The following is a 72,089-nucleotide window of genomic DNA, read 5'->3' as shown; positions in this document are numbered from 1 at the left end:
CTTGTGTAGCATGCGACGAACAAAGCTTTACGTGTGGGGTGGTGACCTTGGGTGTATTTATACTCCTAAGCACCATAACTTACCCAAATTTTAGCTAAGTTTTGAGAACAAAGTGCCAAGTTTCTTATGTTTTTACTCTACTTCTATGTGATTGAGCTAACCGATTTGATTGGCATGATTTTAGGTATTAAGGAGGTAGATGGAGACATAATGGGACTATGTAATGCGAATGGCATATGACATAAGAGAGAGTAGCAGTCTGGATTAAATATGGCACCTAGAAACTATGTCTAAGACTAATTTGTCATTTATAATTAGTTTAGGGACTTAGAAGGCAATTATAAGAGAAAAGATTATTAAAAAGACTTGATGCTGAAAATTTATCATTATTTATTATTCTGTATTAGTTTTTGAAGAGGAGAAGGGGGCTTAGCTTAGGAGAGAGAGAAAAATATTTTTTTCTCTTGTTTTCACTATTCGCACACCAAATTTATTAGTTAGGGTTATGGAAGCCTTGTAACATACAATCTATTACTTTGGGTTTTTGAATTCATAATTTATTGATCTGCTTATATCATACTCTCTTCGTTTATCTTGAATAGAGGATGTGCCTTAAAACTCAACTTGTTCGATAGAAAGGCTGAGGTTCGGAAAAGATAGTAGTGACAAGAAAATAGGATTTCCAACCTCTATTTCATATGTTAATGCCTTAACAGGATTAGCTACTTGGAGATTTCGTATTGTTTTTTGTAAACACTTTTGATTTGAGAGAACTAAAGTGAAGTAGTCCTTGATGGTTGAGAAACACTAGGATTATGTTATTAAATACAATATGTTTCTCTGTAAGCATGATACATGCATGAATTCATAAACCCATAGTTAGAAAGTATTGAAACCTACAGGGTGGACATAACCTTAGCTTGCTATTTCTCTGAATTTGAATACTACTACACATATCTCATCTTGTTAAGCTGAAACCATTAATTTGTGAACTGAATCAAATTCTCCTTTTTTTATTTTATAAAAATGAATGATTAAAAGTCAACTAATCTGCATACAACTTAATTAGCACCATATTCCCTGAAGAATTTGACCCCAACCTAGTTGGGTTCTATATTTGACAGCAACCGCTTACTCTCTTATAAAAGAGGTGTAATTTGGGCGTATCACATTCGAACTATAACTTTACATGTTTTGATGAAACACTCATGTCCTGTTTCAAGCAAATTACATGTGAATTCCCCAATTCATGATCTTAGTTATGTAATAATGCTATGCTCTCATATTTAAGATATTCGCATATCCAAGTTCATCATCCCCGTATGTTTAGCGAATTGCCCCATATTATAGTATTAATCTCCACGTGCTTGATAGAATGCCCATGCAAATTGAATAGGGTAATCATGACACGTTACCATGTGTTCTCATTCATGTACAAGTCCTTCACCTCTAAGTGTTTGATAAAATGTCTCAGTGAATGAATTGTGAACAATTGACTATGGCTATGCTTTTCAAGCTCATGCTATGCTTTATTTTTTATGCTATCGAGTCCTAGAGGTATTCAATACCCAAAAATCTAGCTGCTTACCTAGGGCTACAGTAGTTACAGAACAGTCTCAGTAGTGTTACGAACAGTAGTACTCAGTAATCAATCTCAGTTTAGTATTCAGTTCAGAACTCAGTGAACTCCGTCAGTTAACAGAACTCGGTAGTATTCCGTTAGTTAGTCAAACCCAGTAAACTCAGTTTAGTTCAGTTAGATAACACGATCAGTAACAGTTTAGTCAAGACTAGTACTATCTTGAAATTAGTCAGTGTCTATTCAGTTGGGAGTAGGAATCAGCATCGAGCGAACCCAGGGATAGAGGCATTCCTGCCAGTAAAGGGTTTGACCCTTAGTAGCAATCCCTACGTTACAGAACTATATAGCCAGTGTAGGTTGAGATATCTTTCTGTCAGACTAGAGTTGATACATCTCATATGAGTTTTCCTGCCAGCGAGGGTTGACGAAATATCTTTCTATATAAGAGGGTTAACTCACAGTTTTGTCTTTACCCGTGGCACGGTACTAACACCCTTCCAACTGGGGTTACAGGTTGAACCCCAATCTATTCGGAGAGAGGCATGTTGGTTAGATGATTACTTCCTACAGTTTTAGTTTCAGTTATAAACTCAGTAGAGAACTCAGTTCAGTTCCACAGAATCAAGACTGTCAGAAACAATCACTCAGTTAATAGTAATACAGTAGCAATAAACTCAGATATCAGTTATTTAGTTTTTAGAACTCATCATCCAGTGTTAATGTGATCTTAGTTACAGTCTCGGTTATAGTCCCAGTTACAGTCTCAGTTACCATCTTAGTTATAGTCTCAATCGAGTAATCAGATTAGTAACTCAGTTAAATTTTAGGTTTGCTTGACCATAGCGTACAGTTATTAGTTATTCGGTTATCAGTATTTCAGTACCTCGGTTTGCAGACTATTTTAGAATAATATTATACGTTTGGTCTTGCATTCTCAAATAATATTGTTTCTATGAATTCATGCTCAGTTATCTCATGTTACTCAGTCAATCCTTACCTCATATGCATAATACTCTACAGTTTTAGTCCAATTATTCAGACTAAGTACAGTTTAGTCTTATATGCCCAGTATTCAGCTATTAGACATTCAGTTAATTAGATAAGTTAGTATGTTTATGCATTCATTCTTAGTGTGATTGTATATTCAGATCCTCAGTTTGTGTCAATCTCTATCACGTAGTTTCAGACCCAGTATTCATATAGTATCCATGTTTTATCATATTCCAGCTTTAGTTATACTTATATCATTATAGCAAGTTTATAGAAACTAAGTGTAGAGATTCACCATCTTATTAGAGAATATTTGTCACTCATGCTTTAAGATATTTCAGTTTTCAATTTTTCCAGCCTATTGGTGAGTCTACTTACACTTAGCATGCATGTTTTACGATTATGTATAAAATCAGTTTTACTTATTGCATTCATCCCTATATACTCAGTACATTCTAGAAGTGCTGATCCACATATATGTCTATGTGTTATCTTGTCTTATAATGTAGGTACCAGTTATAACCTATGAATTATGATGAGACGGTTGTAAATTCTAGACAGCAGGTGATAAGTTCTCCTACTTCGGGAACTCCAGAGAGTTTTAGTTCATGTACAGTTTATTTATTTTCTAAGTGTATTGATTAGTGGCAGTTGGAGGCATATTCCAACGATCTATAGTCAGTATTATAGAGGCTTCATAGATGTCAGTCAGAGTAAGTCATGTAATTTCAGTTTCATCTTTCAGATTAATCAAATTATAAAGCTTTATTAGTATTGTATCTAGTTTAGATTTTCAGTATGATTATGTTTTCGCACAATAGAACAACTATTTATTATGTTATAATTCAGTTACTTAACAGTATGCCAGTTCATGGGTTAGCTTGAGACCACTTGTGGTTCCAAGCACAGTGTGATGACTAGGGGTAGTCTCGGATCGTTACAATAGGCTTGGATTTTAGTGTACGCCCCTATCCCTAGGCTTAGCTTTTGTTGAAGTATTTTCATACCCCTAGACCATTTCTAATCATTCTTAAATGAATTAAGAGGTCTTAAAACACTTTATATCCACTCTCTTAATCCCAAACATTTAGTACAAAATTAAAAACCCTTCATCTCTTCCCAAGAACAAAATTCAAGTTTCATCTCTTAAGAACTCAAGAGTATAAGTCCCAATTTCAAACTTTCTTCTAGAATTTATTTAATTGAGGTATATGGGGTATTTATCAATGGGTTCCTGCCACCTATTGTGCCTAAAACCCCTCTTTTTGATTTAAGTGTGAATTTTTCTCTAATTATGATCAACTTTCATGTAAATTATGAAATTTATCCATGTTTTTCTTATTAGTTATATATCTAATCCATGCTAATAGTTTTACCTCATGTAAATCATGCTCCTACATGCTTGAAGTTCCAAAACCCTAGGTCATGTTTAGTTGGAATCATGTCAAATTCTTGAATTATGCTTTAAACTGTATAAACATGATATTATCCCAAGGTTACTCATTCTCATGTTTATATTCATGTAATTTAACAGGTTATTGAAATGGATTACATTTTGGGTATTTGGACTATGTCTTTATATCACTGTTTTAAATATTATTATCATATTTTTGTAATCATTCTGTGCTAGAGGGTTATGAACACCCGATACCTATCTATTTATACATGTCTTTATTTTCAAGTTACAAGTCAGTTAGACTATGATTTTATTACTGCATTCAGAACATTATGTTCATGCTGAGCACTCATCAGTACAGTACCACATCATGTTAGACCCATAATAACACCAGTGTCATTCAGTTGGGAGTAGGATTTAGCACCAAGTAAACCTAGGGATGAGGGCTCATCCGCCAATTAGGACTGAGTCCTTAGTAGCAGTCCCTAAGTTCAAGAACTATATAGCCAGCATAGGATTATGAGATGTCACCCACCAGTTTAGGACTAACACTCTTTTATGAGTCACATGCCAGTTTAGGATTGACTCCCTATTCCTTCGGGACATCAGCCTTTTGGATATACATAGACAGCCAGTGTTGGTACCCTTGGATGGATACTGACACCCTTCTAACTGGGGTTACCGGTTAAATCCTGATTTGCTCAAATTAGGCATGTTGGTTATATGATAGCTCCCATAATTTCAGTCAGTACTCAGTTTATATCAGTTCAGGTTTGTTTGGCCAAGTAATCAGACTTTCAATTACTTAATCGGACAGTTTTTATAGATTATTTTTGTACAAGCTTTACTTGGTCTTGCATTCTCAGTTTTACATATTTATGCAATTACATTCAGTTTTCACATATATTTTTGTTAGTCCTTACCTCACGTACCAGTACATGCGAAGTACTGATCGTATACTTTTCTCTTATACTATGTTATCTTATAACATAGGTTCGGATGTACAGTTTCTCGACCACTTCTAGACAGCTCAGCAGTTCCCCACAGCAGTAGTGGTGAGTCCTTATCCATTGAGGATATGACATATTATTCCAGTTATTTTAGTATTTCTTTATATTTAGTTCTGTTGGAGTTAGTTGGGGGTTTATCCCATCAACTCCATGTATTTAGAGGCTTTCAGATAGATAGTCTAGTTTTTAGTTTTTATCAAATACTTCAGACATATTATTTTTATATATTTCAGTATTTCAATTGGCAATACTTTATCAATTTATCTTCTGGACATATTATTTTATAATCATTTGATTCAGTGCTCACAGAAGGTACTGAATCGTGGGTAAGCTTGGGGTCACTTATGGCTTTATACAACGTGTCGCGACTAGGAGTTAGTTTTGGGTCATAAAAAAACTTGGTATCAGAGACTTAGGTTTTAAAGTGTCCTAGGATGTTTAAAAGCCGCATTGAGTAGAGTCTTATGCATGGTTGTGAAGCACGCCACACTTATAGACAAAAGGCTACAAGATATTTTTAGGAAAGTTTCTCTTCTTTCAGTATTTATGTCGTGTGCAAGAGCATAAGCTCTATTGAATTCCTCATTATAACTTGTCCTTCATTCGGTTTACATATAATGCCTCCCATAAGAAATAATGAAAGAAGGAACAGGGATCAGCCTGCACCCACCTGTTCAAAAAGATCCCCTGAATGACTATGTTTCTCACACTGAGTTCAAGGCTATTTCAATAGCCTTGGTCCATTCTGTAGCTACTCAGAACAATCAGTAGGTTGTTTCCCCAAATAATTCAGTGAAGAATACAGCTACAGCTAGGGTCTGAGACTTCAATCGAATGAATCCCTCTATGTTTTCTAGATCCAAGTCTGGGGAGGATCCACGGAGTTTCTAGATGGAGTGCAAAAAGTGACAGACATCATGGGTGTCACTTCAAGTGAGAGTGCAGACTTGGTTGCTTAATAGTTGCAGGAAGTATCTCACACCTAGTTCAAACAGTAGAAGAAGGACAGAGGTGTTGAGGTAGGGCCTATGGAGTAGGGAAGTTTGTCATAACTTTCATAGATAGGTTCTTTCCATTAGAGTTGAGGTAAGATAAGGTTCAGAAGTTCATAAATTTGAAGTAGGGTAGTATGAGTGTGAAGGATTACTCGCTCAAGTTCACTCAGTTTGCGAGGTATGCTCCAACTATGGTGGCTGACTCTAGGTCTAGGATGATTAAGTTCATATCTGGTGTATATGATAGTATGGTCAAGAAATATAGGACAGCCATGTTAATTAAAGAGATGGACATGTCCAAACTTAAGGTTTATGCTTAGAAGATTAAGGAGGAGAATCTTAAAGGGAGGAAAAAAGAAATAAGACAGCAAGAACTGGTAGTTTCAACTTTTCTCAGCCAATGTCATAGAACCGTAATCGTTCCTAATTCCACCCAAAATTTTTAGCCCCAACTCCATCTTCATCCAGTGCGCTAGTGCCTAAGTTCAGGCAAAACAGTTGGGATAAAGCACCAGGCTGTATGTCCCAAGCTAGTATGAACAGTGGTCGTACCAGTTTGCTTTGAAAAAAGTGTAGTAAAAATCATTAGGGTGAGTTTAGAGTAGGTAGTGATATGTGTTTTGGGTGTGGCAAGCCAGGCCATTGGATGAGGGAGTGTCCAGTGGTTTCTTTGAAGGTAGAGGACCCACGCAAATAGGGCCAGTCCAACTTTTTGTCATCTCTAGCAGGTCACTCAACTCAATAGGGTGCTACCTCCAGTGCCACCAGTGGGCAATGCCAGAATAGGTTGTATGCTCTCCAGACTTGACATGATTAGAAAAGTTCTCCTGATGTGGTTACTGGTAAGTTACAAGTCTTCCATCCCCATGTTTATGAATTGTTAGACCCCGAAGCTTCATTTTTCTTTGTGACTCCTTATAGAGTTGTAGACTTTGATGTCAGTCTTGAAATATTAGTAGAGTCTTTCTCAATGTCTACCTTAATGGGTAAGTCTATTGTATCCAGACGGGTATACAGAAATTACCCGATCTCAGTGTCTTAGAAAGTTACTTCAACTGATCTTATGGAGTTATAAATGACTAATTTTGATGTCATTCTTGGCATGTATTGGCTCCACTCATGCTATGCCACAGTTGATTGCAGAAATATAATTATCCAGTTCCAGTTTCCTAATGAGCCAATTATTGAATAGAGGGGCAGTACTTCAGTGCTTAAGGGTTGGGTTATTTCATATCTTAAGGCACGAAAGATAATATCTAAGGGGTGCATTTACAATCTTGTCTGAGTCAAGGACTTAAATTCTAAAACCCTGAGTCTTGAGTTAGTTTCTGTAGTAAATAAATTTTCAAATGTGTTTCCCAAGTTCTATTCGTGCGCAAGAAGGACAGTTCTCTCATAATATGCATTGACTACTGTCAGTTGAATAAAGTCACAATCAAGATTAAATTTTATCTCCCCAGTATTGATGACTTATTCTACCAGCTTCAGGGTGTAAGTTATTTCTCTAAAATAAACCTCAGATCTGGCTATCATTATCTTAGAGTCAAAGAAAGTGATATTCCAAAAACAACCTTCAGAACTCGGTATGGTTACTTTGGATTCCTAGTTATGTCTTTTGGACTAACAAATTCCCTTGCTACTTTTATGGACTTGATGAACAAGGTGTTCAAGCAGTACTTGGACATGTTTGACATAGTCTTCATTGATGACATCCTTGTCTATTCCCATAGTGAGAATAATCATTCAAACCATCTGAGAGTTGTATTCCATACCCTTAGAGATCATCAGTTATTCGCTAAGTTCAGTAAGTGTAAATTTTGGTTGAGATCAGTATCTTTCCTTGGTCACATAGCTTCTAGTGATGGCATTTGTATTGATTCTCAAAAGACTGATGTAGTGAGAAACTATCCTAGACCAGTCTCTATATCAAATATCAGGAGTTTCTTGGGTTTAGCTAGCTATTATAGATGGTTTTTGAAGGGTTTTCTGCTATTTATTCCCCCATGTTGAGGCTAACCCAGAAGAAGGTAAAATTTCAATAGTCAGATTCCTGTGAGAAGAGTTTTCAGGAGTTGAAGACTTCACTCACTTCTGGCCCAGTCTTAACTTTGCCAGATGGAACAGATGGGTTCGTAGTGTATTGTGATGCTTTTAGAGTTGGTATTAGTTGTGCATTAATGCAGATAGGTAAGGTTATAGCCTACGCCTCTAGACAGCTTAAGCCCCATGAGAAGAATTATCTGACCCATGATCTTAAGTTGGCAGTTGTTGTCCTTGCCTTGAAAATTTAGAGGTATTATCTTTCTAGGGTTCATGTTAATGTGTTCACGGATCACAAGAGTTTATAGTACGTGTTCACGTAGAAAAAGCTGAATCTTCGCCACAGAAGATGGCTTGAATTGTTGAAAGACTATGATATGAGTGTGTTGTGATATCCTAGTAAGGCCAATGTAGTGGTGGATACCCTTGGTAGATTTTCTATGGGTAGTGTTGCCTATGTTAAGGATAATAAGAAGGATTTAGTCCGTGAGGTTCATCAGCTTGCTAGGTTAGGAGTTCGGTTAGATAATTTGGCTAAAGGTACTATATGGGTTCAGAATGGTTCAGAATCTGTATTAATTATTGAAGTAAAATAAAATTAAGACATGTATCCTAGTTTGGTTAAGTTAAAGAAGTCAGTTAGATATTAAAAGGTGGAGGTTTTCTCCTAAGGGTGAGATGCTGTGCTTCATTATTAGGGCAGGTTATGTGTTCCGTGTGTTGATGGTTTGAGACAGCAAATATTAGTAGAAGTGCATGGTGCACGATATTCTATTCACCTCAGAGCCACTAAGATGTATCGTGACTTACGGGAAAGCTATTAGTGGAGTGGTATAAAGAAATATATTTCAGAGGTTGTGGCTAAGTGTTCGAACTGTCAGCAGGTTAAGGTTGAACACCAAAGGCCAAGTGGTACACTTTAGGAGTTTAGCATCCCCGCTTGGAAGTGGGAAGTGGTGAACACGGATTTTGTGACAGGGTGGCCTCATACCCGTTGTTAGCATACTTCGATTTAAGTTATTATAGATGGAATGACCAAGTCAGCCCATTTTTTGCAAGTTCATACTTCAGCCAAGGATTATACCAGGCTCTATATTTGGGAGTTTGTGAGGTTGCATGGGGTTCCATTGTCTATCATTTAAGATAGAGGTACTCAGTTTACCTCTTACTTTAGGAAGTCTTTTCAGAAGGGTCTTGGTACCCAAGTTTACCTCAGTATAGCTTTTCATCCTCGGACAGATAGTCAGGCAGAGAGGACCATTCGACTCTAGAGGACATATTGAGGGCCTGTATTATTTACTTTATGGGCAGTTGGGATAATCACTCACCTTTGATTGAGTTTACCTACAGCAATAGTTATCACTCCAGTATTCAGATGGCTCTAATTGAGGCTCTCTATGGGAAGAGATATAGATCTTCTATTGGTTGGTTTAAAGTGGGTGGGGCTGATTTGATAGGGCCAAATTCAGTGTTTGAGGCGATGGATAAAGTTTAGTTAATCGAGAGATGCTGAAGACAGCCCAAAGTCATCAGAAATCTTATGCAGATGTGAGGAGAATGGATCTTGAGTTTGATGTTAGTGACTTGGTCTATTCTCCTATGAAAGGAGTGAAGAGATTTCGCAAAAAGGGAAAGCTCAGTCCCCGCTATGTTGGCCCATACAGAATTTTGAGTCGTTTTGGGAAGATAGCTTATGAGTTAAAGTTTCCTACAAATTTGACATTAGTGCGTCCAGTGTTCTATGTTTCTTTATTAAAGAAACGTATTAGTTATTCAGCTTCTGTTGTTCCTTTAGAAAGTGTAAATGTTAAGCATAGCCTTTCCTATGATAAGTCCCAGTTGAGATCCTTGATCGTCAGATTCGTAGGCTAAGGAATAGAAAAGTTCCTTTGGTTAAGGTCCTATGGCAAAATTAGTCAGTTGAGAGAGCCACTTAGGAGGCAGAAGTAGATATGTGAGCCAAGTATCCCCATCTTTTCCTTACGAATTCAGACTCAGCTTAAGATAAAGGTTTCTCTTAAATCGACACTCTTATTCTCTATCTTAGCTATATAACTATCCTCATGTCACATCATGTATTTTAGAATGGAAACTCAGCTCAGTCCATGTATCATATTTTAGATACAGTTACTTAATCATGGTTCAGTGCATAAGTGCTCAGTGTACGATCTCAACCTTCTTAGCGCTTTAGCTTAGATAGTTTCATTCGAGGAAGAATGATCCCAAGGGGGAGATAATGTAATACCCTGTAGTTGTAACACTCAAATTATGCATTCAAAATGATATTTAGGACACCTATTTTGATGGAAGACCATCTTTAGATGTTATGGGTTGTGTTGGGAGTATTATTGGATATTGGAATTAGGTTTGCGTCTCCAAATAAAACCTCCGCTAAGGTCGTGCGTCACATGACAAATGCCAATAGTCACTGGACGGGCTTGGCTTTTGGTGTGCACAACCCACCCTAGGCTTGGCTTTTGGTGTGCACAACCCACCCTGAGCTTGGCTTTTGGTGTGCGCCACCCACCTTCAAGTGTGCTTCGGCTGTGCGCCCCCAACAAAATCCAAGTGCCAAAATTGCTCCATTTTAACTTAATTTAAGGGCGTTGAAGTCTTTTCAGAACCCTAAACCATTTCTAATCATCCTTAAATGAATTAAGGGGCTTAAAACACGTTATTTCTATTCTCTTAACCCCAAACATTCAGTACACGATTTAAAAACCCTTACCCTCTTCCCAAGATCAAAATTCAAGTTTCATCTCTTAAGAACTCAGGAATCTAAGTCCCAATTTCAAGAATTCTTCAAGAATTCGTCCAATTGAGGTATGTAGGGTATTTATCAATGGGTTCCTTCCACCCATTGAGCCCAAGAAACCCTCTTTTTTATTTAAGTATTAATTTTGCTTTAATTATGATCAATTTCCATGTAAATTAGGAAATTTATCCATATTTTTCCCATTAGTTTTATATCTAATCCATGCTAATAGTTTTACCCCATGTGAATTATGCTCTTACGTGCTTGAAGTAAACCCTAGGTCATGTTCAGTTGTCACCATGTCAAATTATCCAATTATTATTTAAATTGTATAAACATGATATTATCCCAAGGTTACTCATTCTCATGTTTACATTCATGTAATTTAGCAGGTTATTGAAGTGGATTACGTTTGGGTCTTTAGACTATGACTTTATATCACTATTTTAAATATTGTTATTGTATTTTTGTAATCATTCTATGCTGGAGGGTTATGAACACCTGATACCTGTCTATTTATACATGTCTTTATTTTTAAGTTACAAGTCAGTCAGACCATGATTTTATTACTGTATTCAGAACGATATGTTCATGCTGAGCACTCATCAGTACAGTACCACATCATGTTAGACCCACAATAATACCAGTGTCATTCAGTTGGGAGTAGGATTTAGCACTGAGTGAACCTAGGGATGGGGGCTCACCCATCAATTAGGACTGAGTCCTTAGCAGCAGTCCCTAAGTTCCAGAACTACATAGCCAGCATAGGATTATGAGATGTCACCCGCCAGTTTAGGACTGACACTCTCTTAGGAGTCACCCGCCAGTTTAGTACTGACTCCCTAGTCCTTCGGGACATCAGCCTTGTGGATCCACATAGACATCCAGTGTTAGTACCCGTGGCAAGGTACTGACACCCTTTCAACTAAGGTTACAGGTTGGACCCTGATTTACTCAGATTGGGGCATGTCGGTTACATGATTGCTCCCACAGTTTCAGCTAGTATTCAGTCTATATCGGTTCAGGTTTGTTTAGCCAAGTAATCAGACTTTTAGTTACTTAATTAGATAGTTTTTATAGATTATTTTAATGGATACAAATTGTTTGACTGACTTGCTAATCTCTGTTCGTAATAGTGAAATCTCATAAGCTACAACATCCTCAGTTACTCTCTGTTCACTAAAAGCTCTAACGGCATAAATATTAGTATCTTTTTCAACCTCCCGAGTTTGCCACCCTCGGTTACTTAATGAAATCTGATACATAATGCCTGCAGTTATCTCCCATCGTAATCTCATAAAGGCTCCTTCAAAAATAGTGTCTGCCATTACTCTAGAACTAATAGCTAGGGCTCTATAAAATATCTCTGTCAAACTTGTCCCCGATATCCAGTGGTTGGGTACCATGATAAGCCTCTTCTTGAACTGGAACCATGCCTCATACATAAACTCTGACTGCAGATGCCTAAAATTATAAATCTCGTCCTTGAGCTGCAATACCCTGGATGAAGGAGAGAACCTGTACAATAATTGTCTACGTAGCTCATTCCATGTAGTAATAGACCCTTTTGGCAGTTCTCCAAGCCATAAGAATGTTTCTGTAATAAGCAAGAAAGGGAATAGACTCAGTAGCAATACCTCCTAGTCTACCCATGGTATGGTATATGAAGTGCATATCCCAGTAAAATTAGCCAAATACATGTTTGCGTCGTCTGTAGGCAACCCCGCAAACACACCCTTCAAGTACAAAAGCTGGATCATATCACTGGAGATATTGAACTTGATATCAGGAGTTAAAGAAGGAGGGATAATGACTCTTGTATCAGCCTGCTCATCTTATCCCAAATCTTCATTATCTTCATAAGCCTGAACATACTGATATGTTGGGATCACTTAAGGTCTACCTCTGTTGACCCTATTTTGAATTCCACCAAGTGTTGCTTGGCGGTTTGCTGCCTGTCTCTGCTCAGCTAACTCCGTCTGAGCTAACATCTCACTAGTCTGTCCATCAATAACCTTTTGAATAGCGTCTTCAAGGAGATTGTCCCTCTTTAGCTCTGACATCCTATTATGCAAGTATAGGATCTTCTCTGAAATTAGTGGGAGTAAGGGATTGCCTTTACTCTGTATGATAGGCATACATCGGCATATGCCCAACTAAGAACAAAAAGAAAAACCCAAAAACTGCAAAGACATATATCCACAAATCAACACCGTACTCCTCGGCAACGGCGCCAATTTCTTGATGACGTCCAAGTAACACCTCCCTTTATGGTCGAATCCCAAGGGAGCACGTGGAATTGTAATTATCAATAGTTATGGTCCACGAGCAGTACTAGAAAAGTAAATGGGGATTTGTTTGTAGTAATCTTGAGCAAAGTCACAATATTAACTTTTGATGTAATCAATCGTAGGTGAACACTAGGATTGTGTTTCCCCTGGCTTCTCAACTCTATATGTTTATCGTGCTATGTTGAACCATCCCAATACCTTACATGTAGAATCGATAAGTTATGTACCTTCTACAGTCTTTTGGACGAGTAGACGGATTTCACCCTTTACCTTTTGAGTCTATGGATGTCGCATTACTAACTTAACTATTACCTTTTGAGTCTCTAGTTATTAGATAAAAGCTAACCATCTTACTTAGGTATTACCTAGTAACGTGGATCGATAGTTAAACCTCAAATTACTATTGTCATTATCTTTTCCTTGTCACTACTCATCTTTTAGAGTAAGTAGCAATATCTAGGAGGGATCCTAACATTTGCAACTGCTAAGACAACTATTATACTGAAGATAATACAATACATACCATCGGTATTGGTTTCATTCAACAATCCCACTTCCCTTACTTGGTCAATCAGCCAGAGCTTGCACAACCCTAGCTATGGGTTTTTAGCCGCTCATACTTATGATGAAATCAATGACATTCATAATTGAAAGCTTTGATGAAATCACGATATAAGATGAATAAGAACCCAAAATCGTAACTTGATTAATCAACTAGAGTTAGTACAATAGAATCCAAATATCAAAGACGAATCTTGGAATCAAAATATGTTTCTAAGTTTCAAAAGTGTATATCTCCTTCTAAAAAGTACGTAAGGGGTATTTATAGTACATAAGGAAATCCTAAAAATAAAGACCGAATGAACTAGGAGAAAATAGGGTCAGTGGCCACATATTGTCTGCACTTGTGGTTTGGTCACAGGCGAAGGTTGTACCTGCGGTCTGGCTTCGGGCGCAGGTACAGAGCGCAGGTACCTGATGGGAAAATCCTGCAAGTCAGCGCTTGAGATTTTGGACTTCTGACACCTGCTTTGTCTACCAGCGGTCTGTGGGTTGACTTAGTAAGTGTCGGGAGTCAGTTTTTCAGCTCTTCTTCAATTCTCAAACATGCTTTGATCATGAGCAATCCAAAAAATATCCCGATCATCCATAATGCTCCAAAAAGTATCCAAAAACAACTTTTTCACCTTTTTCATGACTTTAGCATCTAAGACATGATTTCTTGCAAAACATACCCAAAACAGATTATATCCAACAAAAAAGCCTCAGAAACTTGCATCTTTTCTTCGTTTTAAGCATCGAAAGTGTTATATTTCTATAGCACATCAGCCCTACAATCTATAGAAGAATAGCACAAATGAAGCTAATTTATCCCTAAGATTATATCAAAATCCACCATATCAAGTTCAATCAAATCCACTGACGTTTTCCTATAAAATATGGACACCACACAACCCCTATAAATTTTTGTAGAAGTAATGGAATCACCTACCAGAGTAGACATAGAAAAAGGATCAAAAATACTTTCAATACCAAAACCAAAGTGCACAGCCACATAAAAAGTCATTAAGATAGGGTAGAACTCAGACCAAGCAAACAATAAACCTCACGGGAGAAGACTTGTAACAACAACAACAACAACAACAAGCCCAATGTATTCCCACACAATGGGTTCTGGGGAGGGTAAAATATACGCAGTCCATACTGCTGCCCCCAAAGAAGTAGAGAGGTTGTTTTCGATAGACCCCCGGCTCAAGATAAATAAATTAAAAAAAAAAGTCGTACTGAAACGTGAAGCAGGATGGGTGGCTTAACAGAAGTAAAGAATCAAAATTGTAAAATAGAACTCAGAGCAATACAAGATAAGGGAACTAAGAGACATAAGCTATAAGAAATAAGAAAAATGAAATCTAGAATAGGGTACCCGCCTAGTAGTAACCTACACTCACGGACCAAAGCCACCCACCACACCCAGTCTCCCCTAACTAGCGGCTCCTACCTATCGACACAGTCTTATGATTACTACCCCGGCTAAATAGGGACTCTTCTAATTACTTGCTATAACCCATGTACTCACCCTAGCCTTCTACCCTTATCTACGACCTCCATACCTTCCTATCTAGGGTCATGTCCTCGATAAGCTGAAGCTGCTCTATGTCATGTCTAATCATTCCCCTCCAGTATTCCTTCTGAAGCCATCCAAGGCTAGCCTCTCACACCTACGAACTGGAGCATCCACGCCCCTCCTCATCACATGCCCAAACCATCTCAGCCTTCCTTCCCGCATTTTGTTCTCCATCGAAGCCACTCTCACCTTATTCCGAATAATCTCATTCCTAACTCTATCCCCTCTTGTAATATACTATTGAAAACATCTGGGGATGCCTCAAATTCCTGACAAGTAGCAAATGCATAGAGACTATTTTGACCAATGTCAGTACCTGAAGTGGCGCCCTTAGGTGCAGGAGCCGAATAAGTGAAAATCAGAACCTTATTATCTCCAGTGGCAACTTTAGATATAGGACAATTTTGATGCATATGACCAGGCTGAGCACAGTTAAAACACAAGTTCCTCCTCTCCTTATAATAACCACGATGAAGTTGACCACAAAAATAACAAGGAGGGTAAGATGGGGCCGATTAAGCTCCACTAGCCTAAGACTGGGCACCCTATGCCTTAGGACCATTGTTGGACTAAAAGCGACGATCACCTAAAGGCTTAGGATAAGGAGAACTAGCCATCAAATAAGAACTTCCCCAATTATTTTTCTTAGTCTACTGTCTGCCTTCTCTCCTACTATTCTGCTGACTTGCACCCTACTCTTAATATCTAAACTTCTTGCTCTATCTCTCTTCCATCTCTACCTGTTTTTTTTTCTCATCCTCTACTTACTGTATATAAACAACCATCCTGGAGATGCCCATATCATTGTTCAACATTGCAGCCTTACATTTCAACTCTAAGTCACAAGACAGACCAGAAGAAAACTTACTCATTGAGGACCTCATATTAGACACCAACTCTAGAGTATAGCGGGACAGTTGCTGGAACTTCAGAGCATACTCTTTTACACTCATCTTACCCCTGCTTCAAGTTCACAAACTTTTTGGCCTTAGCTTTCCTCAACTCTTGAGGAAAGAAGTGATCAAGGAAGGCACCTGAAAACTCATCCCACATCACCGACTCAGCTTCATCACCCCTTACCACTTCCCACTTCCCACTCCGCATACCATTGGTAAGCATATTTGTCAATTTATAGGTAGAAAACTCCACACCCTCTAAATCAGTAGCATACATAACCCTGAAAATCTTTTTTATCTCATCAATAAACACGTGAGGATTCTCTTCAATCTTAGAGCCTATAATTGTTGGGAGAATCAACCTTATAAATTGGCTAACCCGAGTAACCTTAAATGAACTAATAGCAGGATTAACATGATCAAACTGACGAGACTGTGATGCCACCAATTAAGTAAGCATATGAATAAACAAACGAAACTTTATATTAGAAATATCTCCTAAGGTGACTAAGCATAGGCATCACAAGCCCTAGAAGCCTGAGGGGGACTAGTAGGGATCAGTGGAATCCCACATAGAGCGGTGCAGTCAACAGTGGGGACCCTAGACCGGGTCTGCACTCCATAAAAAAGGCAAGTTCCCTCCATATTTTCCTCAGGTGGGACAAGGTTCCAGCAGAGTTTCTATAATCGTTAGATCTTTGGGGAGGCATGATCTAAAATGCGAGTAAGCCATGAGTTAGAGAAGATTCAAGGTAACTAGACTCTATATCCCAAAATACAACACAAAAGGGGGAAATATTCCTAAATGCCTCGTAGCCTCCCCCTTATAAGTGTGGCACGCTACACACATATAAAAGTAACTCCATTCTATATGGCTTTGTGGACGCCTAAAGACCATGAATCGTGCTCTGATACCAATATTGTCATGACCCGTATGGGGGACTAATTATGACAGCTATCTTAAGCCCATCGTAGGTTGGAGATCACCTTTTTAGCCTAACCTCCAGAGTATAGTAAAAGTAAACAACAAAAGATAACCAAAATATATAATAAAATAAATGAATTAGATTAAATCTAAGAGTCTAAACAATACAACCAATTATCTCAACACTGTTCACGGAAGACTCTAAAACTTAAAAAACCAAACTAGGTCGGGATATGCCCCTATCCATGACAAAAGAGAATTCATAATTCCCAAAATCTAAAAAGAAACTTAAAGAAATTGTAGGCTTTCTAAAAGATGAAGGCTCACCATTTTACAGTAACTCGACAAATGTACCACACTATCTAACACTGCACAAGAGTAATAGAAAAACCCTCGGACCCTATATCATGAAATGATGCAGCATCCAGGGACAGTCAATGAGGCACGCATTGGCATGTAACTCAAGTAAAAGTGACAAAATAATGGCATTGCCAAAAACTAATCAAAACCACATGCACAACATTTATGTATACATATATAGGATGTCGGGATAAGGACAAACGCCATAAATGTGAGAGCTTAAACCAGTAGCCTAAATTGCGTAGCGCGCTTCGTCTTAAAGGCATCCATGGGCTATATGAGTTCAACTCTCCCTGCTGAAAAAGCCTCAGTGCATGTTAGCCACATAAATTGAGGAAATCAAAGAAAGGTTAAAGACACCAAGGCAATTGCCACCCAAAATATAATGTGTGCAGCAAGCACACGATCACATGGATCCCCATGCTAGCAAACATAAAATCCAATGTTGGTCCCACTAAGACCTACACCTTCATAGTGAGCTAAAATTCCCTTTAAGCCCAAACTAAATAGTTTACACATAAATTTAACCATTAAACAAGGAGTCTTTACTAAGGCATTTATCGACTTGGTATCGTCATACTAATATGCTTGCAAGCTTATATAATTATTTCAAACCAATTTGTGTAACCACTAAACTCTCAAGTTCCTTTTAAATCCAAACCATTGTCATCAGGGGCATTCTAAAACCATTTTTTTCATTATACATTTATCCTTTAATGCAATGCAGTGTTTCAAAGGTAAGTTAAACTGTGTGGATTTTCATATTTAAAACCAAGTTCACAAGTGGGTTGAGGTTAATGCTAATACCAAGTCAAAAATCCATCATTTGGGAAAATCCATGCTCCCCATTCAAATTATTATAACCATGCACCTATTTAGCCTCCCAAAACCATCAATTAAAGTATAAATGACACATTTAAATCATGGGAAATACAATCCAAATAATAACCATCAAAATCCCTCAATACAATTTTAAACCCACAATTAAAATCACATGAATAATGGTTAAATAAATGCCATAATGTAAAATTCAAGTTAGGATGAGCAACATGCTTGAAATATAGAAGAGATTGAAAGGAACTTGATGTTTGGAGCTTGAATGGTTGATTTTCTTATAAAACCCTAGTATTTCTTGCCTTGGGAGTTAAAGAGGAAAAAAGTAAGTTTAATCCTGATAACTAAAGGCAAAGAGGTCCTTTAAGTATTTTAAGTCATGGAAAAGAGGGAAAGAGGGTGAAGGAAGGAAAGGACCAAAAAGAGCCTAATTAAAATGTGCAGAAAAAATCAGGAATGGTCGTCACGACTTGGGTAATGACTCATGAGGTCTGACCAAGAGTTGTGGCCTGGAATCGTTACTTGAGGACCAAAAATCTGGTCCTTCTCTGTTATGACAACAAGTCCCTCATAACTACTCGTTGTGTCTCACAATGATACATACCCTGGACTCGTTATCAAGGGACCCAAGTCTAGGCTTCCTCACTGCCATGGCAATGAGTCCTTCCAACGACTCATGACGTCTCACAATAAGTCGTAGTCTGAAATCGTTGTCACTGGTAGTTTGTGACTTCACTTCAGAAACTTGACTAATTCGATTACTCAACTCTAACAGGGTCTAATGTTCAAGAACTTGGGATGTTACACTAAGTCTTGCCTCTAAGAAAAGAATTATGGAATATCTCATATATTAAAACACAATATGGTAGTGTCAACTCTTACCCGTGGGCGTAACTTGTTGTTTCAAAGTCCTTGAGTTAAATCTTGCCTCTAAGGCAAGATGTATAAAACATCTCATAAATCAAGACATAATGTGATACTATCAACTCTTATCCATGAGGTGTAACTTGTTATTTGAAAGAAATCGTGATAGTGTCAACTCTTATCCATGAGGTGTAACTTATTATTTGGAAGGAACCGAAGAGAAAAAGAAAATCAAATTAAAAGAAAAGAAATAAAATTTGAGAAAAAAGAAGAAAAAATATTTTAAAAAATAAAGAAAATTAAAAAAAATAGAAGTTGAGAGGAGGAAAGAAAATAATTAAAAAAATAAAGATTGAGAAAAAAATGATGAAAAAAAAGATGAAACAAGAATAAAAGAAAAAGAAAAAAAGAACAAAATTTTAAAAAAGAAAAAAAAAAAAAATAAAGAGGAAAAAATAAAGGTTGAGAAAAACTTTAAAAAAAAAAAGAGAAAAAAATTAAAGTCAAAATAAAATTTCAAGTAGATTTGGATGAAGGGCATTCCATTAAGATTTTTTTTCTGTGGAGGCTAAAAAAAAGGAATACCTATTAGGGAGGTTACTTGTGAGAAACAAAATGAGTGACAATTTGCTTGTTGTTGTTGTAGTGAGGGAGTTCAAGAATCTATTGAACATCTATTTATAAATTAGTTTGTTTCTAACAACATTTGGAATGAATTTGTAGTAGCAGCAGGAGTGACAGGTCCTTTATTCAAGTGAAGAGTTGTGTTTACAGATGGGGGATATTGACTATGCACTAAAACTGAAGCCATTTTTTAAAGTTGTCCCTCATTTTATTTTGTGTCAAATTTAAAAAGGGAGAAATGTTATCAAACATGGAGGAAGGATGTCACAAGGTAGCATGAGAATGGAGATTAATAAGAATTTAAACCACATGACAAAATACATCCATCCTGGTTATCTAATATTCCTTAACATTGACCTGACTTGGTAAAACTCTTAGAAAATTATACTCATAGGATTGGCAGTCAAGTGGTTTACTAGAAATTACCTAGCTTAGGATTCTTCAAGTGTAATTCTGATGGTGCTTCTAAGGGTAATTCTGAATCTAGTTTAGGGGTTTTTGTGTAAGAAGGGATTTCGAGAACCTAATTCATACAGAAGTGACAAGAATATAGGACAGTCAATCTGATGGTTGAAATTACTGCAATGAAGATGAGAATGGAATATTGCATTGAACATAATCATATTTGCTTTTGTAAGGGACTGACTCATTGGTTGTTAAAAAGATGATAGATGGGAACTAGAAGTCCCTTGGAATCTGATTGTGATGATTACTAAGATCAAAATGCAGAGCAAAGGGGTGGAGGCTGAGGTGGTTCATATGTACAAAGAAGGCAACAAGTTGAAGAATTTTTTACCCTACCGTGTTTTCTTTTTTGCAGGATTAGAACATATTACTTATTCATTAACACAAGAACTACCAAGGGACGCTAAAACTATTCTAAAGATAGATAAACATCAAGTACCAAACCTTAGAATCAAAAAGTTCCAAAATAAAACTTTTGATAATAAAGCGAGGTGATAGTAGTAGCTAGAACAATTTTACAAGAAGATGAACTCTAAAGTCTGAAAATAATGATACAAATAATTCAAGACTATGCTAGCAGAGGTAACATGAAATACACAAAAAAAAAATAAAAAAGAGACAAGAAGCAGTGTAGAAGTACAAGATCTATGCATAGCAGTTGTTACCGACATAAAATTCATATAGTGTAGATCAATAGAAAAGATCGATTCTTAGTTCATACCCTATAAAACTAGAGGTAGATTCATCATTTTGCCATTTTTAGACAATGGTTAGTTCCAACCTCCACGTTGATCTCTTAACCTGTCAAAATGACAAAAGAAATATGAAACCAATAGTTATAATCAGGTAGCTTTTATGTTGTTGGAGGGAGAGGTAAGCTTATCTTGATATTATGAGCTCAGATATGTGAATAAGGGAGTTGAAGAAGTTTTCTATTGAAATGATATCATGGCATTTGTGAGACCTAGTGGATGCCCATTGTGAAATCACCCAAAACTCTTATTATTTCATTTATCGATTGACTTTGTAGTGATTGAGATAGGGTATGCCTTTCTCGTTCAAAGGGTGATGCTTCAACCATGGTTTTAGAAACTTTGAACAAAATGGAGAGGAAGCCACACCTATATTTTTTTTAGATTTTTTAATCATTTTTATTTTTTAGATATTGCCTTTTTTGGACATAGTTTTTTTGTGGGTTGGGCTAGTTGGTCCTTTACCCGCTTTGTGTACATATTTTTTCTTTAATAAAAGTCCTTTAGAACTCCTTTAGCATTAAAAAAAAGTCAAGTAGAATAAAAAATAGATATTAAAAAATAAATAAATATGGAGAGTTGTTTAAAGATGATTAAGGTATAGAGGAGCAAATACATATTTATTTTATACATAAAAAATAAGGAAGACTAGTTTTGTAAGATTTTCTTAAGGGAGATGAAAAAATAATGTCACCCACTATTGGGTTTCTGTAGTTTACCAATTTGTCCTTATTAAAAGAAAAAAGTACATAGCATAACAAATTTAAGTGCATAATTAAGCTAAACAGCAACACTTTAGTATAATTGTTTTAGATAACAAAAATAGCAATACTTTGATAAAACTCAAATTTCACGGACTTTTTCTCTTTTCTTTTTCTAATCCTCTTTTAATTTTCGTCTCTCTTGCTCTACCTATTTTATCTCCTACAGTTTAACGTTCAACTTCAATACATATTCAAATAATTTCTATTTCCATACTTATTTTATTGTTTTTCTTTCACTTTTCATTCGATTTTATTAATTTTTTTCAATTTTAATTATGCTCCGACTAGATTTGAACATCACTGAAGTTGTCATCGGAGGACATCGCTACTGATTTGATGGAAGAGATTACTATTGATTCGTGATGATTGTTGTTGTGGTTGTTTATCAAAGTTTGTGGGATTGCTACCTATCGAAGTCAGGGGCATTCCCAATAGAGTTGAAGCTCGTTTGTGAGTTAGATTTCACCAAAAAAAATAAAAATTATTAGACTATAATTTTTCATATAATTTGAAAAGATAAATTTTACTACAACAATAATAGTAAAAAAAAAACAGCAAAAACAACAACAATAAGAATAAGAAGAACAAGAAGAATAATGAGAACAACAACAATAACAAATAATAAGAATAACACAAGCAACAACAACAACAACAACAACAATAACAACAACAACAACAACAACAATAAGGAGTAGTACATTTAACTAAATACAAGACGATTTTTTTTTAAATATAAAAAAATAGTGAATCAATACACGTTATTTAATAATAAATTATATTTATTTCTCATGGAGATAAAATCTTATTAGATTACATCGATTCAATAAATATTTTTTAAAATTTTTTATTTGATTCATTGACTTGACTTAGAATATCATGAAGATATTTATTAAAAATTTATTTTATTAAATTAAATTTTTTAATATACTTTAAAATTTAAATTTAGCAAAGAAAAAAGTAATAATAATAATAATAATAATAGTAAAGATAACAGCAGAAGCAACAACAACAATAATAATAACGAGGAGTATTATAGTTAACTAAATACGAGACGATTTCTTTTGCTTTTAAAAGAAATAGTGAATTAATATATGTTATTTAATAATAAACTATATTTACTTCTCGAGGAGATAAAATCTTATTAGATATTTACATCAACTCAATAAGTATTTTTTTAATTTTTTATTTGGTTCATATTGACTTGACATAGATCCCACAAAAATATTTATTAGAAATTTATTTTATTAAATTAAAATTTTTATATACTTTGAAAATCTAAGTTAACTACAACAACAACAACAAATAGCAACAACGATACCAATAATAAGAAGTAGTATACTTAACTAAATATGGAACAATTCTTTTTGCATATAAAAAATAGTGAATTAATACACGTTATAATTAATTATATTTATTTTTTGCGGAGATAAAATCTTATTAGATGTTTACATCAACTCAATAAATGTTTTTTAAAATTTTTTACTTAATCCATGTTGACTTGACATAAATCCCACAGAAATATTTATTAGAAATTTATTTTATTAAATTAAAATTTTTAATATACTTTAAAAGTCTAAATTTACCACCATCACCACAAACCCCACCATCACCAACAACAACAAGAAGAAAAAGAAGGAGGAGGAGTATACTTAACTAAATACGAAATAATTTCTTTTGCATAAGAAAATAGTTAATTAATACACATTATTTAATAATAAATTTATTTACTTCTCGAGAAGATAAAATCTTATTAGATGTTCATATCGGCTCAATAAATATTTTTTCTTAATTTTTTATTTGATCCATGTTAACTTGATACAGATTCCACAAAAATATTTATTAAAAATTTAGTTTATTAAATTAAATTTTTAATATACTTTAAAAATCTAAATTTAATTATTAGTATTTTATGAAGTTACTTAATAATAAAAATAATTTTAGAAGGACTTAATAAATCTTTCTTAATTTTCTAAAATAAATGTAAAAAGCCAAATAAAAAAATTTGTAACACTTATTAATTTTATTATAATTAATTTGTATGAATTATTATTTTTAAAGTACTTGATTTTATAAAATTAAAATAATGAGCACAAAGTTTTTATCATACTTCTCAAATTAGAAAAGTTAAATGGCCCCACCACAATTGTCTATTCAATATAAGGTTTGATTTGTAGTTTGATCGAAAAGAATGAACATTGGTTTTGCTTGTAGCTGAAGTTCAAATAGGAAAGCAACAAGTACAATTTTATCAGCAAGCTTATCTTGCATAATGTTTCAAAGACTATGCTATTCTCAAATTTTTTATTTAATGTCTAATAACTAACATGTCAAAATTATTTCTTTCACCGAATATCTCTTCTATTACAAAAAATAATGAGCAATTGTGCTTGGGATCATGAGGTCCACCATGTGAAAGATTAAATCATATGTAGGGCTGTTCAAAATCAAACCGTAACCGTTAACCCAACCGCAAAATTAGTTTATTGGCTAATTGGTAATGAGTTATCAAATTAATGGTTAGAGAATGGGTAAAAAATTTTATAATTAATGGCTTATTGGTGTGGGAACGGATTACTTAGTTTTCTTATCGAGTAAACTGTTAGCCCACTAAGAATTATTATAATTATATTTTTACCCCTAGATATATAAGTATCTTTTAGCAATCCAACATATAAAACTCCATTTATTATTCTATTCACTTCTTAGTTTAGAAAATAACATGTCGCTTCTTGTGACATCTAACCATAAAGTGTAGTCAGACTCCCTAAAATGTAAAGAAAATCTGAAATTAATTCTTAAACCAAAACATAAATTATTCTTGACAACACAAAGGATCGCAATAAAAATAAAACAACCCAAATGTGTCCTTCACAAAGTTTGATAGAAAACACAAAAATTCAAATAATATTAAAGTTTTAATTTTTTTGGTCAATCCAGTAATTAAAAATGTTTCTACATACATTTTAGGTCTAGAAGAAAATTCTTATTTGATTCGATGTTTTAATGTATTAAAGAACTACACGAACAAAAGTCAAGAAGCCTAAAAGATTGATAAATAGATCAATCATAGATTCATAGTATACAAACAACTTAGTCGGTAAAGAAACGGAGGAACTACATAATCGCTTGATATTTCAGTCTCTCTTAAATTTATCCATCACACCATCCGATAATCGTCCGTTAATTACTAATCTGATACCGAACCAACCGTTATCTTATTGGGTGGCTAGCGGATTAGTATATTTTAAAACTGATTAAGCCAAACCGCTAAGCATAATTATCCAATTATTCCAACCGATAAGCGACCCTAATCATATAGTGTAACGCCCCGAATCTGGTACCCAGAATGCTACACGGTGCTCATGACCCTGAAGGACCACAAGCTAACCCATGACTGATATTTGTACCTGTATACTGCATAAAATACTGAATAATGAGGAAACATGAACTGAAAGGCCGTAAAGTTAAAAAATAAACATAATCTGAATAATATAACATCTGTGTGGGGTAATAGAATACCCAAAACAAAACTAAAAATACTAAAATCTAAAACATGATAGTCTGGAAAGCCTCTAAACATGACTGTCTGAATGAGTAAGGAGTTGATGGAACATGTCCCCAACTAACCCCAACTAATAAACTAATTAATGAGATAATAGAGAAATCATCATGTCCTCGAAGGATGAGGACTCACTTCTAACTCTGATGGTTGAAACTGGAATCTACTACTAAACTGGAGCTCGTATCTCTGAACCTATGGTAAAAGACACCATAGCGCGAATGTGTCAGTATGACTGAATATACTGGTATGCATGTGAGGTAGGCTAAATGCATGGGGTTCATATGCATGAATAATACTAATAACCGACTAACTATCATGAACGTGAGAATACATGCATGAGACATAATAACTGACACTGATACCGTGAATACATGACTACTGAATCTGAATACTGATAACATGGCATACTAATAACTGATATGATTGATAACATAAGTGACTGTATCTGACAGTCCTGGGTTGACTGTATCTGACAGTCCTGAATCTGATGGAACTATTTGAGTTCCGTACTAAACTGAGTTGACTGTATCTGACAGTCCTGAAATCTGAAGAACTATCTAAATTCTTTTACTGAGACTGATACTGACCAAATTATTTTTTTTGATACTTAACCAGCAGGAAAAATGAAACTCGAAAAAAAGCTTAAAAAAGAAAAGAAGTAAAATGACAACTATAAAAAACGAAAATAAAAAGAAGAAGAAGCAGAAGAAGCTTACCAAAGTTGGTCGCTATTTGGTCAACAAATGCGACTATAAATTGAAAATTAAATATTTGGCTATTTTTTTAGATTAGTTTCATCCGAGTTAAGCGTATGGAATGACTATTTACTGGAATTTTAGTTTTAAGGGCTATTTTTAGGATATTATTTTAATTTTTAGTGCTATTTTTGTCATTTTTTCCTTAAAAATATAATTAATTATTTAAATTATATTACTGTCAAATAAATTGAAATAAAAAAATAACATATATCCAACACGAAGTAAATAGAAAAAGAATAGAATAAAATAAAATAAAATAATATAATAATACTATTAAAATAATTCTCTTTCTCTGCCGATCTATACACACACTTGCCTCACTTCTCTTGGATCTTCAGGCAAAAATGCACATTTCATCTCAGATCTGATTGGAATTCTATCTCGCAATCATTTAGGGTTTCGAATTTCAATCAAATTCCAAGTGTGTGCATATTGTTTAAGATGTTGACCAAGTTCGAGACCAAGAGTAATAGAGTAAAAGGTTTGAGTTTTCACAGCCAAAGGCCATGGATCTTAGCCAGTCTTCATAGCGGGGTGATCCAGCTATGGGATTACCGTATGGGAACGCTCATTGATCGATTTGATGAGCACGATGGCCCTGTTCGCGGCGTCCATTTTCACAAATCTCAGCCTCTCTTTGTTTCTGGAGGTTCGTTCTCACTTTGGATCTGGTCTTGTATGTATATATGCGCTCGATGAATTTATAAATATCTTATGTTTAGTTAAAATTTCATTTGTTTAAATTGAGGTATACCCTAAGTTGACTAGAACTCCGGTAGTAAAATACTATTTTCATCACAATGTGAGGATCTATCTGATGTATGTTGATGATTATATGTGTGATCCGTGCTTCTGAATGGGAAAACTACTTTATGAGCTTAAATGAGCTAACTTGAGCAATACATGGGGAAAACTGAAACAAAAACATAATGCAGCCACTAAATTGCTATTTGCATCAGTGTGACAGAGTGTAGATCTACTGATGTGTGTGGATGAGCGAGCATGTATGTGATCCATCATTTAGAAAGATACAAGTTCTTTTGCTAGTTTATCCTCTAAATGATAGCTCTAACTTATAAGTGTGATCCGTAATGGCACATTTTGGTTTAATTGAAGTTTAAATGTTCTAAGTTGAATATTACAGAAATTAGACAACAAAAACAACAACATACTCAGTGTGTTCCCACAAGTGGGGTATGGGGAGGGTGGGGCGTACATAGACCTTACCCCTACCCTTGTGTAAGGTAGAGAAGTTGTTTCTAATAGACCCTCGGCTGAAGTAATATGCGAATTAGAACTCGAATAAAACAATAACTTAAGATCAAAATGCTATTTGCATCAAAATGTGATTGACTGTGTATACTGGTGTATGTAGATGAGAATTGAGATTGGATTGTGAATCTACTGGTTTATATGGATGCGTATGTGATATGTTAATTGAGAAGGTGGCTTTTATTAAGTTATCTTTCTGCTTTGTCAAAATAAAAGTCTTCTAAATCCTTTATAAAAAGAAAACGATATTCTGAATGATAGTTCCAGTTTGTATGTGTGATTGGAATGTAATCCGTGAATTGATTTAATTGAAGGTTAAATATACTAAGTTGAATACTACAGGGACTAAAACCAGAACACAATAATTCATGGACTAAATTGCTATTTGCATCTAAGTGTGAATGTGTGATAGAGCGTGGATCGACTGATGTATGTGGATGCGTATGTTTGATCTGTGAATCGAGGAAGTACATTTGTTTTATCATCTGAAATGTGTGACTGAAATACAGCGGAGTTTGTTTAACTGAAGGTTTAATGTATTATATTGATAATGGAGGGACCTAAACCTGCATACAAAGTTTTCAGGGGCTAAAATGCTATTTGTATCATGTTGTGATGGATTATAGATCTGCTGATGTATGTGGACGTGTATGTGTGATCCATGAACATATGAAGTTACTTTTGTTATTTTATCTTCTGAATGGTAGTTCACTTTTAACTTTCTTGGGTCTCTGTAGTTTATGCACTTTGTCAGCTGTGGTTTCTTATTATTTCTCTATGCGCCTGAAGGTTTTGACGAATGACTATGATTTCATTCCTGTTTTCATTCCGTTTACAATAGATTATCGGAGATCTGCTGATTGTGTTGTGAATTGTAGATAATTTAGTGTTTTTTGTTCTTTAATTTTGTCCATTGTTAAGCTTATTAAAGAGTCAGGGCATATTTCTAATATTGCATTGTCTTTGAGATAATTCTAATATGGCACATTATCTGAAGCCTCAGTTTTGGTTTCCACTAAGCATATTTCTAGGAACACATATATTTGTTTACTTTGCATGATCCTGGAAAATTTAATGAGTAGTTTCCTTCATGTTTTCTTAACTGGGAAAATGTCAAGGTATCTTTTTTATAGTCCATTTTTAAGAAGCTCTGTTGTCTTGGTTTACTAGTAGCATATTATAGAGTATATGTGGCCGTATGCATGCATAATGCAAATTTGATTATGGACTGTTTGCTTTGTATGTGTCAATCCTTGTTACTGCAGGAGATGATTACAAAATTAAAGTTTGGAACTATAAGCTACATCGGTGCTTGTTTACCCTGCTTGGACATCTTGATTATATCCGAACTGTTCAATTTCACCACGAATATCCATGGATTGTTAGTGCAAGTGATGACCAGACTATTCGGATATGGAACTGGCAGTCGCGTACTTGTATTTCTGTCTTGACTGGCCACAATCATTATGTAATGTGTGCCTCATTTCATCCCAAAGAGGACTTGGTTGTCTCTGCTTCGTTGGATCAGACTGTTCGTGTCTGGGATATTGGTGCCTTAAGAAAGAAAACCGTTTCTCCTGCTGATGATATCATGCGGTTGAGTCAGATGAATACTGATTTCTTTGGTGGAGTGGATGCTGTGGTGAAGTATGTCTTGGAGGGTCATGATAGAGGGGTTAACTGGGCATCGTTTCATCCTACACTCCCCCTTATAGTTTCTGGTGCAGATGACCGCCAAGTGAAAATTTGGCGGATGAATGGTATGCTCCTGAAGTTCCTAATGTGTTTGGATGTCCATCTTTACTTGCTTTGTCACACAGTCAGTTTGCATATCCTGTTGAACCTAGAACACCAAATCAAGTACATTTGACGAAAAAATGCGTTTTAAATTTCATGCTATTTATATATTTTGAGCTATAGATGTGTCTAGCCATAAGACAAGCTTTGGTGTTGTTGACTTGGCCCTTAGAGGTAGAAGTATCTTATATGTGTTCCTTTCAGCTTATAATCAGAAATCTTGTCCAGTTGGATCTCCTTGATCAATAGAGTTTGGTAACCGGACATGGTCATATCCCTACTGTTAGCTTAAAAATGTCATTTAACTATTTCTCTATATTGTGCACATCTGATGACATTACAGCAAAAAAGTTTCATCTTCTTCATCTGTTTTCCAGGTTTTGGGGGTGGGTCTAAATCTAGCTTTGGATTGCTCGCGGAAACTTGTTTTTTGGTCAATAAAACTTTTATTACCAAAAGAAATATTTACAATCTGACTAAAACACAATATATGCTAAAGCTTGTTACATGCACCGGCTTCAGTAACTATATCTATCTTCAACAGCTATTACATGTTGTACTACATATCAAAATTGCCTCTCTAAGGGTAATAATTCAATTCCGTTAACGCTCCTGCTAACCTTGGCTTCCTATATAATCTACATACTACTTCCTGGATCACTTGTTTAATTGTACTTTGAGAGCTTGACAGCTTCCTTTGAAATATTCTTTAATTCCTTTCCTTCCAGATTAAATAGATGCTTCCTGCCCTTGCTTCTCTATAGACTTCAGCTGTTGCATTTTTGGTTCTCATATGCGTCTGCACGTAAACCATTTGTGCCTGCCAGTTGAAAACTTGTCTGGCCACCCCTTGCTTCTGTAAAATGTCCTCTCCTTTTCCCCCTAAAACCTTCGGCTGAAAAATTACATTCAAAGAATAAGTGATTGTTGATCTCATTTTTCTATTGGACAAGGTTTGATCTTTGATAACACCCCATAAATCCAGTTTGTCCCATGTATTAAGTTTGCCACGAGCTGCAATATTTAAGATGAATAGCCATTTCGGAGCTCCTTGGTTATTACAATTTACAGATAGGTTTCCTCCTGGGTACTTTTAGGAATATTAACTCTGAAGCTTGTGTACAGTTTCCTGATGGAAACCTATCCAATTGTTTTTTTTGATACCCATGGTGTCTGAGCCATCTTGCGCGCACCTCAACTATTTCCACGAGATACCTGCCACCTCCGACCAACAACAGGTACCAGGTAACTCTGTCCAAGGCTGGAACAAATGGGAAGAAATCACCTAGTGTTTTTTGTATCTGTTGGGAATTGAACCAGAGACCTCATGGTGCTCAATCCAACTTCATTTAACCACTAGGCCACACCCAAACCTATCCAATTGTATCAAGTCTCTTTCACTGATTCCAAAGTCCTCCAGATTCCTGTTTGCCTTGATGATTTTTTGAATCATCCAGGAAGCTTGTTTGTGTGGCATATCCCATACTAATCCATCTTTATTATAGTAGCAATGCACCCATTGAATCCATAATCTGTCTTCCTTTTTACATAGATTCCACAGCAACTTGCATTTTGCTTCTTTTTCCATGTTAGTTGATTTGTGTTAAGGGTGGCAGCGGACCGGAGTAATTCCGGACCGGTCCGGTTCCGGTCACGCTCTGGTACTGGTAACGCAACAGTACCGGTTGCAACCGGTATACCCGGTACCCAACGGTCTGGAATCCAGTATCAGTGTGGATCATGACATTTTTCCAGTAGTTCCGGTTTATCGGATCCGCCGGCGCCGGAATTAACGTTTGATTTTTTTTTTTTTAAAACTTAATATAAATATAATTTAACTTTTTAAAAATGTTTTATTAAATTAAACTTAAAAGATATATTTTTTAAGTTTAAGATATATTAAAAAATGTTATATAATTTAAATTTAAAAAAAACGTGAAGTTCGAATTTTTCGGTATACCTCCGATTGCCCGTCCGGTCCGACCCGGTTCCACACCCGTAACCAACGGACCGGTTGATGTAGCACAAGTTTAGAAGAACTCTCTAATGTGCTAAATAAATTAAACCACACAATTTGTTGAAGGAACAACTTCAATGTGTTGTAAGCTAATGCTTTAAAGACAATTCGAATCCACGGATACCAAGAGCTTAATCCAAAGCCCTTAAAATACAAGATATAATCCAAGATCTTAAAAGAAAACACAAAGTTTCATTAATAGAAGAGTGGAACTAAACACTACATAGCTAGAGGTCATTGTCTCTATTTATAGGCTTCAAAAGCCTTTGTACAACTCATTGACCACTTATACACAACTCATTGGCAACTCATACACAACTCATGGTTGACAACTCATTTTCTTAATAGCTAAGTATTCTAGAATTATGTAAAAGATAAACTTGACAACTAGTAGCTAAATTCAAATTGACTTTCTCTTTCTATAAGTAGCAAAATTGATTTTTGATTCATGAAGGTTCTGGACTAGGTTTAGAATTTTAATGTTCCTCATCATTCTCCTCTACTTCTTTGAAACTCGACCTCGAGTTTTCTTCGTAAGTGTCTGCTCTGGATGATAGAGTGATAGGTCAGCCACATTAAAAGTATTTGAAATATGCATCCCACTTGGCAAATCTACCACATAGGCATTGTCGTTGATCTTCTTTAGAATAGTGTATGGGCCGTATTTCTTTTGCCTTAATTTTTCGTGAACACCAGTAGGCAATCTCTCCTTTCTAAGGTATACCATTACTTGGTCACCAACTTGGAATGACATTAGCCTCCTATTCTTATCTGCCAACTGCTTGTATTTCTTGTTTGATGCTTCTAATACATCTTGAACCTCTTTAAATAATTCCGAATAGTTGTCACCGAAGGTCATAGCTGATCTTGAATTCTCCCTTGTTGGTAGCTTCACTAAATAACCACATGTTTGGAACTCTAGTGTACACAATGGAGAAAGGGCTACGACCCGTAGACCTATGCTTAGAATTATTGTAGGCAAACTCTACAAGGGATTTAGCCTTTCTTATCTCCACAGATGCATCGAATTAAATTTCCTAAAAATTTATTCACCACTTCTGTTTGGCCATCTGTTTGTGGATGGGCAGTGCTTGAAAACTTCAATTCTGTGTTGAATTGTTTCCATAAAGTAAGCCAAAATGCAGCAAGAATTTTGCTATCTCGATCTGAAACAATTGATCTTGGAACACCATGTAACCTGACTATTTCTCTGAAGAAAAGATTAGCTACATGATGGGCATCCGTTGTCTTACGACAAGGGATAAAATGAATCATTTTAGAAAATCTGTCTACTATCACGTAAACAACATCATGTTCTCGCCTTGTCTTTGGTAAGCCAAGTACAAAATCCATTGATAGGTCTTCCTAAGGTGCACTTGGAATGGGTAATGGCATATAGAGTCCGGTGTTTTGAACCTGACCTTTGTATGTTCGGCAAATGGGACACCTTTGCACAAATTTGCCGGCATCTCTCTTAAGCTGTGGCCAATAGTAGTGTGCTTCCAAATTAGCAATAGTTTTATCATGCCCAACATGGCCGCTAAGATTACATGAATGCATTTCTCGAATCAATTTGTCTCGTGGAGAACCTCTGGGAATATATAAGCAGTTTCCATTAAAGAGATATCCATATTGTACCACAAAATTCTCTTTTAATGGTAAACCTTTCGTTTGTTTCACCCAGATTCGCCCGAAGTCTTCATCATTTTCATATAGTTCTTTTATTTGGTCTACTCCTGGTAACTCAGCTTCAAAAGAAATCATGAGATTTGCACGTCGACTTAAAGCATCTGCCACTCGATTAGTTACTCTAGACTTGTGGACAATAAGATAATTGAATCTCTCCAGGTATGCTGCCCATCTTGCTAACATGCGATCCACATGCTTTTGACTTCTAAAATGTTTCAAGGATTGATGATCAGTGTAGACAATGAATTCTTTAGGCATTAAATAGACCTCCCATGTCTTCAATGCTCTATAAACAGAATACAATTCTTGCTGGTAACTACTCCACTTTTGTCTTGCTTCACTTAGCTTCTCACTTCTCACTGAAGAAAGCAATAGGTTTCATTTCTTGTGATAAAACAGCCCCAATGCCTACTCCACTAGCATCACATTCCAACTCAAAGGTCTTGTTGAAATTTGGTAACACTAATACAGGAGCTTGTGACAGCTTTTCCGTAAGCTCTATGAAACTAGCTTCAACTTTTTCATCCTATTTAAACTTTCCTTTCTTTAAACATTCAGTGATTGGTGCCATGATAGTACTAAAGTTCTTCACAAATCTTCTATAGAAAGTGGCTAAACCATGGAAGCTTCTTACTTCAGATATAGTTTTTGGAGTTGGCCATCCCTTTATTGCATCTATTTTAGACTCATCAACTTGAATCCCCTCACTCGAGATAATAAAGCCTAAGAAAACTAGTTTTGTTTCAAGGAATACACACTTCTTCAAGTTAACATAAAGCCCATTCTCCTTCAATACATCCATCACTTTTTTGACATGTTCAAAATGTTCCTCCATATTTTTGCTATAAATCAATATGTCGTCAAAATAGGCAACTACAAACTGTGACAAGAATGGACGAAGAACCTGATTCATTAGGCGCGTGAAAGTACTAGGAGCATTAGAAAGTCCAAATGGCATAACTAGCCATTCATACAACCCCTCTTTTGTCTTGAATGCAGTCTTCCATTCATCACCGGGTCTAATTCGTATTTGGTGATATCTGCTTCTTAGATCAAGCTTCGAAAGCACCTTTGCTCCACTGAGTTGGTCAAGCATGTCATCCATTCGTGGGATTCGTGGGGATAGGAAATTTGTACCTTGTAGTGATTTTATTGATAGCCTTACTATCCACGCACATTCGTCAAGATCCATCTTTCTTTGACGTGAGTAGTGCTGTACCATGGACTTATGCTTTCTCTAGCATGTCCCTTACGCAATAACTCTTCTACTTTCTCCCTTAGAATTGCATGCTCTTTTGGGCTCATCCTATAGTGTGGTAGGTTGGGAAGACTAGCACCTGGAACAAAATCTATTTGATGTTGAATATTCCTCATAGGAGGTAGATGTTGAGGCTCTCCAAGTATGCTTTGGTATTCAGATACCAGACTTTGCATCTCCACTGGAATTTCTTTTGTTGGTTGCTCATCTCCTTTGACGACTAATGTGGCACATAATTTTGATTTCTTCAAGTCTTGAGCAAATTCTTTTGGATTTTGAGTGATGGTTAACATACTCTTCTCCTCTACTTCAGAGCATTATTAGTAGTCTTGTTTGGAAGTATAATGATTTTTCGTTTGTTCCAAGTGAAAGAATACCAATTGTCTCTTCCTTTATGTGTGATGTTCACATCTTATTGCCAGGGTCTTCCAAGAAGAACATGACATGCATCCATATCAACCACATCACATAGAACATTTGATCGATAATACTTGCCCAAAGAAAGTGGTAACCAATATTGTTTGGTGATCCTGATCTTCACTCCTTTGTTGAGCCATCCGATAGTATATGGATTCGGGTGATCATGTGTCTCTGTTGTATGTCAAGATGTTCTTGGATAGAATCATTGAGACCATTGATATACCTTGCGACTTGTTGGTTTTCATTTTCAGAAAGATTGCACCTTACTTGATATTAAGAACTCCTCTGTTTCAGAAACAGATTTATTACCTTGAACACAGTTATGGAACTGTAGGTACAAGTTCATAATCCGCAGGCAAGAACCTAGCCTTTAGAAGTGCTTTCATTTGTGGCCAATATCTTACACGATTTTCACCCCTCAAACGAAGCTCTTTTTGATGACGATTCCACCAACCTCCAGCACCTCATTTCAATTTATATGCCACCAATGGTACTCGACGATCATGAGGGATGTTCATAATCTCAAAGAATGTCTCCACCTCATAGATCCAATCAAGAAACCCTTCAATGTTTACATTACCATTGAAAGTTGGGATTTCAGCCTTAATCTTGTATATATCTCCACCATTTGCATGACCTCTTCTTGGTTGTGCATAAAGATCATGTTCCTCCATATCATCTTCCTCTTCCACATATTGAGCTCGATGTTGTCTCCGGTTTTTGGCAACACCTCCTTGATTGTTTCTCACTAATACAACAAGTTCTTCAAACCTCCTAGTGAGTTCTTCACGAAGAGTAGCGATTTGTTGATTCAATCTTTCTTCTAGGTTATTCACCCTGGTTGTAAGATCCTCCATTGCTCTGATACCAAACTGATGTAGCACAAGTTTAGAGGAACTCTCTAATGTGCTGAATAAAGTAAACCACACAATTTGTTGAAGGAACAACTTCAACGTGTTGTAAGATAACGCTTTAAAGACAATCCGAATCCACGGATAACAAGAACTTAATCCAAAGCCCTTAAAATACAAGATCTAATCCAAGATCTTAAAAGAAAACACAAAGTTTCATTAATAGAAGAGTTGAACTAAAAACTACATAGCTAGAGGTCATTGTCTCTATTTATAGGCTTCAAAAGCCTTTGTACAACTCATTGACAACTTATTGGCAACTCATTGACAACTCATAGTTGACAACTCATTTTCTTAATAGCTAAGTATTCTAGAATTATGTTAAAGATAAACTTGACAACTAGTAGCAAAATTCAAATTGACTTTCTCTTTCTATAAGTAGCAAAATTGATTTTTGATTCATGAAGGTTCTGGACTAGGTTTAGAATTTTAATGTTCCTCATCACCGGTGTGGACCAGCCAAAAATTCCAGTATTCCGGTTCCGGCAAAATACACCGGTAAGGCTGTGCTGGTTTCGGTTAAACCGGTCCGGCGGTACCGGTTCCGGTCCGTTGCCACACTAATGAGGCAAAAGTTTCTTCCTCTTCGGAAGGATCATACTTGTAATTTAAAATTTTCCTTCTCTGGGAGCCAGAATGGAGTTTCCACCTTGAAGCAAATAGCTGGATAGAAGTTGCTGCTTCAGCATGTAGAATTATTATCATCTTATTGTTTTTTGAGAAAGAATATGGACATCTTATTGTTGTTATTCTAGGCAACTATATTATTGGGCAGAATCTTGCTGGGTAAAAGACTGCTTATTTCGTTTAATGAATCTTATGGTTTAAGTGTTTTCTGATTGATAGAGTGCCTTGTTATTCCTAGATACAAAGGCTTGGGAGGTGGACACATTGAGAGGACACATGAACAATGTTTCATGTGCTCTATTCCATCCAAGGCAAGATATTATTGTTTCAAATTCAGAGGATAAGAGCATTCGAGTGTGGGATGCAACAAAACGGACTGGTCTTCAGACTTTTCGCAGGGAGCATGATAGGTTTTGGATCCTTGCATCTCATCCTGAGATGAATCTTCTAGCAGCTGGTCATGACAGTGGGATGATAGTATTCAAGTTGGAGAGAGAACGTCCTGCTTTTTCTGTGAGCTGTGATTCTCTGTTTTATGTCAAGGATCGCTTTCTCCGTGTGTACGAGTATTCAACTCAGAAGGACACACAGTTGATACCAATTAGAAGGCCCGGTTCAAACAATGTGAATCAAGGTCCACGGACACTTTCATACAGCCCTACAGAAAATGCTGTCTTGATATGTTCAGACACTGATGGTGGTTCCTATGAACTTTACATTGTACCCAAAGATAGTTATGGTAGGGGTGATACTGTTCAAGATGCAAAAAGAGGAACCGGATGGTCAGCTGTGTTCGTTGCCCGAAACAGGTTTGCTGTGCTTGAGAAGAGCACTAATCAAGTCTTAGTAAAAAATCTCAAGAATGAAATTGTCAAGAAAAGCCTTCTCCCTATGGCTACTGATGCAATATTTTATGCTGGCACTGGAAACTTACTATGTAGGGCAGAGGATAGAGTTGTCATTTTTGATCTCCAGCAGAGAATTATTCTTGCGGATCTTCAGACTTCTTTCATCAGGTATGTTGTTTGGTCACCTGATATGGAAAGTGTCGCTTTGCTTAGCAAGCATTCCATAGTTATAGCTGATAAGAGGCTTGTGCACCGTTGCACCCTTCATGAGACAATTCGTGTCAAGAATGGTGCCTGGGATGACAATGGGGTATTTATATATACCACGCTTACTCACATTAAGTACTGTCTCCCCAATGGGGATTGTGGAATTGTCAAAACCCTAGATGTTCCTGTCTATATTACAAAAATATATGGGAACACTATCTTTTGCTTGGATAGAGATGGCAAAAACTGTCCTATTATTATTGATTCAACCGAATATGTTTTCAAGTTGTGTCTGCTTAGAAAGAAATACGACCAAGTTATGAGTATGATAAGAAACTCGGAGCTCTGTGGTCAGGCGATGATTTCATATTTGCAGCAGAAGGGTTTTCCAGAAGTTGCTCTTCATTTTGTGAAGGATGAGCTCACTCGTTTCAACTTAGCTCTTGAAAGTGGGAATATTGAGATAGCTCTTGAATCTGCTAAGAAGATTGATGAAAAAGATCATTGGTATAGGCTTGGCATGGAAGCTCTTCGGCAGGGCAATGCAGGTATTGTTGAATATGCCTACCAAAAGACGAAGAATTTTGAGAGGCTCTCTTTCCTGTATCTAATAACAGGAAACGTGGAAAAGTTATCTAAAATGATGAAAATTGCTGAGGTCAAAAATGAAGTAATGGGTCAGTTCCATGATGCCTTGTATCTCGGTGATGTCCGTGAGCGTGTTAAAATTTTGGAAAAGGCTCGTCATCCCCCCCTTGCATACATTACAGCTACAGTCCACGGCCTCAATGATACTGCTGAGCGTCTAGCAGAGGAACTGGGGGATAATGTTCCATCATTGTTAAAGGAGAAGAAAGCTTCACTGTTGCTTCCCCCAACCCCCATCGTGGGTGGTGGAGACTGGCCCTTGCTGATAGTAACGAAAGGGATATTTGAAGGTGGTCTGGATTTTGCAGGCAGGGGAGGACAAGAAGAATATGAAGAGGCTGCGGATGCAGACTGGGGTGAGTCATTGGACATCGATGAGGTGGAAAATCTGCAGAATGGGGACATCAGTATGGTGCTTGGTGATGAGGAAGGGAAAGAAGGAAATGATGAGGAGGAAGTAGGATGGGATCTTGAGGATCTGGATCTGCCACCTGATACTGACACACCAAAGACTACTTCCAACACTCGCTCTTCTGTGTTTGTCACCCCAACACCTGGCATGCCTGTCAGCCAGATTTGGGTCCAAAAATCATCTATAGCTGCTGAACATGCAGCTGCTGGAAATTTTGACACTGCTATGCGGTTGTTGAGCCGGCAATTAGGGATTTTGAACTTCTCTCCTTTAAAACCATTGTTTATTGATCTTCACGTGGGAAGCCACACTCATCTGCTTGCCTTTTCCTCGGCGCCTGTAATCTCTGTGGCAATTGAGAGAGGTTGGAGTGAGTCATCTAGTCCTAATGTTCGAGGTCCACCTGCTCTTACATTCAATTTTGCTCAGTTGGAGGAAAAGCTTAAAGCTTCTTATAAGGCGACAACTGGTGGGAAATTTTCTGATGCCCTTAGACTATTCCTGAGCATCCTTCACACCATTCCTCTGATTGTGGTTGAGTCGAGACGAGAAGTGGATGAAGTCAAGGAATTGATTGTCATAGTGAAAGAGTATGTTTTGGGTTTGCAGATGGAGCTTAAGAGGAAGGAATTGAAAGATGATCCTGTTCGCCAGCAGGAGCTGGCAGCCTATTTCACTCACTGTAATCTGCAGCTTCCTCACTTGAGACTCGCATTACAGAATGTTATGTCTATCTGCTACAAGGCCGGAAATCTTAGCTCAGCAGCCAACTTTGCTAGGAGACTCTTAGAGACCAATCCCACCAATGAAAGCCAAGCCAGAACAGCCCGCCAGGTTCTGCAGGCAGCTGAGAAAAATATGCGAGATGTTACAGAGTTGAATTATGATTTTAGAAATCCTTTTACTGTCTGTGGGGCAACATACGTCCCGATATACCGGGGTCAGAGGGATGTCACTTGTCCTTACTGTGGTACTCATTTTGTACTGTCTCAGCAAGGGCAGCTTTGCACTGTTTGTGATCTAGCAGTTGTTGGAGCCGATGCCTCTGGCTTGCTTTGTTCGGCATCACAGATCAGGTGATTTCAGCTTCTCATGCAGTTGTATTCATCCATATCATTCAGATGATTCTACTAACGTCTTAGAAGTTGAGGCCTGGATAATGATGGACATGGTTTTTATCGGATTGTATCTGTGGTTTATATTTGTTTCTATAATTTTGCAATCAGTTTTATAGACCTTTTGTCTTTGTTATTTAGTTTTGTGGCTGATTTTTTTTTATTGTAATAAAACATGTAAGATTTTGACCTCAACCAATTCTTTGAATTGTGGTGATGGTGACCAGATATGCTAGGGCATATAACAAGACCTGAATGCTGTCTAGGTCGTTATATATTCTCGTAGCGTAGTGCTTTAGGTGTCCTTAGCAGTGAAGATCATGGGATTCTTCTGTGCCTTCCTGACAAGTAGTATATGGATGAGTTTGAAAATTTGATAAGAATTTGTATTACCGTATTAGTATCGTACCCCAAAACTTACATTGCATTCCATGGCCAAACCTAGATTTGACCCAAATCTTTTAAGTAGCGTTTTTATCGGTTATATAGGAAAAAGTGTTGCTTTCATTCAAAGCTAAACTTTCTTCTTTGCCGATTATGAGCTTCAAACTCCCTCGAAAAAGCTTCATTAAATTTCTTATTCAACTCAAAAAACATACAATGCAGCTGGAAAATTTCGTCTACATTAGCAATTGGTGAAAGAATTCAACATTGTTTAGAATTTTTTTTGGCAATTCAAGCTTCAATTTTGAATTTTTGAGTTTTTTCGTTGCTGTTTCTATAGAGGTTTATCTGGTATATATTTTACGGAAAATGGAATAACAATTGTTTCACTAATTTTGTTGTCGACTATATTGTCGTTGCATTGGATTTTACTTTTGAAAATTTAGTTGAAGTGATATCTAAGTAGAACAGAGTTGACACTGAATTTAATGTATTGGAAATTAAATATGTCCCAAAGACTGACTTGGCACAAATTGTAATTCACAACCATACAAGTGTAAAAGTTTATATTTAATTGAAGGCAAAATTCAAATTTTATGGATTATGTGCTTTATGTTACAATAAAGCAGATTGATAATTTTACAATGCCTACAACGTCCATTGGTACAAGAGATAACGTAAAGCTGAAATTATACATGAGATTGATATGTTTGAAGATGATAGTGATTTTGATGAAGATAATAGTGAATTTGTTGAGAAAAAGAACAATTTTGTTGTAATTGAAAATAAGGTTCACAGAGAGGTTGAAGTAGATCAGTCTTATAAAACAAGGAGGTTCTAATTTGTATGATGTAGAACTATGTGATGCAGAATAACATGGAATTTAGAGCAGATCAAGTAAAACAAGGTAATGTGTTAGATCCTTGTATATTATGTTATATCCATGTTTTAATTATATAGATGCCTTATTTTATTGTATATGTGTGTATCTCAGTATATGTATATGTGTTGGGTATGTTTTTATTTATTTTTGTGTATAATTGTACTTAGTAGTTGAAGGAGATGATCTGTTGGATCCTTGTGTAATGTGTTATATCCATGTTTTAACTGTATAGATGTCCCGTTTGTTGAATGTGTGTCTAACTCAGTATATGCAAGCGTGTTGATAATGTGTTTTGTTTCTTTTTGAATATAATTATATTTACTAGTTAAATTTTTATTTCTTTTAGGTATGAGCTGTGTTGTGTAATGTACTTGATTTTTTAAATTTTCTGCTATATACAAGACTAAAATATTCAAGGTGAGAAAATTTAATAATGTGCATACATGCCCCTTTGCCGATACAAACTTGACACGAAATCAAGCTACATCTAGTATGGTTGCTGGTATAATAGTAGACAAGCTTACCAATCCAAATGCAGTTTACTTTTATTTTTGTATATAATTGTACTTAGTAGTTGAAGGAGATAATCTATTGGATCCTTGTGTATTGTGTTATATCCATGTTTCAATTGCATAGGTGTCCCATTTGTTATATATGTGTCTAACTCAGTATATGCATGTGTGTTGATAACGTGTTTTGTTTCCTTTTGTATATAACTATATTTACTAGTAGAATTTTTATTTCTTTTAGGTATGAGCCATATTGTATGGGTGATAAAAGTACTTGATTTTTCAAATTTTCTGCTATATACAAGACTAAAATATTTAAGGTGAGAAAATTCAATAATGTGCATACATGTCCCTTTGCTGATACATACTTGACACAAAATCAAGCTACATCTAGTATGGTTGCTGGTATAATAGCAGACAAGCTTAGCAATCCGAATGTAATTTACGTTTATTTTTGTATGTAATTGTACTTAGTAGTTGAAGGAGATAATCTGTTGGATCCTTGTGTATTGTGTTATATCAATGGTTCAATTGTATAAATGTCCCATTTGTTGTATATGTGTCTAACTCAGTATATGCATGTGTGTTAATAATGTGTTTTATTTCTTTTTGTATATAGTTGAATTTTTGTTTCTTTTAGGTATGAGCTTATATTATGTGACTAATAAATGTACTTGATTTTTTAAATTTTCTGCTATATACAAGACTAAAATATTCAAGGTGAGAAAATTCAATAATGTGCATACATGCCCCTTTGTCGATACATACTTGACACGAAATCTACATCAAGTATGATTGCTGGTATAATAGTAGACAAGCTTACCAATCCAAATGCAGTTTACGTTTATTTTTGTATATAATTGTACTTAGTAGTTGAAGGAGATAATCTGTTGGATTCTTGTGTATTGCGTTATATCCATATTTCAATTGTATAGATGTGTCGTTTGTTGTATATGTGTCTAACTCAATATATGCATGTGTGTTGATAATGTGTTTTGTTTCTTTTTGTATATAACTATATTTACTAGTTGAATTTTGATTACTTTTAGGTATGAGCTATATTGTGTGGGTGATAAATGTACTTGATTTTTTAAATTTTCTGCTATATACAAGACTAAAATATTCATGGTGAGAAAATTCAATAATGTGAATACATGCCCCTTTGTCGATACAAACTTGACACGAACTCAAGCTACATCTAGTATGGTTGCTGGTGTAATAGTAGACAAGCTTATCAACCTAAACACAATTTATGTTTATTTTTATATATAATTGTACTTAGTAGTTGAAGGAGATAATCTATTGGATCCTTGTGTATTGTGTTATATCCATGTTTCAATTGTATAGATGTCCCATTTGTTGTATATATGTCTAACTCAGTATATGTATGTGTGTTGATAATGTATTTTGTATCTTTTTGTATATAACTATATTTACTGGTTGAGTTTTATTTTCTTTTAGGTATGAGCTATATTGTGTGAGTGATAAATGTACTTGATTTTTTATACTTTTTGCTCTATGTAAGACTAAAATATTCAAGATGAGAAAATTCAATAATGTGCATACATGCCCCTTTGTCGATGCATACTTAACACGAAATCAAGCTACATCTAGTATGATTATTGGTATAATAGTAGGCAAGCTTACCAATCTAAATGCAGTTTCGTTTATTTTTGTATATAATTGTACTTAATAGTTGAAGGAGATAATCTGTTGAATCCTTGTGTATTGTGTTATATTAATGTTTCAATTGTATAGATGTCCCATTTATTGTATATATGTCTAACTCAATATATGCATGTGTGTTGATAATGTTTTTTTTTTTTTTTTTTTTATATATATAGCTATATTTACTAGTTGAATTTTTATTTCTTTTAGGTGTGAGCTATATTGTATGGGTGATAAATGTACTTAATTTTTAAAATTTTCTGCTTATACAAGACTAAAATATTCAAGATGAGAAAATTCAATAATGTGCATACATGCCCCTTTGTCGATACATACTTGACATGAAATCTACATCTAGTATGGTTGTTGGTATTATAGTAGACAAGCTTACCAATACAAATGCAGTTTACTTTTTTTTTTTTATATATAATTGTGCTTAGTAGTGGAAGGAGAAATTTGTTGGATCCTTGTGTATTGTGTTATATCCATGTTTCAATTGTATAGATGTTTCATTTGTTGTATATGTGTCTAACTCAGTATATGCATGTGTGTTGATAATGTGTTTTGTTTCTTTTTGAATATAACTATATTTACTAGTTGAATTTTTATTTGTTTTAGGCATGTACTTGATTTTTTAAATTTTCTGCTATATACAAGACTAAAATATTCAAGGTGGGAAAATTTAATAATGTGCATGCATGCCCCTTTGCCGATACATACTTGACATGAAATCAAGCTACATCTAGTATGGTTGCTGGTATAACAGTAGACAAGCTTACCAATCCAAATGCTGTTTACATTTATTTTTGTATATAATTGTACTTAGTAGTTGAAGAAGATAATCTGTTGGATTCTTGTGTATTGTGTTATATCCATGTTTCAATTGTATGGATGTCCTATTTGTTGAATATGTGTCTAACTTAGTATATACATATGTATTGATAATGTGTTTTTTTTTTTTGTGTATATAACTATATTTACTAGTTTAATTTTATTTCTTTTAGGTATGAGCTATATTGTGTGGGTGATAAATGTATTTGATTTTTCAAAATTTTTGCTATATATTTGAATAAAATATTTAAGGTGAGAAAATTTAATAATATGCATACATGCCCCTTTATCGATATATACTTGACACGAATTCAAGCTACATCTAGTATGATTGTTGGTATAATAGTAGATAAGCTTACCAATCCAACTAGAGTTTACACTACCGCTGATATTATAGCTGTCATGCAAAACCAGCATGGAGTAAAATTGACATACATAAAAGATTGGAGAGCTAAAGAAAAGGTATTGAAATTGATAAATGAGAAACCATCTGATTCTTATTGGAAGTTGCCTAGGTACTTTATATATGTTAGAGAAATCAAACCCAGGAAGTCATACAAAATTGCAGAAGTTAGAAAATCTGAAGTTTCTTTATGCATTTGTATCCCTCACCGCTTGTATAGAAGATTGGAAATACTGTGAATCAATCATGGTCATGAATGAGATCTTTCTTAAAGCAGCTTGCAGGGGACAATATTATCGGCTTGCACGTAGGATGTAACTTGTAAGTTCATAGAATCGAATTCCTCGATTGCAATCTATATATATATATTTGTATACTACATTGTATATGTTTGTATATGTTTTCAAAATTTTGTAGGTTTGAAACCTAATATACCTGTGTTTTATATACAGGAAAAATTCTCCCACTTGCCTGTAACATCCTAAAAAATTTAAACCAAGTCTAGAACCATACTTCAAGTATATGTAGGATTAAACATCAAGTTTTAACAGTATGGGAAGGAATATCGCCATGTAACAAGGCCACAAGAACCTCTTATCCCTTAACCAAATCAAAATCTCCCTTACCAATCGATTTCTTAAGAAATGACCAGTTCCAAACGAACATAACTTATAGATTTTGATGCATCTTTGAGCCCAAGACCCACCAAGTGATAGATATTTGAATTATCTTACCAACTTATTCAGTTTTACCTTAATCTGAAATTAAAATAAATCGTTATGAACTTTTTAGTAAAGCACTGTCCTGCAGTGAGATATCACGAGCCAAACCACACTGCTCTTACATTGTATAACCTGGGAACTACACAATTCAATATACATGCTATTTCAATTTCATGGAATCTACAATTAATCATAGATTGAAACTCAATTAATATCATGAACATGAATACAATCCAATTTCAAGGATGTAAATTATGAATCAATCATCTTGTAGTTTTAAAAATGGATTCTTGGACTCTATGGGTGAAAGAAACCCATAGATGAACACCTAACATACTTGAGTTGATAAGTTCTTGAGTTTTTGGCGAGTTTCTTGAGATTTTATCTTGATTACTTGAAGATTAGGGTTTGCTAATTGAGAGAGTTTATTGATTTTGGGGAAAAAGTTAATAAATAATGGGTTTAAACGTTTTTAGGTAATAAATCCCATATCTAGGCATATTAAAATCAAGGGAAAAGACTAGTTTAACCTTAGACGAAACTTTTAATTTTTATCAAAATTTTTCCGACCTGGACCCTTAGTGCGATGTGGCGCTATCGCATCGTGTCACTGAAAACTGACAACTGGGAAAATGGCTAGTGGTGTAATGCGGAGGAATCGCGTGCCACGCTGGATACAAATTTGGAACTCATCACAACGCGGTGAAATTGCGTGGCTTCAAGGCAAAAAGGACAATTGTGAACTGTGTCTATGGTGCGACAGGCCATTATCACGGAGCAACACTATAATTTGACAACTGCCATTTGGTTGGCCTCCGCGATGCAGTGAAGTGCCAGTTGACACACTGTTTTATAAAATATGCTATAACTCTTCACCTGGGTATCAGATTTGGACGAATTTTATATTGTTGGAAAGCTGACTGAATTCCCTATGTAATGGTAAGCTCTAAACTAAAAATTACTAGCTATTTTTAAATTTTTATATAGAGTAACCCATGTACTGAGAGTTAAATTAAACTAGAGAAATACAGGGTATTACAATGACCATCTTTTCATGTATGCTCTGGAGGTCACGATGTGACTCCGCTAAAGAGGAGTAGGTTTTCTCAATCCTAGAAATAGTAGCTTATTGCTTCTTTTGGTCCTCCCTGTACTTCTCATAATCAGCCCGTGACATATATGAATAATGTGTGGTGGAGGGTTCTCCCTGTCCTTAGGGTAAAATAGACACAAAATCCCTGATGGCTGTAATATCAACTCCAATATCCACAAGAGGTCCTATAGTAGATGGCTTATGAGACTCAGGCTCAATACATGCTGACTTGCCCAAGTCGATCTTTCTCTTCTTGCCGTTGCCTGGTGCATCTTCTCCTCAAATTCTCAAGGGATAGATGGGAGCACCAAGATGCACCTATGTATCTCCAGCATACTCTTCAACCTCCTCTCTCTTATAAAGCTCAGTAATCAAAGAGGGGAAGAAGAGATACGTAGCACCTTGATTCTTGAAATAATCTATTTCATTAACTACGAGCTGACAAACATCCAAAAAGATGCCTTCTAGAATGCAAGCAACCATTCAAGCAAGCAAATCTGGGACTGCTATCATGTGAGTGCAAGGATAGACTCGGCTACAAATAATGTGCAACCATATCCAAGCCTCAGAAGTGAAATCGTTCTAGGAGATATTACTTTTAGTCTTTGCTCAAGGGACTTCCTTTTCGGGACATTGCCGTTGCGCCAACCAACTCCCTGGTTTACAACCCTTTGCTTATAACTCGCCCATGTCTGCATGTTGGAGCCCATAAATATCATTGATTTGCTCTGCCCCAACTCTCACCGATTTTCCCCGAATCTTAATAGTCACATTGAATGGGTTTGAGAAATACACTTCACTGATGTTGACATAAAATTCACGGACCCATTGTTCATTTGCAATGAAAGGCTCTGGGGAAAAGCACCACCACCCTGTGGCTTCAAGTTTTTTATGAAATGCCAGTAGTTTCTCCAGCATATTCTCCAAGCAAATTCCTCTTTTTGGGAGAAACTGTCTTCAGAAGATCACTATAGTAGTGAGTGTGTCACTCGGGTGCCATGAATTGAATGTGATCATACTTGTAAATGAGGTTGTCCTGAAAGCACTAGGCACACATGATACCAATAAATGATAATTTAACATATAAACTATGTCACATTATTCACTAAAGCTCATTGGAATGGGTTCTCGGTGGTGCTTGGCTAAAAATTAGAAGTGTAGGATTTTTGGCATAACAGGAAACTGGCCTTGGTTACCACAATCGCGGGCCATGATCGCGTTTGCATTGCCGTGATCATGGATCATGACCGCGTTCGTGATTCCTGAGGCTGGTTTTGTACCAGCTTTGCATGTTTAATACTCTTCCAAATTTTCAGGCCACTAGCATGCTCTGCAATATGGATTCACATGAAGACCAATTGAGTAATGCTAATGGGTTTTTGAATGTGACCTTTTAGATGCAAGAATCATTATTGAAAGTTCATTAGGGCAATATATCAAACACTTGATGTGCACACCCCATTTGTCTACTTTTTTCACATATTTTTGGGTACTCGAGATTTCTCCACTTGTGTGCACACCTTACACAAGTAGCCAATACCACATAAATACCAAGTATGACAACATGGAAGCATAGCTATCAAAACTTTAGGCTATCTCTTAATCATGCCTTCTAAGGCCTATTTTCAAAAATAAAAGCATGGATTCATGACACCTACTGAATTTGTGATGCAAGGATACTGTTGGAGAGCTCATAAACTTGGCCAAAATTTGGTCCAATTAGAGAGTAAAACTTGAAAGGGAGTGTGAGGGAAATGGGAGAAATCAGTGATTAAATGGCTGAAGTAAATGCGATCGTGAACATGCGGGTGACCGCAATCATGCCTAGGGACCGTAATTGCGGTAACTGAGAGCATTTATACTCTCCTGTTTTCCCCTGTTCAGCTCTTTTCTTAATTTTTACAGATTTTCCCCCTTTTCAGTTTTCAATGCAGATTTGCACACTTACCCCTTTTTAAGCTCATCCAATGCACTCCATAGTGCCACAAATACATGAGTTATTCATATGCAAGAACTAATATCTATGCAACAAAAACATAATAAAAAGGTTACGAGCCACTTTTATGGCATTTGTGGGTTGCCTCCCACCTAGCACTTTAGTTATCATCGTGGCACGACATCTTTTTTCTTCTATTCTCAAGGTGGGTCCTGAAGCCCCTCCTCATTCATCTTCTCACTCTCAACATCCACCATGGACACAACTTGAAGTTCAACAGTTTGTTTCTTTGTCGTGCAAATTTTGAAAGAGACCCCATTCTCTTGCTCCCTAAACTTCATTTCCCCCATCTCTAAATTGACAATGACTCTTACGGTAAGAAAGAATGACCAAAGATGATAGATACCTCTTGGTCCATTTCAAAATCCAATTCTATAAAGTTTGCCTGAAGTATAAACTTATCCACTTTAACAAGGACATCAAATAAAATTCCCACCGTTCTTTTGGTAGATCGGTCCGCCATTAAGAGTCACATAGAGGTCATTGTAGGGGAATCCAATTCAAGCTTCTTGTAGATGACAAAAGGCATTAAGTTAATGCTCACATCAAGGTCACCTAGAGCTTTATCAAACTCATACATCTCGATTGTGCAATGAATGGTGAACGCTTTGGGGTCATCTTTCTTTTCCGCAACCTTACTATCCATGATAGCACTATATTCATGAGTGATATCAATGGTGTCACCTTTGACAACCTTATTTTTGGACATTGACATCGCCTAAGAACATATGCAAGTGTACATGGTCTTATCAAGTAGTAAGGTGGCCTTCAAAAAGCCAAGTATCAATCCCACAGAGATTTGATTCAGCAACAATTCAATTTTAGTTCACAATTTAGACTAGTTTAGTGCAAGAGTAACCAAAAAGAGAAGTCGAAACTTGTTATTGTAAGTAAAATAAACAATGCATAAAGAAATGATCTTGAAACAATCAATAGGAGAAAACCCAGGGTTAAAGCACTTTGAACAATTGTACTATGTTATTGAATTTCGTTCATTAACTTGCTTATCTTGGTTGTTGATTTGTAGGGTTAATTGCATGATTATGGTTTCCCAACCTCAAATCCTTTACCTAAGTTGAATCTAGCAACTATATCATTGAGCGGGGATGTAATAGTACACTTAAGTGTATTAAGCTATCATCCTACGTTTAAATCAAGTTCGGCTCCTAAGTACATCCCTATCCTAGGTACTAAGTTCAATTATTTATTTCATAAAAGAATAACAACCCAAACTTTGTTCATCTCCTTATTCTATCCCCTATTCCCTCTCCTGAGATTAAAAGGTAGACAATTGATATATTTTAAGGATTGCGAATCCTTAAAATAGTTAAATCAAAGATAAACAAACAACCAATAATGATAAGAAAATCAAATGAACTTAATTCAAAACAAAAGTACTCATGTCTTTATATTTAACCCTAGAAAAGGGCGTTTAGCCACGCATAGTCATAATCATAATCACAAATTGGTAATTAACAACTAAAAATATGAATGAACTAAATAAAAATTATAAGAAACTAAAGAAGAAGCTGTAGCAGCCCCTTTATATCCAAAATATGTCCATATATATATAAAAATTTGATATAACATGTATTTATAGTATAGGAGCAAGCCAATTCCGTGTTGGACAAGAAAACTGTTAGTTATTGAGCCCGGGACTAGGTGGGGCGTCACTATGGCAACAACCCTGCTCCAGGTGAGGCTGAGACTTGTCTAGAGCACCACTCCAGGAAAGGCTTCACTCTGTCCATAGTCCTACTCCAGGTGGGGCGGCACCTCAACATCGCCCTGAGCCTCTGAAAGTTGCTCTCCGAATTATTGTTAAGTATTGAGTCTCCCCTCTTAGTTCCTTGTCTTATCGTGTATCCCATGGATTTCAAGCCTTATCATCATCAAAATATCATCATATTCAGCTCCCAAATCATCCTACAAACTCACACCACACGAATTAGGAAGAAATCACAACACTACATCCATAACAATGAATCAAAACAAGAGTTAAACTAGGCTAGTTCACATTAATCTTTCACTTATTGCTCCAGTTGTACACTCACTCAAATTGAAATTTTTCACTACCAAAATGTTATTACACTCATAATGACACATTAAAACCATTGGGAACACATTAAACACAATAGAATCCAACGAGATCAACCAGACAAGCACCTATCTCAAGCTAGTAACACTAGTTTTCCGGGTTGAACTCTAATTGAAACTTTTAGGTACAAACTTGTTTGAAATTCCCTCTGAACATTATAAACACATGATTCAACACTTTGATACATATTAATCTTATTATAAACCCATATAGCATACGAATCATCCTCAAAACAAGGCTAAAAAAGCTAGAATAGTGACGATAGAATGCATAAATTCACCCAACATCACCACCCCACACTTAAATCCTTGTTATTCCTCGAACAGATCTTCTCTATAATCATCATGATCTGGAGACTCTACACTTCTACTACATGCAAGAAACTCAAACTAGTACTACCGTGACTACATAGATTGTAAGTTTCTACACTAAGCATGTTACAAACATGATTGAAAGCTTATGAACATTACTCCAAAACATCTAAGACTCAAGAATTGACTCACCTAGTTGGAAAAATCATGCTTATAATTCAATCAAGGACATAATATAAGTCACCCACATTCATCAAGTATGTGCCCCTCACAACATGAGAGTTACCCATAATCACTCACAATTAAGCAATTTAGAACATGATGGGTATAAGAATCAAATTACGCTCACTCTCACGAGAAATTCACAAGTTACATACAATGAACCATAGGCTTGACCTTAGTGTAGTGCTCCACTAATATTAGAATGTCAAGTATAGGATCAAATTGGTCTTTTTCGGGTTGTAATGTAGGCTAAGGGATGGGTAGGAACTATTTGGGAATAGTGACCTCTCTAAGAACTTTAACACAATACATTATATATTTAAAACCAATCTCCAACAATCAAATTACACCATTTTTGTCTACCCTATTCTTTTATTTTGCCCCATCTCTTTTAAGCATTTTCACAAACACTTGGTGGGCGTTTTATTTATTCCTTCAAGATTCAATTTTTCTCATTTTTTAAAATCATGGGAATGTTTCTAACACCATTTATATCACTCCCAACCACCACACATCAAATATAAACATCAATAACTATTACCTTGGGGCATCAATTTCACCTTTTCTTCTTCAATTTTTCAAACTCCATTTTTTTCTCTTTTCAATTAATTTTCCATTAAAGCACTTAGGAGCTTTTTGGATCAAATTACGGTCTATCAAAGAAGGGGATTAGGCTACATATGAGGCTACCAAAGAAAAGGATAAAGGCTCAATGGGGGTTAATTAGGATAATGCACAAAGGGTAGGACAAATAGAAGATATAAAACAAGGCTATCAAATGCCTATATCATCTCCTAAACCCACACTCTTTATTTCGATTTACACACACACCGGGAAAGTTCTAGACATCACATACAATAAGGAATATACAAAAATCTCACAGGCACATGGCACATGCTCAACTCAATAGGATCATCATAAACTACCAACCAAAAACTAGCTTGAATTCAAATTTAAGCCAAAAAGTACAAGAGTCACAAAATGAGCCTAAAGTCTCAAAAGTAGAAATTCACTTTTTCCACATTCTTTTATCAAACAAAACACTTGCACCATGTAATAAAAAATAGCACCAACAAGAATGTCTTACACCAAAGTTTTTTAAATTGAGCCAAAATTTTGAAATTTCCCCACCCCACACTTAAAAATCTAGTTTGTCCCCAAAGTGAATTTAAAAAATAGCACCAACAAGAATAATTTACACCAAAATTTTTTAAATTGAGCCAAAATTTTGGAATTTCCCCACCCACACTTAAAAATCTACTTTATCCTCAAAGTGAATTTAAAAGCAAGAGACAAAAATACTCCCTGAGGCCTCTAGGACTACCTAGTAGTATCTTTACATATAAATGAGATCCGTGGAACCCCACACTCTATTTTTGACATACTTATTATCTCAAGTTTATGGTACTCAGACTTTCCATTAACCTATGATTCAACTGAAAACAAAAACTACATGAAATAAGAACTAAAAATTGAAAAGAAAATATACCTACTTAACTTGGGTTGCCTCCCAAGTAGCGCTTGATTTAGTGTCGTGGCATGACCCAACTAATGACTTAGTTGTTCTCTTTCTCATGCTTGGTCTCTATATTTTTATTCTCTTTACCCCTCTTAGGTATGAATTCTCATGTGCAGTAGGTTTCTCAACTTTAGACTTTTTAGGCTCATCAATTAGCATCAAATCAGGCTTAGGCGGTCGAAGCTTGGCCTCTTAATTAGGTAGTTCCAAGAGGTCTTTGGTGGAGTAACCACCTCACACTCGTCCCCTTCAATCACATTGATCATACATAAATCTTTATAATGAGATGTTAGTGTAGGTGCTTTGTATACATCAAATACCAACTTTTCATCCTCTATCATCATTTTGAGCATGCCTTTTTTAACATTAATTAAAAATCCCCTGGTTACTAAGAATGGACGTCCCAAAATGATTGGTACCTGTTCGTCTGCCTCAAAATCAAGAATAATAAAGTCAGCAGGAATAATAAATTTACCAACCTTTATGAGGACATCCTTAATAATTCCTTCTGGATATGCCATGGATCCATCTGCCAGTTGTGAAACCACCTTGGTTAATTTAGGCTTTCCCAAGCCCAATGTCTCAAACAAAGATAGGGGCATCAGATTTATGATAGCCCCTAAATCACTCAATGCGTGAACCACTTTACTTCCAATTTGGATAAGGAGAGTAAACTTCCCTGGATCTCTCATTTTATTAGGGATTTTCTGTGTCATTACATCGCTATACTCTTCAGTAAGTGTTATCTCTCCCACATCCTGTAATTTCACCTTATTAACAACCATATCCCTTAAGTACTTAGCATACTTGGGCATGCCCTTCAAAACATCTAACAAAGGTAAGTTAATGTGAAGCCCTCTGAACATGTCGAAGAACTCCTTCAACATTGCATCCTCCTTCGCTTTTATGTGCTTTTGAGGAAAGAATAGTGGCGGTATCTTCTTCTCTTTTTTTTCAGCATTTTTTTCTTTTAAGTTCTCAGACTTCCTTGACTTATCAACAACTCTTTTAGAAACCTGTTTAGTCACCACATCAACATATACCTCCTTAGTTTCCCTTGGAGGTTCTCCTTGAAGCTCTTTACCACTCCTCAAGGTGATTGCCTTAACTTGCTTTGGATTTTCTATATTTGTTGGCAAACCCCCTTATGGCCTAGTATTTAATGCTTTCTGTATTTGCCCCACTTGAATCTCCAAGCTTCTATGAGCTTCTTGTAAATTTTTCATATCCACAACCAATTGTATCTGACTAGATAAAAGCTGCTTCAATATCTCTTCTATGTTGCTAGTTGACTGATTTGTTTGTGCCTATGGTTACTGAATTTTTTCTTGTTAGGCGTTCCATGGCTGAGTCGCCACTTCATGTTGTAGCTGTTACCATAATTTGGCCTTTGAGCATTGCCCATATACATCACCGATTCTGGATTGGAAGCACACATAGCCGCTAAGTGACCACTATTACCGTATACTTCACACCAACTTGCAGCTTGTTGGATGGCATTGACTGTGGATATAGGTTGTTGAGATCCCAACTTCAGGCTTCTAAACTGAGTGTTTATCAAATTTTGTAATGCTGCAACTTGAGCTGATAAGGCAGTAAACTGGTCTACCTATAATACGCAATTTTTTTCGTGACACTTCTAGAATCTGAATGCCATTCAGGATTTTCTTATGCTATATGGTTCAACATTGTGTACAGCTCATTATAAGTCAACTCTAACGCTAGACCACCTGTGGTTGAATCAAGCAAAATCTTTGTATTGTGATCAATTACTTCTATAAAAGTATGAGCAAGTACCTTATTAGACTGTTGGTGATGTGGACAATTCTAAAGAAGGGACTTGAAGCATTCCCAATCATAATATAGATTTTTATCAGGCTTCTGTTTGAAGCTCACCATCTCACTGTGAAGTCTTGTAGTCTTGCCTGATATAAAAAATATGATGAGGAACTTTTTGGCTAAGTCATTCCATGATGTGATTGAATTGGCTGCCTCAGCATTCAACCACCTTTCAGCTTTCCCCAATAATGAATGGGGAGAAAGTATCAGCCTCACATAATCTGTACTCACCCCAGTCGGAATGAATGTGTCAGTAAGCATAATAAAAGTCTACAAGTGGACTTATGGATCCTCGTGTGAAAGCCCTGCAAACTGTCCATTGCTAATGAGAAGATGCACCATGTTGTTCTTTAACTCAAAATTTCCCCCAGCAGTTGGTCTTTGAATTAGGGAAGTCAAGTTCGTCAGAAGTGGGACTACCACTTCTCTCACTGTCCTGTGTGCTCGTTGTTCTGAAGCCATTATAGCAAGATTCTCTTGGCCTTCTTCTATTTGCGAAAATTGGGCAAGATGAATTAGATCTCTCCTTTGTTGTTGGAAGTGTTGTCTGGGTTTAGGGCTTGGTTCAACCAAATCCCTGTACCTTTCCAGCTTCCTAACCTTAAAACCTGTTTTCTGAAATAAAAAAACCAAGACCAAGTATAAAAACACCAAATAAATCTAAAAGTAAAAGTAAAATAAACAATTGCCAAATAACAAGTCACCCGGCAACAACGCCAAAAACTTGACAGCATCCAAGCACACAAGCAAGTGTACGTGGTCTTATTAAGTAGTAAAGTGGCCTTAAAGAAGCCAAGTATCGATCCCACAGAGACTTGATTAAGCAATAATTCAATTTTAGTTCACAATTTAGATTAGTTTAGTGCAAGATTAACTAGAAAGAGAAGTTATAACTTGTAATTGCATGTAAAATAAAAATGCATAAATTAATGATCTTGAAACAATCGATAGGAGAAAACCCAGGGTTATAGCACTTTGAACAATCGTACTATGTTATTGAATTTCGTTCGTTAACTTTCTTGTCTTGGTTGTTGATTCGTAGGGTTAATTGCATGATTATGGTTTCCCAACCTCTAATCTTTTACCTAATTTAAACCTTACAACTACATCATTGAGCGGGGATGTAATAGTCCACTTAAGTGTATTAAGATATCATCTTACATTTGAATCAAGTTCGGCTCCTAAGTACATCCCTGTCATAGGTACTAAGTTCAATTCTTTATTTCATAAAATAATAATAACCCAAACTCTGTTAATCTCCTTATTCTATCCCGTATTCCCCCTCCCGAGATCAAAAGGTAGACAATTGATTTATTCTAAGGGTTGTGAATCCTTAAAATATTTAAATCAAAGATGAACAAATAACCAATAATGATAATCAAATCAAACGAAATTAATTCAAAACAAAAGTACTCATGTCTTTGGCTTTAACCCAGGAAAAGGGTGTTTAGCCACGCATAGTCATAATCGTAATAAAAAATTGGTAATTAACGACTAAAAACATGAATAAACTAAATAAAAATAATAAAAACCTAAAGAAGAAGTTTTAGAAGCCCCTTGAACTCCAAAATATGTCCAAATATATGTAAAAACGTGATATAACATGTATTTATAGTATAGGAGCAAGCCAATTCCGTGTTGGACAAGGAAACTGTCAGGTATTGAGCCTGGGACTAGGTGGATTATCGCCATTGATATAGCCCCTCTCCAGGTGAGGCTAAGACTTGGATAGAGCACTAATCTAGGCAAGGCTGCGCATTTCCCATAGCCTTGATCCAGGTGGGTGGAGCCTTAATATCTCTCTGAGCCTCTGGAAGTTGCTCTCCGAATTTTGGTTAAGTGTTGAGTCTCCCCTCTAGTTCCTTGTCTTGTGGTGTCTTTCCCATGAAATTCAAGCCTTCTTATCATCAAAATATCATCATATTCATATCCAAAATAATCCTACTAACTCACACCACACGAATTAGGAGACAATCACAATACTATATCCATAACGACGAATCAAAACAAGAGCTAAACTAGGCTAGTTCACATTAATCTTTCACTTATTTCTCCAGCTGTACACTCACTCAAATATAACTTTTCTCACTGCGAACAAGTTATTACACTCATAATCACACATTAAAACCATTGGTAACACATTAAACACAATATAATCCAAGAAGATCAACTAGACAAGCACCTAGCTCAAGCTAGTAATACTAGTTTTCCGGGTTGAACTGTAATTGAAACTTTTAGGTACAAACTTGTTTGGAATTCCCTTTGAACATTATAAATACATGATTTAACACTTTGATACACATTCATCTCATTATCAACCCATATAGCATACGAATCATCCTCAAAACAAGGCTAAAAAGTCTAGAATAGTGAAGCTAGAATGCATAAATACACCTAACATCAGACATCAACTTTTTCATTAACTTTGCATATCCCGGGATCTCTTGAATTGCCTCGAGCAACGGGATGTTTATAGATAGATTTCTAAGTTTTTCCATGAACTTCCTTGATTTGTCACCCTCCTCTTTTTTATACAATCGTTGAGGGAATGGGGGAAGAACTTGGATTGTGGGCCTTGCTTCACTTTGTGGCTTTTTAACCTCAAACACTTTTTCATCACTTTCCTAGCTCTCTTGCTCATTATTTTCTTATCGACTTTGAGGTAACACCTTCTTTGCTTTATCCTTGGTTATTTTCTCACTCAAGTCTCATTTAAAGGGCTCATCAAGTGCCTTTCCGCTCCTTGTAACAATTGCTAGGACCTGAGCATCTTTATTTGGATTAGTAATCATATCACTAAGGAGTTTACCTCTAGGCCTAACATTTAATTGCGTAGAGATTTATCCAATTTGGGTCTCTAATTACTTGATAGAGGTGGAGTGAGACACCACAGTTTGAGAGAGTTAAGAGAAGTAACCTTTCAACTCACAGACCATTTTGTCCGTACCTTCCACTTTATTCAAGATTCTTGCTAATGGATCCTTGATCTTGAATTTTTCGAGGTCTATGACGCTTGACTCCTTGGTCTTAGCTCGATCATGAGGGGGAATATAACAGTCATAATCACTCTCAATCTCTCCAATATCTATCCCACTCGCGATCCATCCAACCTTGGTTCCCACCTTGCTATTGATAGGCAGGGTGGGAACCCCCTGATTAGTTAGACAAATACCAGATTTCCTCATCCAATGTCATTGCTTCTTCATCATCTTCATAAGATTTTGACACTACGGCATTTACCGCTTTTGTGGGTGTAACCATAACATGCTTTTCTAGATTTCAAGTTGGGTCATCATTTTCACCATGTTCTCCTCCCTTTCTTCATTCTGATTTCTTTATTCAGTATCAACCACGGAAGTAGTAGAAGGGATCTTGGGAGCTTCGGTATCTTGGGTATTCCAACCCCGATTTTTCTTTGACACTTCTCCTATTAATAGAAAGGCCGCATGGTGGTGCATCTTCACTATAGAGCCACCCGCCCCATTATCCACCACCTTTTTATTTAATGGATCAAGGGCTTGATAGAAGATCTTGAGAAGCATCTTCTTTGGGACATCATGATTTGGGCATTGGGATAATTTTCCATTAAACCTTTCCTAAGCTTCAAACAACGGCTCTCTATTCATTTGTCAAAAATTCACAATCTCATCCAGTTTTTGAAGCATTTTAGATAGTGGAAGTATCTATCAAGAAACACGATGGTAAGTTCTTCCCAAGATATAATTAAGCCAAGTGGAAGTGAGCGGATCCATAAAACCGCCTTGCCCATTAGTGAGGATGGGAAGAGGTAAAGCCGGATGGATTCTTGAGTAATGTGTGCTATGTTGAATGGAGCACACACTTCCACAAAATTCTTCAAATGGACATTTGGGTTCTTATAAGCTTGACCCCTATAAAACCCTTTCATTAGCAACATGTGTAGCATGACACTAGTCACATGGAAGATTCCGTTCCCATAGGTTGGTGGTATACGAATTACATTAGTTTTGCCTGCTTCATTTAGTTGGCCCTCATTGTCAAGGGACCATCAAAGGGAACCATGTTACTTGTGTTGTCGCTCATTGTTCCTTTAGCACTTCAATCACCTATAAAATCCACAAACAACAAATAAAGTAAATTACACCACTTAGGTATTCCCAAGTAAGAATCACACTGCACAAGTGAAATCTATATTCAACTCCCCGACAACGGCGCCAATTTGATAACGCTTAAACCGCTCCCATATTTGAGGGGTGAGGCGGTCATTGTCAATAACCCAACTTACGTTGGGGTCGAATCCACAAGGATAAAAGTATAAATTTCAAATCCTATGGGTGTTCTAATTATCAAAAGGTCACCCGGAATGCTAACAAACACAACATATAAATTAAAGTAGGGGAATTGGTTTGAAATTTATTTGTAACAATCTATGGTTAACAATACACTAATACATTACTTTTGATTTAAACACAATATTTAAGGCAATCTTGGGATTATGTCTATCTAAAGATAAAACATGTGCAGGTTGTTAATAGTTTAACATGAAACTTAGTTGTTGAGTGAGAGATAGACTAGGTCGAAAGTCTTTGTGGTTAGACTTTCAATAAAACCACAAGGATTTCACCCATTGGCTCTTTCGAGCACCAAATGAGTGTGTAATTAATAGTCACCCAAAACCTCAATCAGGCGTCCCTATTTCTAGGAAGATGCCTTTGACATGATTTACACTCCAATCATACTTATTTCTAAGATTGCAAAAGGTAGTAAACCATAGGCTTGATTGTCCACCGTTGCCTTGTTAACCTATTGCTCTCTTTCAAGAATGCTATGGGTTCCCATAACTTCACCTTTATCCCTCTTTCAAGGATGATGAAGGGTTTCTAGAGTTTGGAGTTTTCACCCATCAAACCCATTTGGAGATTTGGGATTTTCACCCATAAATTCCAACTATTACACTCAAGCAATGGTGGAATCCATAATCAACAACTAAAATCATGCAAAACCATCAACACCCACAGACAAATACACTTTTAGTTTAACTTAATCCCAATTTAATCACTCATTCCTCACAAAACACTAAGAATTTAATTCTCCAAAAATTAGTTACAATCTTTGCCAATTAGGGTTCTTGCTTGAAATTCAAAAACTGTCTATGAGGTAAGCAATCCCAAAGAAAAAGGGTTTTTACCTATATAAGGTTTGGGATTCGTCCATGTGAATTTACAAAACTGCCCTGGGCAATATTCCCACTTAGCCACGATCGCATGAGGATGTCCGCGATAGCAGCCAATACGACTGTGGTTGTGCTATGTGATTGCATTCTCTTGACCATCTTTACAGACCGCGACCATGACCTGTGGCCCGTGATCGTGGTAACTGAGGCTGGCGACTTTTCCAGGTCTTCAGTTGCACTTCTCTGCTTCTATTTGATCCCTTTTTAGCTCCAATCCATATCTTTCCATCTCACCAACTATATACCTACACAATGTGGATATTAGTTCATTAAATCATGATTATATCTCATTTAATTCTACAAGACATGGTAGTGCGCATAAATAGTTAGTACGAATGAGTGGTAAAATCACCACTCATCACGAGGCAAGTACTTCTCCAAGAAGATCTTGGAGAACTGAGCCCATATCAAAGAAGAAGATCCAGCTGGCCTGGAATCAAGATGACCTCTCCACCAATGAAGGTAGTGTAATCTATACCACGAGTCTCAACTAGGCCTAAATTATGAAGCCTATCCTCACTAACAATCATAAACTCATAAGCATCCCTGCCCTTTGCATCGAAAAACCTAGGTGAAGCTAATCTCAAGAATTTGAGAAGACATAACAGGATGGGAAACCACTGGCTGAGCAACTATCGGCTGAGCTACCACCGGCACTGGATGGACCTCAACTCTGAGAGCCACTACTATAGGTTGCGCCCCCACCTCAATACCACTCTAATGGTAGATTATGCACCATCAAATGATGCACCACCAACTAACCCCAAAAGCTGAATTAAAGCATCTTTGAGAACTGAAGAAGAAATAAATCCTGGTGGAGCTTGGCTCGGTCCCTGTCTCACCGCTGACTGGGGTGAAAGAATCTCTGGCTCAGGAGCAGGAATAGGGTCTGTTGAAGGCCCCCTATCCTAGAACCTAGCTGGGGACACATCATGAGGCTATCCACAACCTCTGGGCCATCCATGAACAACGACAAGAGATCTAGGCTTAATCTCGAGACCCTCATCTTGTGTAATAGAAGTAAATAACCTAACCATCTGCGAAAGAGTGAAACCAAGGGAAGGTCTTAGCAGCCAACCCACACACTTAGCATAAAATGAGTGAAAGAAGTGAAGAACTCCTAAGAATGTGCTATAGCCTCCCGAAGATAGAAAACAAATGTCATCATTTGATCCATAGGACTCTACTAGACACTTGCTCTTGTACCAACAATAGCGGTGATACCTAAGTAATCCAAACCGCAACCTGTTGCTAAATGCAATGGGTTAACTTTGTAGAAAATACCCAAAAAGAGACAAAAATAGACAATTACAACTTATAAACATGAAAAGCAATAGAAATAGACAAGAGGTAACCAACAATTCAAATAACCATCCCACAAATTGGTAGAGCAAGTACAAGAGCTACTATAAATACAACCCAAGTTCTAAGTAACCGATAAAATCTGTCTCGAAACTAAAGACTAGATATAAGTTAAGGAAATAGGGCGACTCTAAATCCAAGAGCTCACCCTATTTCCGAATCAACGATCATACAATCATTGAATTAAGAATGACAACTAGTACTTAGATCTACACTAAAAAGGTATAAAAGTGTAGTATGAGTACCAAAACCATGGGTGCTCAGTAGGCATCATCGACCGACTGAGCTAAATGATGATATAAATTTGATAAAATGCAAGATAACTAAGTCAAGGTAAAGAGGCAAATCTAAGCAACTCCCACATCACTGTACACAAGTAATTAGATATACTAGAATGATAAAATAAACACATGCGATTATAACTATAAACTTGGCCCCCATAAGCCAATCAAAAAAGTAATTAACCCAACGCAGACTCCCATAAGCCTGGAGGGTGCAATCAAGTAAATTATAATAGAACCACCATCATTTACCAAATTTTATGATAAAACTTAAATCTACCCATGCCATGCCTCATTATAACTATTTTTTTACTTTTAGACTTAACCAGTATCCCTATTCTCAATTATTACACCCAAGGTCCTTAATGTGTCGCGACCCAATTTCTCAGGTCATGATGGCACCTACCATGACCCACCAGTAGGCAAGCCAACCCGCAGTTTGGAATGGCTAGAAACAGACTACTCAATAATATAAGCAAAAGAATGTGGAATATATGAGGTAAAGATCACTACATAAGAAAATTCCAAAACCTGGTGGTATTAGTACAAGATCTTCTAAATACAATAAGAGTACAAAAGTGAAATACCAAGAGAATTACAATGATAGAACTTATCTTTGTATACAATATAGAGACTAGTCTAATATATGAGGGAGAGATAAGTAATACTCTGAACGTCAGGAGTTCACTCTAAGTCTCTAAACCATGGCTGCTCCGCACGATGCACAATCAACAATGATAACCCATACTATGATCTGTAGGATGCAGTAGGATGCAGAAGTGTAGTATAAGTACCAAACAAATGGTACTCAGTAGGCAACTGCCAATTGAGCTTCAAAGATAAAGCAGATATATACATCATATAAACAAAATGAAAACTACACCCAAGAGTCCATAGTTTATATAAAAATTTAATGAGAATAATAAGGGACAACTATCCTGTTCAAGTCCAAGAGTCTAATATATTAAGACTACTGTAGTATCAGTGTGAACTATCCTATTCCAGTCACAATCAATAGACGTCAATACTGTACCGTATATCCTAGACCAGTATACGAATGAAGAGCAAAGAAAGATATATATATAGAAATATACAAGGCTAAGAAATAGTACACAATATGTACAAACGAACGAAGGGATAAATGGTAGTGCCATAACTTTGTATAGCTATATACATAAATATATACATATAAATATGAGGTCATCTCAAAGCATAAGCTAGATCATCATATCCTCATTCTAAGACCTCATCATGATACTATCAGTATTTAATGCTATCATACTCAAGGTTTCTAATCCTCAAGGCTAAATATGAAATGATTGTGCATAACAATGCAATCATAAGATAAAAGAGGACGAAAACATACCTCAATTCTCGATACCAAATCAATGGTCGATCTATCATAAGCTATCCATAATAATAATCATAACAATGATAATAACAATATTAATAACAACATGAATAACTGGCTACTCTGGACAACCATATACCTAACCGAGCCTATGCATACCCCCACCGCCCCAGACTCAGAAGGTTTAATCAACATACAATAACACAGGACATATTCTTCACCCATATCTAAGCTAGACACGACCTTATCATAAGCCACATATTAACTATCTATAGCTACCATAGGTCAACTAAGCAAGACTCATTAACTAATACATTTAATTCCTAGCCACCAAGTGCTATAGTCTCCTAATAGACAACTACTACCATATAGCTTAACCCTTAATTAAGCAGAACAATCATAAAATCATATTTCATCTAGAATCATACAAGTTATCAATACAATAATCATGAATGTACCAAATCTATGTATGCCATAACCAGTATCCAATCAATAAAGTCATAAGCAACATACCATATCTTTCTCCAACCCATACCGGAGAGATATGTAAATAAAATATGTATATGAATCCATAAATTATAATAATATGCTTTATAATGATAAACACTTCTTGGATATCGAATCATTATCATAATAGGGCTCTTGTCCCAATAACGTATCTAGAGTAACCACAACATAATAATCACGGCCTTAGGCCCATATATGTATCCAAAACTCATATAAATAATTATATTTATAAGCCGTAGAATATCTCTAGTCATCCCTCATCAGGAGGCATCTCACATATAGGATGTTAATATCAATAAGCACATAATCATCTCTCATATAGGAGTCATAATATCAATAAACATGTAATCATCTCTCATATAGAGTATCTTATATATATAGGTCATACATTATGACTATGAGGAATATCACTTCTCTAGGACAATTGTCATATTTAAGAGGAATATCATCTCTATAGGTCCAACAATCATAACCAAAAGGAGATAGCATCTCTATAGGCCTGACATCACATCTAAGAGGGAATAACATCTCTATAGTCCAAACATTAAGTCTAAGAGAAAATATCAACTCTATAGGACAAACATCAAGTCTAAGAGAAAATAGCATCTCTATAGGCCAAACATCAAGTCTAAGAGAAAATAGCATCTCTATAGGCCAAACATTAAGTCTAAGAGGAAATAGCATACCTATAGGCCAAATATCAAGGCTAAGAGGAAATAGAATCTCTATAGGCCACATAACGCGTCTAGGAGGAATATCATCTATAAATGCCCACTATTAATTCCACAAAGAGTATCATAGCCATGGCTCAAAGTCCACAATCTGGGGAACATCAATACAAGTTACCAAGTCATGAAGTAACCTTATACTAAGCTTTACTAGCCTCATCTATGTCTAACATCCGCAACTAAGCCTACAAGGCTAACATGAATCTTGGCCTAAGTGGGACGGGCGATACCACTTGTAATCCCTAATTTCCATATTTAGGCATACTATGCCCCAAATTAGGCTAAGGTATCTTGGACAACTTCTAGATGTTAAGTAAGCCACAATCAATCCTAAGATAGGAACTTGGTCTAGAAACATAGGCATTTTTAGTCAAGAAACATAGGCATTTCTGTCAATTCTATCCAACGTATGGTTCCAAGGTCACCACACTAGTCAAACAAGATTTAAACATACTAATCATACTTTAAATACTAAAACCATATCCCAGACATAGCGTTTCATCAAGTCTATACTACAAATTAACCCAAACTAAAGAATAGGGAAATAGGATTCAAAAAGGTTAGAAACATATCATCTTATGGGTCTAAAACCCTCTTCTAATCCCCAAATATCCACAATCAAGGATAAGGCATTCTATTCATAATCAAGAATAACATCTAAATTCACACGCAATATATATATCACACATCATCTATGAAGATAAGTAGACAGAAACCTACCTCAAAGCCAAACCACAAACCTCACATCATGCACCACATGCTAGTCTTCACTTCATAATCTCATAAATACCATCCCACTAACAAAACCATAATCTATTCATTAATACAAGTCTAATGTTACCCATATTGCACTATTATTCTTCAAGTCCAAAAACGTCACCAAAACCCTTAAGTAGGTCCCACATACAAAAAATGACATATTTGGGACTAAAATAAAGCCTCAATCCATTTGGGGTTTTGAGCCAAGAAATCAATAACTCAACACTAAAATTAAAGGATTCATACCTTAAATTCGATGTTAATCATGATTACGCAAGTAATCAAAGCTCCCAATCAACTCCCAAGACTCCCTCTAAGGTCTACACACTCTATTAGGATTTCGGGACTCAAGACAATGGAGCAAATGGCTAAATTTTTAGCCAAAATAGCTATTTAAAGGACCCTTTCCTGGCCCTCAGGAAGGGCAATCACGAACTCATGCCTGTTATAATTGCCGTCATCATGATCGCTATAAAGCCATCGCGATCACGGTACTCTTCTGCAATAAATGACAACAAAAACTTGAAATTTGATTCCAAGTTTTTGCCAATCCTCGGGATCCATTTGAAATCCAATTTTAACAAATGAAATATGAAACCATAATAAATTTGACATTTTGAACGTGTTGGAGAAGTCAAATTTTCAATCCGAGGCTATTTTGACCAAATGTGGGTCCCATATCTAAAATTTCAAATTTTTAACTTTTCAATTGATAGCTTGAAATAAGATCGGGTCCATTAAAACCCGAACCAAAGGTCTACTTAGCCTAAAATTGATATATTGGACCTTCTGACATAGTCAGAATTTGCATTCGAGATCATTTCATTAATGTTTTTGCCTGGTGGCCATTTAGAACCAGTGAAGACTTTTAAATAAGGAATTGGTTCTAAAAACCAAATGAACTACTCGGTGATTGAACGTCGGTCCCAGCAAGTCATAAATGACTTGAGACAGCTATAGAGAAGCTCAAATGATGGAAATAAGCATAATATGGAAAGTGACCTAAAGGGTCATTACACAAAGTCATATCATCAATATCATTATCAATAACATAGTAAATTCCCTAGACTCAAACCAGTAAATATGTAACCAATAACATAATCATCCACTGGATTCGCACGGGGTATACACGTAGCAATACCATAATCATCTTCTAAACTTAAATTGGGTATATACATCATCAATACTATTATCAATATCTGGACTCAAACTGGTAAGTATATCATTATTATCATCATTAGTATAATCAAGACCATGACCATTTCTATATTCACTAGTACAATTGTTAGCATAATCACTATCATAATCAATAGCAAAACTACTAGCATAATTAATAGCAAAGTCACTAGAATAATTAATAAGCGTCAACTCTCAATGCCAACCCATCATAACCATCAAATGCCAAAGTTCCTCAATATTACCGCAATAAGCATTTTAAAGGCATACAATAAGTGTATAAAAGGCTAAGGTATCTAATCCACTTTTAGATATTTACTAAGCCACAAGCAACCTTAAGATACAGGTTTTACCAAAAACATGAACAGCTAAGCCAATTATGCCTAAATTACAATGTTTGAATAGCCTAAACGGTCTAGCTTACCCAAGCATTTCAAATCACATAACCGACACCTAAAAATCATACCAAATATAACATAATATCATAAACATACTATGAATTAGCTCAATCTATGAGTAAAGAAGTCTAGCCTACCTGGATGTCGTAGAAAGCTCAATGAATCCACTAAATTACTGACTTTCTCTTTTGAGAAGCTTCCAAAAGATTTCATGCTATCAAAATCACATTCTACTCATCAACAATAGAATGATGATACCTATATTTCACCATTGTACTTTGTGGTCCAAATTACTCAAAAATTTCATGCGAGTCCCACTTAGGGAAATCACATTTTCGAAGTCAACTTGATATTTCCCTATGCTCAAGGAGTAACTACCCTAAAAATGGGTGAAATCTGAACTACATTGGTGTTAAAATTACGTCACCAAGTTTTAGGGATTTTAAGGAAGAAAAGGAAAAAATCAACCATGAAAAAAGAAAATCTTGCCACAAATTCAAAGGAAAATCACATAAACAATCATTACCCAAGCTCCCGAATCACCCGCAATTGCTATTTCTAGACTTTTTTCACTCTCTTGGGTTTAATTATCTAGAGAATGGATGAAGGAATGGTAAAACAACCTAAAATGGGGGTATTTATACCCTTTTCAGGCATTTGAGGGTCGCTATCGCGATTGTGAATCTGGTGGCTGCCATGTGAGTCCCTATCGCGATATGTCACACCACGATTGCGACACTTGGTGCCCTTACAATGGTATTTTGATCATGACCCATGGCCCACTATTAGCGAGTGTACCATCATAGCTTTCTATGTCTTCGCCAAACCCTCAGGATTTATCTGGAATCTCGTATATACAAATAGACTATGCTACCCTATCAAATTTGACGTTCCAAACTAAATGGCATAGTTAACATTTCTATTTGAGGCCATTTCCACAAAAAGTAGGTCCCATATCCATATTTCATTAACTTTTTGACCAATAGGTCAAAATGCTACTGGGTGCCTCGGTACCCAAACCAAAAGTTCACCTAGCCTAAAATTAACATTCTGAAGTTGTTGGAATAGTTAGAATTGGTATACGAAGTTGTTTGATTGAAGTTTTTACTCGGTGGCTACTTGGAACTAGAAAAGATTTCAAAACAACAAATTGACTCAAAAAACTAAATGAACTTCCTGATGACCAAATATTCCGTCCCAGCAAGTCATAAAATACTTAGGGTATCGATAGATAAACTCTAATAACAAAAATAAGCAAAAATATGGAAAATGACCTAAAGGGTCATTAGATATTCCACCATCAACCTTTTCACTGTAGGTTTCTCATATATAGTAACATCATCGTCAATACATTTCAACCCTGTCATTATATCAAATTATTCGATCCCAAAACTCAAAATAGTACTATTCATTTTGATCTACAACTCTCTCGACTTCAGAAACTACCTTCCTCAACAATAGAGCATGTATGAGCTAGTTTTGTGTCTTAATAGGAGGTAAATCTAGAACATATCCAAAACAACTATGTAGTAAAAATTCAAGCTACAACTCACTCAATATAACAGTAATAACACTAACTATACCAGTCCCAGTGTAGAAGAACCAACCCTATTGTGAAAATATTCTGCTGGTTGTATATAATAGTCACCAACCTTCATATCAAAAAATGTAAAATCAAATGAATTAAAAGAGGTTGAAAAAAAAAAGAAATGATGATTCATTATACAATTCAAAAGAAGTTCCTTCAAGTTAGTTTTTCTCTTAATATATTTAAGTCGAGTCGACATCCTTTCTTCTTTTGTTATACCATAAGCACTACTTCCAACATCAAAGTCCACTTTTTTCTTTCTCCGTTTAACAGGATGACACTCACCATCATCTTCATCAACAAGTTGCAAATTGTTTTTGGCTTCCATAGTAGGAGTTTTTTTTTCTTTTTTGCCTGCGAATTCACTTTCTTAAGTATCTTTCCAATTTTATTAGATTTCGAGTGAGTCACACGCTCAACAACTACTTGAGCACCTTATATACAAGTAATAGGGAATTCAAAATAAGAATCATCACGTTCCTGATATGATGTAGCAACAAACGGAGTAGGTGATTTTGTATATTTTTTTATTTTCAGCCAAGTGCTCTGATAAAAAGTAAATAAAAAAGAAACACATAATAGAGAGAAGAACTAATATATACACAAATGTAGTAGTTTATACATAAATACATAAAAACAAAAAATCACTTAAAAATAACAAATTGCAACATTAGTGAAAAAACTCCTAAAATCACTAATAAATAGTGTACCACCCCAAAGATCCTAAACGGTGAGAAATAAATTCAAATAAAGTGACACTAAAGTGAAAAAAGTAAACAAACCATACATAGGAATAATAGCAACATCAACATCAACAGACCTAGTGTATTCCCACAGTAGGGTCTGGGGAAGGTAGAGTGTACGCAGACCATACCACTACCTCAGGTGAAGTAGAGAGGCTATTTCCAATAGACCAGCGGCTTAGGACCGATAACAGTATAACAAACACAAAAGATAAGTACATATAAACTAGTATGGTATGCAAAATAAACTAACAGTATAACAAATATAAAAGATAAGTACATATAAACTAGTATGGTATGTAAAATACACTAACACCACTAGCCACAAGTTAACACTATAGCCATAATACCACATACAAGAAAATCCAGACACAAAAGAACGCTCCCCTATTATTACTGATGCACTCCCACCCCTAACCCTCTATCCTAATCCACATCCTTCATACCTTTCTATCAAGGGTCATGTCCTCCATAAGTTATAATTGCTCCATATCATTCTTAATCACCTCCCTTCAATATTTTTTCAGTTTACCTCTACCCAACCTAAAACTATCCATAACTAGTGTCTCATACCTCTACACTGGAGCATCAGAGCCTCTCCTCATCACATGCCTAAACTAATGGAACCTCACTTCTCGCATCTTGTCCTCCATCAAAGAAACTCCCAACTTCTCCCAAATAATGTCATTCCTCAACCTATCTTTCCTGGTATGTCCACACATCTATCAAAACATTCTTATCTCCACTACCTTCAATTTTTAGATGTGGGAGTTCTTAACTGGCCAACACCCCTTCTATACAACATAGCTGGCCAGACTGCCACTCTATAGAACTTACCTTTAAGCTTTGAGGGCATCTTTTTATCACATAGAACTCCTGAAGCAAGCCTCCATTTCAACCACCCTACCTTAATACGATACATGAAATCCTCATTAATCTCACTATTGCCCTAAATTATAGACCCCTGATACTAGCCCTCTTCTGAATAGCCTGAGATTCCATCTTCACAACTACTCCAGCTACCTGTGACGCATCACTGAACTTACACTCCAAGTACACCATCTTGGTTCTGCTTAACCAAAATCCTTTAGACTCAAGCGTCTGTTTTTAAATCTTTAACTTATCATTAACTCCTCCCCGAGTCTCATCAATCAATACCACTTCATCTATAAATAACATACCCCAAGGCATTTCCCTTTGAATATGTTGCGTAAAAACATCCATCACCAAGGTAAATAAAAATAGGCTAAGAGTCGATCCCTGGTGCAACCCTATCAAAACTGGGAAGTGCTATGAATCTCCACCTATAATCCTCACATGAGTCTTTACACTATCATATATGTCCTAAATCGACCTAGTGTATGCCACGGGCACCCCTCTATCATCTAAGCATCTTCATAGAATCTCCTTGGAAACTCTGTCATATGCTTTCTCAAGATCAATAAACACCATGTGTAAGTCCTTTTTTCTCTCCTAAACCTTGTTTGAAAACATTATGACTACCAAAAGAACACCCTCAAACATTATGACTACCAAACTTTATTAGAGGGTTGTATAGTATATAGACATAACTAAAGGAAAAATGGAGTAAGGAACACCTTGATTTGTACATTATGAGTTTACTAACCAAAGACTGTTTTGGCGAGATCAAATAGGCTAAACTCGTTGCTTAGCTATTAATAATATCTTTATCATTTATTTCATTGGAGATTAATAATCTGAAGGGGAGAATGTTAATCCATTGTAATATCCGATCTAGAAAACAAGTTACATACGGATATTAAACTTCATATTCCTTATCATGAGGTCTCACATTAGTGTACCAATATAGTTCGCTACTTAAGTGATATGCTGTATAATTTCCAATGTAACTACTGACCTCTATCCTTCTGTCCGTGGGCTATCATGTTAGGTACTTCATATGTGTGTATCACTTTATATTTGTCTATTATTATTTTAAGTACTAGTATTATAAAGTTATTCACAACAACCAATTCGATGAGCTACTCCCTAGGTCAAACAAGGTTCACTGCGTCGTATGAGTTCTCAATCACTACATTGATATTACGTTTGTTCCCTACATCTTGGCTACAGACCCTAGTATATTTTAACATATTTATAGTGTAACGACCCAAACTAGGGCCTAGACGTAGTGGGCATCCCAATTCCAACAAGGATCGGGGACCGCCCCCTTTACCCAACCCAACCACCTTTCACAGCCTTAGATGAGCTGCATGTTGAGAATATAACAAAATTGCATAAATTCTCTCATGAGGACTCTGGGATAGGGTCACAATAGTGACCGACCCAACCGAGTCTACCCACACCAAACCAACCATCCACACTATACCAAACTATAGGGAATATCAAAACATATTATGATAATCAAACCCAAAATGTAATACGATAGAACAATGAGAAACCATGTCCGATGATGCCAGTCCCCCAGCTTATTGTAATGCCAAGGACGACACCACTAATGATCCTGCCCATACCAACCCCCAGAAGTACCACAAATCTTGATCTAAAAGAATACAAATATCCGGTTGGGACATTACTCCAACCATTGCCAAAACCAATATCCAAAACAAGAGAAAAATGTATAAGAATGTCCATATCATGAAATGAAAGCCTTACTGAAAGATGGAAGCTCACCACTTTAATAAAAAAGCTGTCATCGAGTCAATCACTATGTAGGAGGAGTTGAACGGTCAATTCCTGCATAGCGTGGGTATACAGTTGCCAGTAGATGGGTTAGCAAATGATCGCTAGCATGTATCTCATGATAGGGATAAATTAATGCCCAAATACAAACCATGTCCAAACAATCCAATTACCATTTATTAACCAAGCCCAATTAGTAGTGGTATCGTCATACCAACCATACTTGCAAGATTTATCCATAGTCAAACCATTTAGGTTAAGGGGACTCTTAAGTGCCCTTTCTGTTTACTATATTAACCTTTTGAGAGACTACTATTTTCTCCACAAGCATAACCAATTAGCCTTTAACCTTTGTATGCCATTTAAACCATTTATAGTTTTATATATAAGCTGAAAACAAGCAAGAGTTCCATTTAAAGAAGTCAATGAAATAAACATATCTTTACAAGTATTTTATCAAACACCTTGGAGGTCTAATATAACCATAACCAATTCCAAAGACCATTAAACCATTACCATGCAATCCAATTTCCCAAAACCATCATTGATGCATATAAAAGCATAATTAACAATAGGAAACCATATCCAAGCCATTATAAACAAAACCCTCAATTAATAGTTGAAAACCATAAACCATGCAACATTAAAACCATGAAAACATCCATAAAATCCATGCCTTTTTTTTGAAATAATAAGTAGGGAAGAGAAACAAGCATTAAACCAAGAAAGTGATGGAAGAAAATCACCAAAGCAAGCCCCAAAGCAATCCCTAAGTTGAAACCCTAGCTTTCTTTCCCCAAAAGCTCTTGAGAGAATTATGATGTGTTTTGAAATAGTTTTCTAAGTTTTAATGTATAGAATAATAGGGTAAAAACCTCCTAAGTGTATTAAAAGTTGTGGGGTATAATTAGGGTAAGTAGGGAAATGTCCAGAATACACCGGGAAATGTCCAGAATACACCCACTTAAGCCCCTTAAAAACCCATCACAGGGATACGACTGACCCTCTTACGAGTCATACCCTTCCTTAAGATTGGTTTCCACCAGAAGTACCCTTGCCTTAACCTTTGGATCTAACACTGTCCAGCATATGACTCATCCAACTAAGTTATAACATCTGCATACGATCTGTACCCATGATCCGTATCCCTGACAGAATGAATTACCAAGAGGATCAAACACTACCTGCCATGTTAGTCACCGATACGAATCATACTAAGACTTATGACTTGCACCCCTAAGTTGTGACCATTCTAGTGATCAAAACCATCCCACGAACTAACACTAGTCAGCCTATGATGGGACTGTACTACTTGTACCCCAGCATATGGCTCGTACCCTAAAGTCGTATTAGATTTGGAGAATGGATTTCAAGGAAAATTTCTAAGGCTAAAACCCAGGATGTAACATTCTCTCTCACTAGGAACATTCGTCCCTGAATGATGGATAAGGTAGGGGTAACCACACACAGAGTCATTTGCATTATCAAACATCCCTTTAACAAAGTTTGAAAACAAAGAGGCAAATATGTTAATATTTCCTTTAACAAACTCAGAAAATAAATATGTATTCAAGAACACATACCTTCCGCACGAATACCAAGAGTAGAAAACAAGAATGGATACTTGGACTTT

General features: G+C 36.1%; 1 protein-coding gene across 1 annotated transcript; it reads left to right on the top strand.

Annotated features, from left to right (window-relative positions):
* Nucleotides 1-26,226: 26,226 nt before the first annotated feature.
* Nucleotides 26,227-39,459, top strand: LOC107877981 (coatomer subunit alpha-1). The gene is made up of 3 exons (XM_016724815.2): nt 26,227-26,637; nt 28,526-29,020; nt 36,218-39,459. The coding sequence occupies exons 1-3, from the start codon at nt 26,430-26,432 to the stop codon at nt 39,172-39,174; spliced, it is 3,660 nt and encodes a 1,219-aa protein (XP_016580301.1). The 5' UTR covers nt 26,227-26,429; the 3' UTR covers nt 39,175-39,459.
* Nucleotides 39,460-72,089: the final 32,630 nt, after the last annotated feature.

This window comes from Capsicum annuum, chromosome 7 (assembly GCF_002878395.1).
Source record: "Capsicum annuum cultivar UCD-10X-F1 chromosome 7, UCD10Xv1.1, whole genome shotgun sequence".
Taxonomy (NCBI): domain Eukaryota; kingdom Viridiplantae; phylum Streptophyta; class Magnoliopsida; order Solanales; family Solanaceae; genus Capsicum; species Capsicum annuum.
The sequence above is the reverse complement of the archived record's forward strand: the minus strand, read 5'-3'. Positions and strand labels throughout refer to the sequence as shown.

Coding starts and splice junctions, on each gene's coding strand:
- LOC107877981 (XM_016724815.2), top strand. CDS start 26,430: ATGTTGACCAAGTTCGAGACCAAGAGTAATAGAGTAAAAGGTTTGAGT. Junction 26,638..28,525: donor GCCTCTCTTTGTTTCTGGAG/GTTCGTTCTCAC, acceptor TTGTTACTGCAG/GAGATGATTACAAAATTAAA. Junction 29,021..36,217: donor GAAAATTTGGCGGATGAATG/GTATGCTCCTGA, acceptor TGTTATTCCTAG/ATACAAAGGCTTGGGAGGTG.